Source organism: Nyctereutes procyonoides, unplaced genomic scaffold (assembly GCF_905146905.1).
Source record: "Nyctereutes procyonoides isolate TBG_1078 unplaced genomic scaffold, NYPRO_anot_genome, whole genome shotgun sequence".
NCBI classification, from domain to species: Eukaryota; Metazoa; Chordata; class Mammalia; order Carnivora; family Canidae; genus Nyctereutes; species Nyctereutes procyonoides.
The window spans coordinates 12,337,822-12,409,910 of record NW_026575020.1 but is presented as its reverse complement, the minus strand read 5'-3'; the positions used below and the strand labels follow the sequence as shown (position 1 = coordinate 12,409,910).

The window sequence follows — 72,089 nt, the reverse complement described above, 5'->3', positions numbered from 1 at the left end:
AGTATCAAAATGCCTTGAAAAGTACATAGCTTTTGACTGCACAATTTTTATTCTAGGAATTTATTTTCAGGAAACAATAATGAATGTGCACAGAAATCTCTACCCATCACAGTGAGTAATTCATGTCCACATGAAGGGGATAAGTTAAGTAAATTATGGTCCTTTCTCTAGTTAGAATGATTATTAAATATTATGTTGGAGAGGAGTAGTTAATGAGAAAACATTCGTGATCACTTGTGAAGATTTTAAATTCGTTTTTACTATTTTATCTTCCCTATTTGATTTTTCTCAAGTGAGAAGCTAGAGGTTTTGAACTTGCCTGTGTGCCCTAACTGCATAGAAGTCCCCTGACCCATTTTTAGAGAAATAAAGCAAGTGTGCAAAGCAGTTAAAAACACTATCATCATGATTATAAAAAGGTATATATGGGACCCCTGGGTGGCTCAGTGGTTCAGCGTCTGCCTTCGGCTCAGGGTATGATCCTGGAGTCCCGGGATCGGGTCCCGCGTCGGGCTTCCTGCATGGAGCCTGCTTCTCCCGCTGCTTGTGTCTGCCTCTCTCTGTCTCTGTGTCTCTCATGAATAAATAAATAAAATCTTTTTTAAAAAGTATAAAAAGGTATACACATATATTTATATAGACTGAAAGGGTATTCATCAAAAAGCTAATAGTGGCTATCCCCAATTGTGAAGTTAACATTTAAAAAATTTTTTTACGAGATCCCTGGATCCTGGGGTCATGACCTGAGCCAAAGGCAGACACTCAATCACTGAGCTACCCAAGAATCCCAACATTTTAAAAAGATGGCTTTTAAAAAAACCGAGCTGGTGATAATATTAAAAGCAAAACAATACCAGTGTTATTTTTTTTAAAGAGCATAATCCCTGAATGTTTATTTTTTTAGTGATTACTGACCCTAGTAGTTCTTTCTCTTCCATAATGCACATCAAAATGCCACAATACCCCCTTTCTCTTAATTTATCTAATAAGGGGCTTCATTTATCTCATAGTACTTCCCCCTTCTAGAGAGCATCTCTATAAAACAGCTTTTTTGGGACCCCTGAGTGGCTCAGTGGTTGAGCATCTGCCTTTGGCTTGGGGCATGATCCTTGGGTCCTGGGATCAAGTCCCACATCAGACTCCCAACAGGGAGCCTGCTTCTCCCTCTGCCTCTGTCTCTGCCTCTGTCTCTGTGTCTCTCATGAATAAATAAATAAATAAAAATCTTTTTAAAAACAGCTTTTTTAAATATGAATATTCCCAAGGCTACCAAACACATATCCAACACCTACTTCCTAGGAAAGTTTCTTCTGGTTTTGTCAGAAGTTCCATTGCTGAACCAGAGGATGCTGAGTGAAGAGGAAGTAGGCTTGGCTCTAACTTGTGCTCATGTCCTTCCAGCATGACTTCTCTTTGCACAGGAAACTGAATGGATTATACCAGACAGCAAAAACTCATGATACCATGCCAACAAATATTTCCTAGAGAAATCAGGGCTCTTCTACTGATCTTCGGAAGGGGGAAAACTCTAGGTTTTTCCTTACAAATATCACCCAATAAAGATCCAGCCCATTGCCATGCTTAAATAGTCTTGATCAACTACTTTGAATGTCAGTGGAGTTTACTGTTAAAGCCTGGGGACCTGCCACCTGCCATTGACAGTAGACTGGATAAATATACTGGATAAATACTGTACTAAATTCCTGTGAGTGGGGGAGGAGGGAGTCATAAGGATTTCCAGGGAGCTGGTAATGTTGTGTTTCTTGTTCTTGGTGTGGTTATAAGGTTTAGCTTCTAAAAATCCATTTAGTGTATACATGTGCTCCTTTTGGTACCTATGATATACTACAATTTTAAAAAGTTTTAAATAGAATTTAAAAACCAACCGGGGAATCCCTACTGACATTCTCAAAGCAAGGATTCTTAGTTGGACAAGTACTGAACTTGCAGGAGACCTGTAGGATGATTTCTATGGCTTGAGCACCTCTTCGGAGTGAAGGGAAGCAAAAAGGAGAGCAGAAAACAGGAGTGACCTATATATGCATGGAGACCAAGTTGTGTAGCCTCATATTCTGAGGAAGTGCCCAGTTGGCACACTTCAGACAGCAGGGTGGGTGACAGTGTGGAAACACAGCCTCCTATTCCCAGCCATCACACAGGAGACTGGACTCGCTCACTTTTTCTCTTGAACTTCAGCTCAACCAACTACAAAAGGAGAATAACTATTTAACTATCCATGACCTAATGGTTTTGTCCTCACTGGGGCTTTATGTTTAAGGAAACCCGTAAAGTGTTGGGACCAGGGGCAGCCTGGGTGGCTCAGCAGTTTAGCGCCGACTTTGGCCCAGGGCATGATCCTGGAGTCCCAGGATCAAGTCCCACATCAGGCTCCCTGCATGGAGCCTGCTTCTCCCTCTGCCTCTGTCTCTGTATCTCTCATGGATAAATAAATAAAATCTTTAAAAAAAAAAAAAGTGTTGGGACCAGGAGGAGACAGGAGGAGAGGGGGTTGTTGGTGGAGGCAGATGGTACTAAATACAACAATGACTGACAGATTCATTTTTCTTATTAGAAAGCAAACATTTATAGTCACTCTCAGGTCACCCAGAGACAGGATATAGCTGAGTGATGACAAAGCCCACTTTCCAGAACAGGATGGGCACTATGTGAGCTGAGATCTTGGAACCAGCAGAGCTGGAGCCTTCTGGCCAGCTGTTTCCCAGCAAATTCTTCGTTCAGTTCAGCCCTATTAAAAAGCTGACTACTTGGTCCAGCCCATTTCCTCTCTGGACAGTGTTAGCGACCTAGGGGCCAATATCAGAGCTCCTACTTCTCCACCTCAGGGAACATCACCACCTACTCCAGTTCTATCATCAACTTTCCTCTGCTGTTTCTATACATAAAACTATGCTTGCACATGTGCATACATAGTCTGGAGTCAACCAGCCATTTTCAAACAAACTGGTAATTCAACAGGAGGCAGCAGGATTTCTACACTTAAAGTACTGGGACTGTATTCTGTAGAACACCTATACTCAAGGATATTTATACAAATTCCTCAACAAAAGGATATGGGGTCAACGATATTTGTGGAATGCTGGTTTTTTTAAAGTCTTTACTTTAGAACTCCTCAGAGCCTTCAATATGCATTTACAAATGTTCAAAAGGATACAAAACTCTTAAATCTTTTCTTGTAGGGATTTTGTAGTAATTTCTCAGGCCACCTAGTTTAGGAAAACTGGCAAATTCATTCATTCAACAAATATTTATGAAGTACCTATTATGTGTCAGGCACTGTTCTGGGCACAGAGAGGAAGCATCTTTCTCAAGATCCTTTTCAAAATATTTTTGAAGATAATAAACCAATAAACAAATAGCTTCCGCATATCATATATATAGAGAGAAATAGCCGGGGCCCACTTTAAGTCTTCTCTGGAGAGCTATTTGAGCTGAAACTTGACAGTAAACATGAATCAGCCATAGGAAGAGCCATGAGGAAAGCATTCTAGACAAACAGAAGAGTAAGTGCAAAGTCCCCAAAGGCAGGAAAGACCTTGTGCTACTTCAGGACCAGTTCAGCTTCTGACCAGGCTGGTGGTGCTGGATGGTATAAGGGATGGAGATAGCAGTAGGATATGAGGTTGGAAAAGATGCAGGTATTGGATCCCTTGGGGCCTTATGGATAACAATCAGGAATTTGGATCTTAGTCTAAGGACAGTGAGAAGCCACTGGGGGCGGGGGGGGCTTTAAACAGTGAGGTACTGCCAAGGGATATGGGGGAAACTAGGTGGATTAAAAATGTGGGATCCCTGGGTGGCTCAGTGGTTTAGCATCTACCTTCCACCCAAGTCATGATCCTGGGGTCCTGGGATCTAGTTCTGCATCAGGCTCCCTGCATGGAGCCTGCTTCTCCCTCTGCCTGTGTCCCTGCCTCTCTCTCTCTGTCTCTCATGAACAAATACATTTTTAAAAAAAAAATTTTTAATGTGTGTTGGGGGAATACTCTTGGGTCTAATTCTCCAGACTCCACACCTTTGAATTTTAATGCCTATTTCCCAAGCCCTGATACTCTAGCACCTGAAACTCCAATGCTAATCCCTCAGGTCTGATACCTGTGACCCTGAATCTTGATATACTGATATCTGGTTCCCCAATAAAGGAGCCCTAGCACCCAACTGCCTTGATTCTCAGACTGCAGGCTTAGCCTAAGACTGCAGGTGGGTCCAGCCCAGTGTGTGCACAGGCCTCAATGCCCCAAAGTGGAAAATTACCTTCTGAGCTCTAAACTTCTAATTCTAACTGTTAGGGCATATCAATCTCAAACACTCCTCCTTGCCCTTAACAGAAGAAAACAAGCCCGTGGTGCTCACGAACTCCTCCTCCTCCTCCTCAAAAAAAAAAAAAAAAAAAAAAGAGAGAGAGAGAGAGAAAAGAAAATAGAAAGGGGAAAAAAGAAGAGGAAAGGAAAGGAAAAGAAAAAGAAATGTGTTTTGATGGGAAAACCTCTGGGACTCTTCAGTTTTACTGTCTGAGTTTATTGGTGCCTAAAGCACAGTTTCTGCTATTCTCATGTTATCTTACAATGGTTGTGAACATCTGTCTCCTAGCTCAACTGCAAGTTCTCTCTCTCTAGGCTACAAACAGAAAGCAAAGATATCTTGGTATCAGAAGACCCAGGTACCATGTCTGGGCTCACACTAAGCAGCTATGAGAGTATGGACAAGTTACTTTACCTATCTGGACCTCAGGCACCTTGTCTATAAAGTGAAACCAAAGACTAACTGATCTACTTCTAAGATTCAGAGATCTATATTCTGGACCTCTCAAGGCTGGAAGCAACATAACCAGACAAATAGAGGGAAGGGAAATGAGGATTTGCCCCCCATTCCTTGAGAGATAGCAAAGGAGAAAAATAAAAGGTCAAAGATTAGCCTTTTATATTGGGTTTGTCAATATTTTCTTGGATATTACACCAAAAGCACAGCAACAAAAGCAAAATTAGATAAGCAGGTCTATTGCAAACAAAAAAGCTTCTACACAACAAAAGAAACAGTCAACAGAGGGAAAAAGCAACCTACAGAATACGCAAAAACATTTGTGAACCATGCATCTAATAAAGGATTAATATCCAAAACATGCAAGTAACTCCTATAACTCAATAGAAAAAAATAACAATCCAATTTAAAAATGAGCAATGGACTCAACTAGACATTTCTTTGAAGAAGACATATGAATGGCCAACAGATATATGAAAAGATGCTCAACGTTACTCATCGTCAGGAAAACGCAAATTAAAACTACGATGAGGTATCACCTCACACTTGTTAGAATGGCTTTTATTTTTTAAAAAAGAGAAGTTAGCAAGGATATGGAGAAATTAGAACCCTTATACACTGTTGGTAGTAATGCAAAATGGTGCAGCAGCTATGGAAAACAACAGTTTCCTCAAATAATTGAAAATTAGGACTACCATATGATCAAGAAATCCCACTTCTGGGTATTTCCGTAAAGTAATTGAAGTCAGGATCTCAAAGAGATAGCTGCTCTCCCTTGTTCATTGCAGCATTATTCACAATTACCAAGATATAGAAATACCCTAAGAGTCCATTGACCAATGGACAGATAAAGTATGGTATAAATATTCAAAGGAATATTATTCAGCCTTGAAACAGAAGGAAATCTTGCCTTTTGTGACAATGTGAATGAACCTAGAAGACGTTATGCTAAGTGAATTAAACCAGTCAGAGAAGGATAAATATTGCATGACCCTACATATGTGAAGGATTCAAAATAGTCTAATTCAAAGGAGCAGTGAGTGCAATGGTCGGGACCAGGAGCTGAGAGGAGAGGGAAATGGAGAGTTGCTGTTCAATGGGTATAAAGTTTTAGTTCTGTAAGATGATTAAGTTCTAGAGATCTACTGAACATAGTGCCTATATTGAATAATATTGTATCATATACTGAAACATTTGTTAAAGAGAGTAGATCTTATATTAAGTATTCTTTTTTTTTTTTTTTTTTATGACAGTCACAGAGAGAGAGAGAGAGGCAGAGACACAGGCAGAGAGAGAAGCAGGCTCCATGCACCGGGAGCCCGACGTGGGACTCGATCCCGGGTCTCCAGGATCGCGCCCCGGGCCAAAGGCAGGTGCCAAACCGCTGCGCCACCCAGGGATCCCTATATTAAGTATTCTTACCACACACACACACACAGAGAGAGAGAGAGAGAGAGGGCCATGAAAAAACTTCTGGAGGTGATGGATGTATTTATTACCTTGATTGTGGCGATGGTTTCACAGTGGTATGTACATGGTCAAACTAATTTTATACATTAAGGATGTGTCATTTTTTTAGAGTCAAAGATTAGATATTATATTAATTTCCTGCAGTTGATGTAACAAACAACCACTAACTGAGTGTCTTACAACAACAGAAATGTATTCTTTCACATTCTGGAGACCGGAAGTCTGAAACCAAGGTGTTGGCCGGGCTGTTGCCTCCAAAGGCTCTAGAAGAGAATCAATCCTTCCTTGTCTCTTGCAGCTCCTGGCATCTCCAGGAGGTCTTGGCTTGTGGCCATGTCATTCCAATGTCTGCCTTCCTCTGCTGTCGTTTTGCCTCCTCCTCTTCTGCCTCAAAACTCTCCCTGCTTCTTTCTTATAAAGATATTTGTTAAAAAAAAAAGAAAAAAAAAAGAAAAAGAAAAAAAAAAATAAAGATATTTGTGATTGCATTTGGAGCCCATCTGGAAAATCTAGGCTAAGCTCCTATTCTCAAGAGTCCTAACTTAATCGTGTCTTTTGCCATATAAAGCAACATTCAATCTTTTACCATATAAAGTAATATTCACAGTTTCTGGGGATTAGGATATGGACATATATTTGGTGGGGGGCATCATGAAGCCTGCTACTAATATCAATTATCACTCCACCCCAAATATGTCCTCATGCTGTTTTCAGATATTCATTCTTCCTCTCCAGATCCCTCATGCCAACATGACTTCATCTCTTTCATTTCTCCTTCATGGAGCCCCATGAAAGACTGCATTGGGTAGGTAGTTTTTCAAAGAGTGCTGCTCCCACACAGAAACTTCTGGAAACCCTTCAGTAAGAGTAGCCTGGACACTTCCCTTACAACTCAAAGGTTGGAAAAAATCAGCTAGACATCAGCTGATTTGCAAAGCAATAAAAGAATGTACTCATTGAGGCATGAAATGATCAGGGTTTAGTCCCCAACTCTGTACCAGTCTGTTTTATGACCCTGGAGAGGCAAGTCTTTCCAGCCATATGGGAGTTGGCTTTCTAAAGAGAGGGGCCTAGCACAGCTGGCTTCTAGAAAAAATCATTCTCCTCTACCCATCACAGGTTCACTGGCTGGGACCCTGTAAAATGGAGTGGCAAAGACAGAATAACAAGAGGAAATCATCTAGCTGTTTATTAGCACATGTATCACACAACACTTGGGAGGATGCAGTGAGAAGTAGCTTAAAGGGGTTGGTTAGAATTTGGGCTTATATAGCATTTAACAAAAGAACACTAAATTTGCAGTGAAGTGACAATGAAAAGGAAAAGAACTTTGAGTTTTTAGGGTGGCAAATTGTGGAAAGATTAATATATGGGGGAAAATAAGAGCTAGTTCGTAAAGTTTGTTATGTGGATTCCTCTGGTGCTAACTGGGAGCTAAGAAGAGTCTATGGAGAAGTCTTCAGTGGTTGAGACTCACCCCACCCTTCCTAGAAGGGAGGGGGAGGACAGAAAGTTTTCCTTGTGTCTTAATCACCTTCATCTCAAAAGAATCCTTATGTCAGAGTAGCATATTTTAGAGTGGCATACTCTGAATACCCTTCAAATTCAAGATTAAATATGTTCTTTCTCGGGATCCTTTGAAGCACATGTTTCTTCTAAGCTACAGAAGAAAAGCATAGCCCTTTGCCCCCTCCTACCACAATTTGGAGGCAAGTGTCTGCCCTAGAAAGACGAAAAGAATTGCAGTGAGATAAAAATCTTCATTTTCCAGTTCTGATAGCCTAGATCTGAACACTTGAAGCTTTTGCAATAAGGAGGGTCAAGTTTCAAAGATCACTATCTCTGCAGTAAGCTCTAGTGCTGTTTTGGAAAAAGTTAACAAATCCTACAGCTAACAAATGTTCTTAGGTTTAGCAGCGTATAACAGACTGGATGACTGTTTCTGGCTTCTTCCCTCATCCTGTCCCCCCTTGAGCCCCACTTTCCTCATCTCAATATATCCTAAGGAAAGCTTCCTCCCATAACCCATTGAAAGAGCCAAGCTAGTAACTAGAGACATAGTAACAGAGGATCAGAAAGGGCACAAGAAAAAAAAACTATCCTGTCCTCCCCACCACACTCCCTTGCATAGATTCTAAAAGAGATAAATAAACTTCTGCAACCAGGAGAAAGGAAGGATGTAATATTAAGCACCTACTATATACCAAGTGTTTTCCTGATTATATAATCCTCACAACAACCCTATGGAAGATATTATCATCCCCTTTATTTTTTTTCAAATATTTTATTTATTTATTATAAGAGACAGAGAGAGAGAGAGAGAGAGAGAGAGAGAGGCGCAGACACAGGCAGAGGGAGAAGCAGGCTCCATGCAGGGAGCCCAATGAGGGACTGGATCCCGGGTATCCAGAATCAGGCCCTGGGCTGAAGGCGGTGCTAAACTGCTGAGCCACCTGGGCCGTCCCTTATCATCCCCTTTAAAAGATATGGACACAACAGCCAAAAAGGAGAAAATGACCTAAATGTCCATTGCCAGTTGAGTGGATAAACAAAATGTGGTACACACGCACACTGGAATATTACTGAGCCTTAAAAAGGAATGAATTCTGATCTGTGGTACAACATGGATGAGACATTTAGATATTATATCTAAGACATTATTATGCCAGGTGAATTGAGCCAGACACAAGGGGACAAATCCTATATGATTCCATTTACATGAGGAACCTAGAATAGGCAAATTTACAGAAATAGAAGGTAGAATACGAGAGGAGGGGAGAATAGGAGTTATTGTTTAATGGGTACAGACTTTCTATTTGGGATGATGAAAACATTCTGGAAACAATGGTATGGTTGCACACACTGTGAGCATACTGAATGCCACCAAACTGTTCATTTAAAAAAATGGTTAAATGGTAAAAATTGGGCAGCCTGGGTGGCTCAGCAGTTTAGCACCGCTTTCGGCCCAGGGTGTGATCTTGGAGACCCGGGATCAGGTCCCACATCAGGCTCCCTGCATGGAGCCTGCTTCTCCCTCAGCCTGTCTCTCTGCCTCTTTCTCTCTCTCTCTCTCTCTCTGTCGTATCTCTCATGAATAAATAAATAAAATCCTTTTTAAAAATGGTAAAAATTGATACCGTGTATTTTTCACTACAATTGAAAAAAAAAAAAGATATGGAAACTGTGAGGTTAACTATCCCAAACCACACAGTTCTTATAAGGGGGAGCGGGGATTTGAAATATGTCTGACATATTTTTTTCTCCACATGATAACAAATTATCATGTGGAGAAAAAAAATGTAGATAATGGTAAGACTAATCTTCAGGCAAAGCAGAAACTGCAACTGAATTAACAGTAGCTTTTCAGGTCTACTCCCAGCTGATTTCCTGAGCTGCCCTTGTGTTTTGGATGACATCTGGGTGAATGGAAAGAATGTTAACACATCACTCTTTGCATATTATCTAACCACATCCTCATTAAGTCTCTCCGGTAGATGGCCTCCTCTGTTATGTTAGCCCCTGGTTCTACCTCTGTTTGAACTTTGAGAATAATTAAAGAATGAAAAGAAAAACAAATATGGCTCTGAAAGCCTATGGATAATGGTCCTTAAGGAGAGTAAATATGGTGATTCCCTTTAGCCAGTGTCAGAGCATTTTGAGAAGTCACTAGACTGTAGTTCTTAAGCTCATCTTTGTCTCCCATCCCAGGTAGCTGACACAGTATCTGGCCAAGAGCAGTATTTTCAAATTTTTCAGTTAACTGAATTAAATTTTGAAATTTCAACCCTAAAGCTGCCAGTTGATACTCTATAAGACCAGTCTAGATACTCAGTAAGCCAAAGTCTCTAATGGAAATCAGTGATCTAAAATCTTTGGTGGTTATTGTACCCCCTCTACCACCACCACCATAGCAAACAGAGATTAATTCTCCTTTTTGGAACCATGTTCTGGGCATGTTGATCAAAGGACCACTGGAGAAGTTTTAAGTACTGTATCCTTTCCTCGTAATAATAATAGCTAATGTCGACAGCCTGACATGATCTATCTACCAAAATAATACAATATGGAACATTTAACATAACCTATGAAGCATTATATTTTTGCCTAAAATATTTATCTTGAATCTATGAGGTCTTTAGACTTAGTTTCCAATTCATGGGAAATACACAAGGCAGAGAAATAAGTTAAAATTACACTACAAACCAGTAGGTAATGATAGGATGTAAGACATTCTTCAAGACAATTGAAAAAAAAAAAAAAGACAATTGGCCTTACTTTAAGACATTAGTGCCATAGGAATGGCCCTAGGGGGAGGGAGCTACTGTTCTAGGTTATGGGAGACTAAAAAGATAGAAAATCAAAATACATGATGTGAACCTTCAATTGATTCTGATTTTTTAAAAAACAAGTTATAAAATGGACAATTAAAAATATCTAATTATGAAAAAAGAAAAAATATCTAATTATGGACTGGAAGTTAGGTATTAGAGAATTAATGCCCAATTTTTTATGTCTGATCCTTCTTTTTAGGGAGTGCATGCTGAGGTATGTAGGGCTGGAGTGTCAATGATGTCTAACACATTTTTGAAAGGTTTTACAAAAAAATACACACACATGCCTATGTGTAAGCTAAACAAATATGACAAAATGTTAACAGCTGTTAGATCTAGATATTCAGTATTTGGGTGATCATTGTACTATTTTCTTAAGCTTTCCATACTTGAACATTTTCAAATTAAAATTTATTTTAAAAAATAAACATCAAAACAAGGAAAAAATTAGTGTTTTTTGAGTGTATTCTGTGTCCGGCATTGTTCTAATATAAGACTTATATTGACAGCTCATTTAATCTCCATAACCATCCTATGAGACAGATGCTAATATTCTTCGCAATTTAGTGAGGAGGAAAATATTTATATAATACAAATCTCACAAGGAAAGAACATGGGGTCATTTCAAGGCCATTTCCCAACAGGGCTGAAGTGAATTGTTTCACTTACAATAAATGCTAAAAAAAGACAAGAGGCAAGCATGGAATCAAAACCCCCACATGGAATTCCAGATTACCGAGTGCTTTCCTGACCCGGGAAACTCATGTCTTCCTTTTTTTTTTTCATCCCTTAAATATTCATTAACACAGCTACCGATATTGCTTCAAGCCCCATCTTTTAGGAAGTTGTTAATAAAATGGCCTCAATCCTGCCAGAATTTTGTTCAATTTCTAACGTTGGGATCAACTCGTTCCATTTTGATAGCAGGAAACAGAGCAATGGAGCTGAGGCTCTGCACACGAGACCATTTGTCCCACCACTGCGTTCAGTGGCTGTGGTCCTCTGGCCCTTTCTCTTGTGAAATGAAGGGTCTGACCACAGAAAGCATAAGATCCTTTCCAACTGAGCCTTGCTGTCACCAGAGCTTAGAGTAATCAATTCACAACAATCTGTTTTATTTTGTTCAATTAGGTTTTTTTTTTTTTTTTTTAAGAGGGTTTCTCACAGTGGGCTAAATTACTTCCCTTCTAAAGTTTTATGGTTCTGTTTTAAAAGTGTCCTCTGCAGCCACTCCCTGACCTCTCTTTTCATCCCACCAGTCCCTTTATCTGATAACCCCTTGCGAGCTCAGGCAGGAGACTCAAGTTTCAAACAGTGGGGCCTGAGGGGGAGGGAGGCCGACAGGAAGCATTTTACATTGCAAGTCTGTCCCTCTGGTTAGAAATGGTGTGGTGTGCTAAGTTCAAGTCTCAACCTTCTTTACTTCCTCAACTTCATATCCCACCCATAGTAGGAAGGGCACAAAGTAAACCTTCAATCACCTTCAAGTTCGAAATAGGTTGGTAGGTAGATGTACAAGAATTATGCTACAATCTGTTCGGTCTCCAAAACTGTATCAGCCAGAGAGCCTATCCAGATGGGAGTCAGAAAGAATGGCCAAGCCCAACTCTTCCAAGTGGTGATGGGACTTTTTAAAAGATTTTATTTATTTATTTATTCATCAGAGACACACACAGAGAGAGGCAGAGACATAGGCAGAGGGAGAAGCAGGCTCCCTGCAGGAAACCTGATGTGGGACTTGATCCCAGCACCCTGGAGATCATGACCTGAGCCAAAGGCAGATGCTCAACCACTGAGCCACCCAGGTGCCCCAGGTGATGGGATTTTAATCTTGTAGCCGAATTGTCAAAAATGAGCCCTGGGTATTGATGTTTAGGAGTTTCATGCAGGTCTGTGATGACCCCCAGTATTGCAGCTGGAAACCTCTAGGCAAACTGCAGTCTATCTGACTTGGCAGGAACTGGGCCAGAAGAAGGACATAAAAGCAGAAGGCTAATCCCCACCCACCCTGTCCACCCTCCATCCATCCTACTGCCATCAGCCCCTCCCCCCAGATCCCCCACAGAGCAGTTCCTCAACATTTTCTTACTTAGAGTTTTCTGCAGAAGTAACTTTGCGTTGTGATTGATTTTTCACCTTTATTTCACACAAACGCTTTAGAAAACACTTTTAAATGGAGGCATTTCAAACTTTTGGGAGAAGGGATTTTATTTTTTTTAAAGATTTTATTTATTTATTCATGAGAGACACACACACACAGAGAGGGGGGGGTGCAGAGGCATAGGCAGAGGGAGAAGCAAGCTCCCCACAGGGAGCCCGATGTGGGATTGGATCCCAGGTCTCTCCAGGATCACGGCCTGGGAGGAAGGCGGCACTAAACTGCTGAGCCACCGGGGCTGCCCTGGAGAAGGGATTTTAATTTAAGGTTGCCAGTTGTCCTTCCTTTTTAAAATACAGAGTATATCCATCAACTTCGAGATGTAGCACTAAACCCAAAAAGCCTTTCAGAGTGAAAGGAGTCCACCACCATGCCTAGCAGCTGTGGGAAACGGACCTTGCTCATTTCCAAGTGTGGGTGGGAACACAGAGAGGCCTGTGCCACTTTGATAGTACCATCCACTGAGAGGCTGATCTCCCTCCCCTTTGCCCAGGACATCCTGCACCAGTATTTCTAAATCAGGACCAAATGCAACAAAGCGCAAACTCTACATTCCATTCCTTCTCTAGGAAAGCTCTGTGATAGTTCCTTTCTTGGAAAGGGGGAAGGTGGAGGACTATGTGGGCAACTGTCCCAGGAACATGAACATGTTTTCAGGGCAAATTTTCCTAACTTCCCATGGAAAGAGACTTCAAAAGGCAATGGCTAGAGTAATGTGTTATGTCCCAAAATTGATCCAATGTACATTCTGCTACAAAACAATTCCATTTTGGGGGGTGCTTGGGTAGCTCAGTCAGTTAAGTGTCTGCCTTCCATTCAGGTCATGATCCCAGGGTCCTGGGATTGAGCCTCATGTTGGGCTGCTTGCTTTTTAATTGAAGTTGGGGGGAAACGCATATTAATAACTGTCTTGGAGATTCACATTGTGCCTTGGTATGTTAAAGCCTACTGTAAGGAAATCTATTTCTGTTTAATAATGCAAGATTTCCAAAAGCTATTTGACCATATAGGTTTTTTTAATCTCTTGTATGTAACATCTATTATCATCTGCTCTGAGGAGTACAAATTGGGAAGTGCAGATTTAATGGAAAATCATGAACTTTTATGTCGGCAAATCTAGATGGGAATCACTATGTATCATTTCCTTGCTATGAAGCCCTGGGGAATTTACTTGACTTCTCTGACTCTCTATTTTGCCATCTTTAAAAAAAATAGTAAGTGAATAATTCCAACCTTACAAGGGTAGTGAGGATGAAATAAGCAAACATTGCTTGGCGAGTGACGGGAGCCCTAATGACACCTTGTGGAATGGAGGTTGTGGGGCACATTCCAGATCCCCTTCTGGATAAAGGAAAGACTTGCTTTCCCCAGCTGCCAGAAGACAGCCCTCAGCCCTCAGACCTCTTCAGAAATTTTATTGGCTGAAGAGATCCATCTGTTGCAAGGACATGTCCCATCCTCAGGGAAGCTGTGGAGGGGTGGGGGTTCCAAAGGTCTGGCTCTCTCACTCAATTTTGAGGACCAGTCTGAAGGGCCGTGTCAGCTTCAGAGTTTCCCCATTGGGTTGGCTAAGGCCTCCCTTGAGATGACATTGCTCTCCTTCTTCCCCAAACCTACTTCCATTTCTTCCTCCCTGTCCTCCCTTCTCCTTCACTCTTCTCCCTTCTACAGATGTTAATCCAAGAGCACTCCCTAATAAACCTTCTACACACAAATTTCCACCTCAGAGTCACCTTTCTGGGGACCCAGTCAGTACTACTGTGATTCCAATAGCCCACCTTTCATCAGGACTTTGATGGCAGGAAAGAGAGACATGCATGGTGCAAAGGGCTTCAGCAGGACACAGATTCATGCATCTAGTTAAGTTCCTTAAAAAAAAATGCATCTCACACCAAGAAAATGTCCTTCCCATAAATGACTCCAACAGGCTCCCTCAGGAAGCCAGGGGCAGATAGTAAATATTTTAAGCTTGGCAGGTCATATAACTTATGTTGTAACTACTCAACTCTGCCATTGTAGCATGAAAGAAACCATAGACAATATGTGAGACAAATGACCATGGCTGAATTCCAATAAAAATTTACTTACAGAAACAGCAGACTAGATATGGCCATACACCATGCTTTGCCAACCCTTGCCCCAGACTCTTGTTTTTCAAGGCAAATTGATCCTAGGATCATCAATATCACCTTGAATACTGCTAAAAAAGGCTAAATCTCAGGCTCAGGCCCAGAATTCCTGAACCAGAATCTGTAATTTAGCTAGATGGTCAGGTGACCTCTAATATGTTTGAGTTTGAGCAGCAATGCTATATAATGTCCATATGGCAAGGTCATAGATAAGCATCACCATGAGTTGGTTAGCTTCTCTCTGTTCCAGAATTACAGCAGAAATATTGGAACCCAGCCTATACCAGCTGTCTTGCAAAAGTATGCCACCTAGAGCAGGTCAGCTCCACATACTTCTTTACTGGGCAAACCAAGTAAGTTTTGACTTTCTAAATGGAGGCCAGTGGTTAATTACCATGAAGGATACACATTTATTAAAAAGATATAATCAAGCTGATACAGAGAGGGGGAGAAAAAGGAAGAAACCTTCTTATCTTTTAGGGAAAGTTGAGTAAAAGAGGTCATCTTGACTGTCAGACACGAGAGCTCATCCTCCTGATTCATGCAGTCCTGTTTTTCCAGTAGAGACTGCAATATTGCATTAGTCAAATGATTCTGCAACATCATTTAAATGACATAAAATGTCTGCTTGTATCTGAGCATGATTCTGAAGGCGGACTTGTGCCAGCCCATCTGTTTCTCTGGAGAATATATCCAGAATTAATTCTATTAGAAACAATAGGCTTCTTTTGGCAGGCGAACCCTGGAAAGTGGATATAAAAGGCCTGTGTGCTAGAAGAATGATCCTCAAAAGGAACATCACCAACATGAAGGCAGATACATCTTATTATCCCCTCCACTTGTGCCCTAACAAATGCCCAGAGATGCCTTCTTAGCTGGTCTTAACCACTGTATCCTCTAAAGCAGTGGTTGACAAACTTTTTCTGTAAAGCACCAGATAGTAAATATTTTAGGCTTTGTCAGCTATACAGTCTCTATTACAACTGCTTGACTCTGCCACTGTAGCACAAAAGCAGCCATAGACAATCTGTAAATAAATGGGAGCAGTTGTATTTAATAAAACTTTATTTATAAAAGCCAGCAGTGAGCTGGATTTGACCTACAGATTTTAGCTGGCTGATTCCTGTTCTAGCAACTGGTCAAGACCAGCACTTCTCAAACTTTTATGTGCATAGGAATCACCAGGGTTATTTTGCTAAAAAGGCAGAGTCTGATTCAATAGATGGAACAGATAGAGCCTTATATTTTTAACCAGCTCCCACATAACAATGATGGTGGTAGTCTAGAACCACATTCTTGAGTAGCAAGGATTGAACTTAGACCCGTAATTCCCAACCTTGGATATACCCTGGAATCACCTTAAAGAGCTTTCTATCCTCACCCACAAGACCTTTGGGTGACTTGAGGATCAGGATTTTTAAAAGCTCCCCAGGTAATTTTGATATGCAGTTAAAGTTAAGAACACTGCCTAGCAAGCAAATGAACTACCTAGCAGTTCTATGATAAACATTAAAATCACTACTTAAATTTCTAAAATGGTACATTTGTTCAGAGTGAAGTTTTTGAGGAAAGAAAAATATCTCTACCCAAGAGGAATAACACTATTTCTTATGTGTAAAGCAAACAAGTCCCTGAATTAGCTAAAGAGTATTTAATTTAAAGTCCAAATGGATGAATAAGCCTTGTAGAGGGAACAAACCCCTTTCTCTTAGATTGGGGCAAGAAGAAAAACACAAGATTTTGTTAGAGTCTAAACGTTGGGGCAGTTTTGTCAACTGTTCTGTAGAGGGAGAAATATTGAACACTTTCTGAGCACTTAGCATGTCCCAGGGAAAGTCATCTGCTCAGTGTGTGGAATGGGGATAGTTTCTAAGAACGTTAGGAGAGAATGCAGTGCAGGGGACAAATAGACTTCTCAGCACTGTAATGGGCCAGTTACAGTTAGAGACATTTTTCAACTGAATGAAAGGAAGAATTTGCTGACAGTAAAACTGTTCAAAGTTGTCACTGGCTCCCATCAGAAATGGCGCACTGTTGTCCATAAAAGCCGTGTATCCAGAAAGTTAAGCAGGGCATTACCAGTAATTTTGGTATTAGCCCTTCAACTGCCAACCTTTGCAAATGAATGACTTTAAAAGTACACTCTAGAATACAATCAAGTCTATCTCCGTAATAGCATCTCTCTTAATTATTTGCCTTATTGATTCTCTTGGAGCAGAAGAAAAAGGTGTGGCACAAAGTTGGCATGCCATGAATTGCACACAACCCACAAGCCATCTTGCCTCATTGGCATTATCCCTCAGGTGTGGGGTGGTGGGATAAAAGGGCTGCAAACTGCTTATTGCAATAGATAGTAATGTGGCAAGGGAAACCAAGAATTGAATTCAGGGAGGGGATGTTGAACAGAGGCAACAGTTAAAAGTCTTTCCAACTCTAAAAACTCAGAGAATCTAAGAAAACACCCCTGCTTCCATTTGTTCTTTTGGTTTGGAAAGTAAAAGTTCCATAAGGGAAGGAGAATGAGTCACTACATAAATTATTCAGGGCCTGAAGTCCTTTGGAGAATTCCTCTCTGAATTTCCAGGCAGGAATCTTCTTCCATATCTCAAGCCTGGGTCAAGGCTGTATTTTTGATCTCTCGGCTGCAGAGAAAGGCCACATATAAATACCTCGCCTTCCTCCATCTCGTATCTTCATGATTATCAAAAGCATCACCTTGTACATAGCTTGTAATACATTACATGCAGCCAACAAAAGAAGAGCATAAAACAAAACCAAAAATGGACAGTGGATATTTTATTACCTCTCTTTTACAGATTCTGTGTTTATAAAGTTAGGAAACAACTTTCTAGCTTGGCATCAAAGTCTTTCATGATTTGATGCTAACATTTCTACACATATAACACATTCTTTTCCTTAAGTCAACAACTTAACACTCGAGCCAAACCAGACCACTACCTGTGGTCCCAACAGCCTCTATATCTTCCCATCTCTGAAAACTTACTCATAATATTTACTCAATCTGTTTGTCATATATTTTTTTTATTCACCTTTGCTGGTCAGTATCTTTCCATTCTTCATCATCCAGGCTAAATACTTCCTCCATGAAAGCTTTCTTTAAAACCCTGGCACACAGAATGTATCTATCCCTCACTATGGTGTCTTAATGCTCTGTTGCCATATTGGTTTAGCATTATTTGTGAAGCCCAGCAGATTTTAAGCGCCTGAAAGACAGAAGTTGCTCTTTATTCATCTTTATATCCCATCCTCTGACATAATCCCACTATTACCACCTTTGCAATACATACAGTACAGGTCATGGTACCTTATGTACTATAGGTGTTTAATGAAAGTGGACGGGGTATGTGAATCTCTGGGATGTAGGAAATGGAGTTTGGGAAGAATTCCTATCTAGCCCAAGAGGGGCAAGAAAAGGGAGATGGTTATAACCAGGGGCTCTGAGCACTTATTAAAATTAGATATTTAATGTCTGAGAACAAACTCTTGCATACACTTAGTACTAAGTGTTTTTCAGGTGCTAGCCACACCCATCCTCCCTTGTAAAAGAACTGCTCCTCACCTCACAGACTCTGATGAAATGGTTGGTGAGTCAGTTGTGTTTGTTCTTTCATAGTCCATCCTCCAACCTGAGTTGATTGGATCAGGGCTGCCAGTTCATAGAAAGCCTATTTACCTACGGTCTCAGGAGACAAGTTTAGCTCAGCTAATGGCTTCTTCCACTGAGAATTTCATATTGGGACTTGGAAATACTTAGCTGGGAGCTATAAACATCAGAGTTGCTATAATAATAACAACATAGCAAATAATAATAATAATAACATAGCTGTATTATTGAGCATGTACTATGTGTTATCACTATGCTGGGTATTTAAGGACATTATCTTACTTACTCCTCACAAAATCCTACAAGGTTGAGGCTGTAATTAGCTCTATTTTAGCAGTGAGGAAACTGGAACCAGAGAAGTCAAGTGCCAAGTCAGGAGTCAAATTCAAGCAATCTGCCTCTAGAGTCTGTGCCCTTAATCTCCATGCTGAAATGTTTGTTTCTCCAGGGCAGGGCAGGACAGTGCAGAATGAAATGTCCTGAAGACACAGAGATGGGGCATCTCTTTGAAGGTTCCAAATAAACCAAGGAGTAAGCTGAGGAAGTCAGCCTATGGAGGAAAACAAAATAACTACAGGAGGAGCAGCAAAGAGAGCTACATAAATGAAAGATCACACAGCTGCAGAAAACCTCATTTCCTGTCAGCTGTAAAATTCCCAAAGGGTTAGCAATATTGTGTTTCCTGCCTTAAGATTTCATGAACCCAACTGCTTATGTCAAATTGACCTTTGTGTGAGCTGAATCAAGTAGGGCCTCCATGAGATGAACAGAACCCCGTGCACTTGTTGCAAGTCCGTAACACCATACTGAATGTTCAGCCTGTGGACTCAGGTCACACTCATGGCATGTCCTCACCCCCACCCCCACCCCACCAGGTCAGCTCCAACTCTACAGGGCCTCCTGCTCAGGAAAGAATTCATTACTTAGAGTCAGATTGAGTCAATAAAAATACAGGATTGAGTTGAACTCAAATCTCAGTTAACGATGAATAATTTTTTAGCTCTGCTGCTTCATCAACTGTGTGACCTTGAACTGGTCCTTGATGTTTGAATCTCAACAGCTTCCTTTATTAAAAAAGCATGGGTGTGGGGGAAGGGGCTACGGCAAACAAAACATTCAGCCTGCCTCCTACTTCCAGCCAAGACTGCTGTTGTAGTTTACCTAAGATAGACTAGGTAAAAAGGCTGTGCAAATAGGGAGCATTTTTTTTTAAAGCCTGGCATTCCTTAGCACTTGTGTGTAAACCATGGCTTTTTTATCAGTGGTTTCGTGCCAGCCGTAAAGAAAAAGGTACTGTTATCACCATGGTATTTCTCCCACTCGTGTCTCTGTTTACAAAGTCACAGGTATTGCCAGAAAAAGACATTCTTTTTTTTTCTCACTGTTAAAAAGCAAAATTCAACTGAGTAAATTTGAATATCAAATTAATTTTATTATTCGCGAAATTCAACTGAGTAAATTTGAATATCAAATTGGCTTTATTATTCAGGAATTGGCCAGCATCCCATGGAGCCAATAGAAAGGAGCTCCACCAAGCTGTAGAAAAGGAAAGGCTTTTAAAAGTAAAAAGGGGACCCCAAAAGGCAATAATTAGCAAAGGATGAATTGTTTCAGGCACGGTGGCCTTCCTGGGAGGAAATGGAAAGGGTCTATTAGCAGGTTATCTCACTAATAATAATAACTCTACCTTAACTGGTTAAAGGTTACATTCCCAGAGGGTTTAAATGCGATTAGGTTAGGTATTAAGTCTTGATTTGCTGTGGTGGGATTTAGCATAAATGACTCCATTTTGGCTTGGCTGTTTCCTTTTTAATATCACTAATAAGTCAACCCTGGAAGCACCAGTCTCTTTACCAGTAAGACAGATCTATTTTCCATTTTACTTACGGGAGAGATGCTCTCCTGGGACGACTCTCCATAGTCTTGGCTCTCTGCTTTGCCAAACCTTATCTTCCCTGCCAGCTTGGGCCTCAGTGGCCCACTCCCTACCCCTTCAGCAAGGACTGTGATTCCTGGGGTGCCTGGGTGGCTCCACTGGCTAAGCGTCTGCCTTCTGCTCAGGTCATGATCCCAGAGTCCCAGGATCAAGCCCCAGATCAGGCTCCCTGCTCAGCCTTGAGTGTGCCTCTCCCTCTCCCTCTGCCCCTCCTTCTGTTCCTTCTCTCTGTCTCTCAAGTAAATAAATAAAATCTTAAAAAAAAAAAAAAAAAGGATTGTGATTGCTCTTCAGGGGACCCTTAACTAATTGTTTGGAGAGAAACTTGCATGGCAATAAAGAGATGGGACAGATGGACATTACCCTGAGAGTCCAGGCAACTATGTGACTCCCTGATAGAGTTACATGTTCAAGACACAGAGAGGTTCTAAATATAGTTTAATTTTTCAAGTAGGTTTGTTTGTAAATGAATCATGTCTCCTTCATAAACATTATTTTGTGGTGTTTTCCCAACTTCAGAAAGGTTTAGTGTCTCATCAAAACCACAAATCTCGGGATGCTTGGGTGGCTCAGGGGTTAGGTGTCTGCCTTTGACTCAGGGCATGATCCTAGGATCCAGGATCTAGTCCCACATTCCGGCTCCTTGCAGGGAGCCTGTTTCTCCCTCTTCCTGTATCTCTGCCTCTCTCTGTGTGTCTCTCATAAATAAATAAATAAATAAAATCTTAAAAAAACAAAACAAAACAAAACACAAATTTCCCTAAATCATGGTCTTCCTATCTTATAACTCATAGAGACATGACCAACATTTCCTACAAAGAAATTATGAGATAGTTGATGCTTTTGCTTTACTAAATTATGGAGTGGGAAGGACCCTTGGGGGAAAAGTCCTGAGATAAGGTTGCCAGATTAAATACAGAATGCTGAGTTGAATTTGAATTTTAGATAAATAAGGAATAAGCAACCTATACTGCACAGGGCAGACTCATACTACAAAATTATTTGTTGTTAACTGAAATCCAAATTTAACTGAGTGCCTTGTATTCTTATTTCCTCAATCTGACAACCCTACCCAGTTCTGGCTCTTATAACAGGTAACATTTAAATTCTCTGGTCCTCAGAATTCTCTGTAAAATGAGAAAGCTGAACAAGATGAACCCTGCCACTCAATAATTACATAATTCTATGACTCAAATACTAATGAACAACACAATATGATCTTGGGTGAGTTAAATTTCTAAGAGGGCCAATTTCCTCATCTTCACAATAAGGATGATAAAGCCCATGTCACAGAAGTGTTAGATAGACACATGCCATGGGCTCCTGCCTGTGTCAAGGACAGACGACGCCTAACTTTAGTTAACATGGTGAAAACAGATCTTATTCAGTAACTACTGATGTAGGGGAAAGAGCTGAGCTCCAGTCCCATCTTTGCAGAATTGACTGGGCATTTAAAGGCAGAATGTGGGGGGACACCTAGGTGGCTCAGTGGTTGAGCATCTGCCTTCGGCTCAGGTCATGATCCTGGGGTCCTGGGATGGAGCCCACCATCGGGCTCCCCACAGGGAGCCTGCTTCTCCCTCTGCCTATGGTTCTGCCTCTCTCTGTGTATCTCTCATGAATAAATTAAAAAAAAAAAAGGCAGAATGTGGGAGGGGGTGTGGGGTTGGGGAAGCAATCGGGCTCCAGTAAAGTCGGGGAAGTGAAAATTTACAAAGGGTTGGTTAGTGTAAATGCGATTAAGCCAGCTGTGTCTGCAAGCTGGCAATTACTGAAGCAAGGATTCTAACCTTCCACAGAGACTAGAAGACAGAGGCCCTATCCTTTGTGATGATTACATTTCAAAGGAATGGCTTTCAGCTCCAGGAGAAAGATTGCCCTGAGTATAGGAGATACAGAGGGGCTACATCTCAAAGGGACAGAGGATGGATTTACAATTGTAAATTTTTTTAGTAAATGCTCTAAAAAAGAGAACTCAGGGGCCAGTTAGGTGTTGGCTAGAACAAACAGCCAATTATTTTGACAGCCCTGAATTTTTCCAGCTAGGAACTCAAAGAGGGACCAGCTAGTCCCAGGGATAAGGCTTTTTAGGCTACTAGGACCCTATAGAGGGTTGGTCAAGCCTCTTAGTGCAGATATTCGGGATGAAGTCTTTACGCAGCCAAAGTTCTCTACAATTCTCATCTTCAAAGGTGCCTGGCATAGGAGCATGTGCTTAATAAATAATCATTCATTTCCTATTCAAAATACCAGGTGGACTGTGGGCTGCCAGGGTCGGTGAAGGATCTCAAAATGGCTGGGCGAAAACTTGCTCTGAAAACCACTGACTGGGTAGCTTTTGGGGAGATCATACCCCAAAACCAGAAAGGCATTACCAACTCCCTGAAATCCAGGAATGAGATATTTACCTGCAGGTTGGCTACTCTTCCTGAGAAACCACCTGCTATCAACTGGGCTTACTGCAAGGCCAATGTGGCAAAGGCTGGCTTGGTAGATGACTTTGAGAAGTTTAATGCCCTGAAGGTTCCTGTGCCAGAGGATAAATACACTGTCTAGGTGGATGCTGAGAAAAAAAGAAGATGTGAAAAGCTGTGCTGAGTTTTTGTCTCTCTCAAAGGCCGGGATTGAAGAATATGAAAAAAAGCTGGAGAAGATGAAGAACATAATTCCATTTGATTAGATGACCATTGAGCACCTGAATAAAGTCTTCCAAGAAACCAAATTAGACAAGAAGTATCCCTATTGGTCTCACAAGCCAATAGAAAATTTATAAACTTGAGTTGGGGAGAAAGCCCTGGCCCTCATATTATAAACGTTGGACATTAAAAATAATGAAATGATAAAAAAATAAGATCCTTCATAATTAAAATGTATCCAACCAGAATTTTGTTGTTGTTGTTTTTTGTTTTTTTTACAATTTACAAAGTTTTATTGTAGAAAAAGGAATAGGAAACTTGCTTAACTTACTTAAAGTCTTAGGAAATTGTTGGCAGGCAATAGACATGCTACAGTTTTTTTTTTTTTTAAAGATTTTAGTTATTTATTTGACAGACAGAAAGCACAAGCAGGGGTGGACAGCAGATGGAGAGGGAGAAGCTGGCTCCCCGCTGAGCAGAGTCTGACAGGAGAGTTCCATCCCAGGATTCTGGGATCATGACCTGAGCCGAAGGCAGATGCTTAACTGACTGACCCACTCAGGTGCCTCTTTGCTGCAGTTTAAAATGAATTTTACTTTTTCTTGAACGTATCTCTAAAAACTTGTCATCACTGTCTTTTGTTAAGATGAAGTTGGCAATCTATGAGGCATGAAATACACAGATTTAAATTATTCTAGAATTTATACTATATGTTAGCTCTTAGCTTGACCTCCTTCATTTAATCCCAAACAAAGATTTCTCAGCTTCTGAATAGGTCAGGGTACTATATTGATTTAATTATACCTCTAGTACAGCAGATCTCTGCTGGGTCTGGGGAAGAGTATATGTCCTATTTTTGTTTCTCTTTTGCTCATTAGATTTCTATTTTTAAGTGGTACTGAATTGTGAGTTTAACGTTATGTTCACAGAAGCAGTCATGGATGAAATTGTATTCCTCTTTGAGTTTTCAGAGTTTGGCTTTCTACAAAGAACCCTTCCATCCTTCTCATATTTGTTCCTTTCTCCCCACCCCTATTGACTTGGCCTCAGTTCTGTCCTTCATCACTTCTTGCCTGGATCATTCTAATCCTGTTTTAACTGGTCACTCTACTTCTAGTTTTATTCAGTGTCTGCTAGGATAACCTGCATATGACAGAAGTACACAATTACAGTGGTATAAATGAGATGGAAATTCATCCCTCTCGCACTCAAAATTCTGACTAGCATGGTAGCTCTGGACCAACACCACTGGGATTCAGGCTCTTATTTTTATTGCTCTGTTATGCCTCATAATCCAAGTGCCTCTCTTTCTTATCCACGGTGTACCTTTAAATGTGTACCCAGACATTATACTTCAACTCACATCCCATTGCCCAGAACTTAGTCATAGGGCCCCATACTTTGCTATAAGGCAAGCTAGAAATTCTAATGCAGTCTTTACTCTGGATAGCCATCTGCCCACTTATAAGTTGGGGTTTCCGTTAATACAGATAAAAAGGAGAAGAATAATCAGATGGTAGAAGCTATATTTGTGGTGAGCACAGCATAATACATAGAGTTGCTGAATCACTATGTTGTACACCTGAAACTAATGCAACATTGTGTGTCAACTATACTACAATAAAAAAATATTCTAAAATAAATAACAAAATCTTATATAGAGAGAAGAATATATAGTGGCACTGTCCAATACGGTAGCCACTAGCCAAATGTGGCTATTTACATTTAAATAAATTAACATGAAATGAGAGTAGAAATGCAGTTCCTTGGAAGCACTGGCTACATTTCAAGTTCTTGACAACGTAAGTAGGTAGCTGTTACGGCACTGGGCAGCACAGGAATAGAACACGTCTAGCATCATTGAAAGCTCTACTAGATGGAGCTGATATAGACAACCAACCTTCTCATCCATACTACTCCAAACAAAGTTAATCAGCGAGATCTTCCTAAAATATAAAACTGATTACCTCGTTTGTGTGTGTAAAGCTTTTCAATGGGTCTCTATTGCTTGCAGTATAAACTCCAAATCTCTTTGGCTTAGTGCCTCAGTACTTCATTTAATATGAACCATTCTTACCCCTCCACCTCTGTCTATGACACTTCTCCACAAATGCCTTTCACTTGTATCATGTGGATTTGCAGGTCTTCCAACATGTATTGCCTTTGCATATGCTGTGCTCTCTTTCCTTTGAATATCAACATCCTTATTGCTTAGCTTACTTACCCTTTCTTATCTAATCACTGGGTACTAAGTCTTAGTGTCATCTACTCTTTAAAATCCCCTTCTCCTACCCAGCTTCAATATCATTAGAGATTTTTATCATGTGCCCTTAAAGAATCACAAACAGTACTCCACCGTGGCACTTAACACAATGATTTAAGATCAATTATTTTTCTTTCCCACCACCTAGAAGTTCTTTGAGGCTAGGGCATCTCATACAATTTTGTGTGTTTATTGACTTTCAATAAACGTGTGATAAATAATAATTTACTTGTTATTTTCAAGTCTTTCCCTTTCCATATTTTTTAAAGAAGGTAAATCTCCATGAAGACCCTTTGTTTTGCTCCAGAATGACTGGTGGGGTTGCCAGTGACATAAGCCAAAGAGAAAGAACTTTGCATGAGAAAATGTACAGACAGACCTTCCAGGGGTGGAGGGTTTTTCCCCCTGGTGTTGGAAAAAATATGTTGGATGGGAAAATGGGGATGTTTAGGAGAAAAAGAAATAGCAGCTCCCCTAGGACGTAGGGCACTGGAGAAACAGAAGTTTAAGAGTGGTACACAATGTAATTCCCTTTTCCAGATTCACAAAAACTTTAATAACAATTGCCATTACGTGTCTGTGCTTTTAGAGAATCATTCAGGTTTATGTTTCTTCCAAGTACAAGAAATTTATACAGCAGGTGCAAGGGCTTGTCCAAAAAGGCCCCATTGCTTTTGGTTTACAAATAAATTAATGACGCTAGGTCTGGACACGCTCCAACAGCAGGTGAAGTTTCAGAGCATCATCATTTGGCATGTGCAAGTTTAAAAATGTTCATGGGTATTCGTACCAGCATATTCTGCTTTTCTCTCTCCAAGACAAGTCATGTTTCATCCTCATCAGCACTTTCTATTTGTCATGAACAAATAGAATACTGTGATGAGGCATGGAGGGAAAAGGAACCATATGTGGGGTTAGAAAAACCGGGCTCAAATCGTGACTTTCTCACTTACATTTGCAAAATTAAGTGGCTCACAAAGCCGCTGTAAGCTTTCACTGCTTTATAAAATAGATAGGACATTATCTCCCTCACAGGATGGGTCTAAAGGGTAAAATGAGCCAGAATCTGTAAAAGTTCTAGGACCACTCCTAGAAAGTTAAATCTGCATAACCATTGTACACTCACTTTCCACGTGGTCCAATCTCTGAAAGAAATCACTGTCCAATAAATATAACTGAACATCTGAGAATAATAAAAAAGGGATTCTAAACTTTACTTATTAGAGAATATTAGAGTATCCAACTCATACTTTTAGCAAAACTTCTCACGATCTCTTTCCTGTTCATCTCATATCCTACAATTCTCTCAACCTTCTCATTTAGCTAAATTCCTCCCTACCTCACAAAATACCTTTACCAATATTCTGCAGACTAGGGAGTGTTTTTTCCTCACTCAGCTTCATCATGTAAATCAATATAGCCTGTTTAGAACCTAAGTTCTTTCTTCCTCTTGGATTTCTCTTTCGTCCCTTTGTTTTCTTCATGAAAGTCCAGGAGATGGGCATGAAAGGGATAGGTACTCCTCAAAGGTCAGGTGTCTGTCAATTCAGGCTGCTACAAAATATCATAGACTGGGTAGTTTATAAACAACAAAAAACCTTTTTTTCCCCCAGTTCTGGAGGCTACAAGTCCAAGATCAGAATTGCTAGCATGTTTGAGTTCTGGTGAAAGCTCTCTTCCAGGTTGCAGACTGCTAACTTCTCCCTGTGTCCTCAAATGCTGGATGGGGCCAGGGAACTCCCTCAGGCCTCTTTTAAGAGAGCCTTTATCTCATTCCTGAGGATGTTGGTTAACCTCATCACTCCAAATACCATCACATGGAGCATTAGGATTTCAAAATATCAATTTGGGGGTGGGGGTGGAGGGCACAAATATTCAGACCATTCCCATCAGGGAATGTGGGCAAAAGACTTAATAGGAAAAGACAGCATTCCTCTCTTTGGAAAAGGCTGGGAGCCTTTACATTTTAGTAATTGCTTTATTTTGTCATATTGGTAAAGAGACAGATTGAAAGCCAGTCACAAAATAAGACTTGCAACCAGAAGTTCAGCAACCCTCCTGAGCATCTGCTGAAATCACAGTCTTGAGCAGAGTTACTACCTTCTGGTTGGGCGACGGCAGCCAGAGGACTGGGTTCCAGGTGCTTCCTAGTATGGTCAGCACGCTATCCAGAAATTCTGTCTCTCTCAGCAAGCCAGGCAGGTGTTCTCCCAAGAGGTTCCTCTCTAGTTGGCATCTGGTCCATCACAAAATCTCTCTTCTAGGCACAGGCCAGGCCCATGCAAATGCAGGCCCACCATTTTGCAGAAAGAACTATGTCTCTGACAGAACATGAGAGACTCCTAACTCTGGGAAACAAACTAGGGGTGATGGAAGGGGAGGTGGGCGGGGGGGGGGTGGGGGTGACTGGGTGATTGGCACTGAGGGGGGCACTTGATGGGATGAGCACTGGGTGTTATTCAATATGTTGGCAAATTGAACACCAATAAAAAATAAACTTATAAAAAAAATAACTATGTCTCTGAGCTCAACAAAAATGTCACATCCTGTTAATGCAGAAAAACTTCCCATTTTCTTCCCCTCCCATAACACTAATTTCTAAGTCAAATTTAGTACCTCTTTTCTGCAACCATATTTGGGATTTGTCCTCAGAAACAGAGCCAAATGGACACCTCACTAAAAAAAAAGTGTGGCAGGTGTTTACATAATTAATTCAAAGCTCGTTCTTGTGTTTTATTTTTATCTTTTGAGGATTGCTTTTACATTTATGGAAGAGTTTTACCAACAATGAGGCTGATTTAAATTTGTGATCATATTGTTTAAATAAGCCACTTTTAGTGAATACTCCAGCATTTCTGTGGAAGTGACCACTATAGGTCAAGGAATTTTTATTCTATTCATTTAATCTGATTTTTATCTCAGTCATTTTTGTTCTTCTGGGTAAATACCACTCATACTGGTGTTTCCAAATCCAGGTGGCCTCTCACCAATTTTCCCCATATTAACCACTTCCCATCTTTGTTCAAGCCATTCTCCCCTTTTAAAAGGCTGTGCCGGGATCCCTGGGTGGCGCAGCGGTTTGGTGCCTGCCTTTGGCCCAGGGCGTGATCCTGGAGACCCAGGATCAAATCCCACATCCAGCTCCTGGTGCATGGAGCTTGCTTCTCCCTCTGCCCGTGTGTGTCTCTGCCTCTCTCTCTGTGTGACTATCATAAATAAATAAAATTTAAAAAAATAAAATAAAAGGCTGTGCCAAGTCATGCCCATCATATCTTTCAAAATCCATCTCCAGACTTCCTTTTCTGCTGTACTCTTTTCCCTAATTAGCCCCACCACATTCTAAATACCCTCTTTTCTCTGTACGTTCTCAAGTCACTGATAGAATATGACCTGGCATCTGTTGATTCATTGTTTTTTTAAACCTTATGTTATTTCATATTGTTATTTTTCAATCTACTTTTATTAGTTATTTCCTTTGTAACCTTTCCCCCTGCCACTCATTTATTAGCCTAGTGGCCAGACAGAATAGATTAGTAAATTTTCAATCCATGCTCATATTTCTCACATGGTATAGAAAAGGGTTTTTTTTTTTGTTTTTTTGTTTGTTTGTTTGTTGGTTTGTTTGTTTGTTTTAAAGAGATATACTACTTACAAATCTTAGAGAGAGGCAGTGTGGTGTGCCAAAGGGATCTGAGGCTTTTCTATTAGGCAAAGCTGGATACAAATCCTAGATTTGCCTTTGGCAAGTTTCTAAACTTCCCAGCTTCCTTATCTGTGAAATGAGTAAGATAATGCCTATCTCCTGGAGTTTCTGGGAAAATTAATGAAATAACCATGGAAAGTACCTGCCAGTTGGAAGATGTTCAAGGAAAAATTGCTAGAATCCTGGTTGAAAGAAATTCCAGCTTTTCAATGCTCCACTGCATGCAGAGTAAAGAGTCCTAACAAGCAGGCCTAAAAGCCCCTCGAGAGTCACCAGTTTGGGATGTGGGAGTTTGGGTGTGGACAGGCACCCTGGAGGGGTGCACACCCGAACTCCCGGAGTGATAAGGGAAAAAGGATCAAGAAGCCACCCATCATTCATTTTCCTTTGAACATCTCTTCCAGCAGGCCCTCAGGGTTTAGGTTTAGCAACAGGACCCTGATTCACCTGTACTATTTGGCTTATTTGGAAGCTGCCTAGATTTTAAAAAAAGAAGCATTGAGGGGACAGCAATACAAAGGTCCCTGTGGAGGATACCCCCATTTGTGGTTCTCAATGAATCTCAGGGTTTCTTAGTGATACCGACTTCTCCCATGGCAGACAAGGAAAGGTGTTTAAATCCGCCCTGGAGCCTCGCACAGTAGCCTGGGGAGCGCGGGCCCTCAAGGTGGTGAAGGAATACATGAACAGAGCTACGAAGAAATGAATGGTGAAGACCGAATGAATGCCACAGAGCCAGGGCTAGGGCGCAGACAGGGGAGGGGCCCTGGTTTGCTGCTACCTTCTTCACCACTGCTTTTTAGGGTCTGGGTCTACCTCCTCCCGTGCCATTTCTGCCCCCCCCCCCCGGCCTGGGCCTCGCGGGTTTGTCCAACTCCGCCCCTTCCAGGAGGGCACCGCCTTCCCAGGCCGCCTCCTCTCCTGGCCCCGCCCCTCCGCCACGAGGCCCCGCCCCCTCGCCCGGACTCCGCGGGGTGAATGGCAGCTTTGCCGCCGCGCCGCTCGGGGCGCTGATTGGCCGCCCGGCGTGGTGACGCGCCGGCGGCCGCGGGCGGACGCAGGTGGGCGGAGCTGGCAGGGGTGGAGCCGGGCCCGGGGCGGGGCGGGGCGCGGGCGCCCGGGGGCGGAGGAGCCGGGAGGCGGGAGGCGGGAGCCGGGAGGCGGGAGGCGGGAGGCGGGAGGCGGGAGGCGGGAGGCGGGAGGCGCCGGGGCCGTTTAAGCGGCCTCCCTCCCGCCCCCAGCCGCCCGGTCTGGCCCCGGCCCTGCCCCGACCCCCGGCCCGGCCCACGCCGCCCTGCCCCGCCAAGCGGTCCGCGGGGCACGCGGGCGGCCTCCGGAGCAGCCCAGGCCGATGCGGGCCGCGCGCCCTGCCGCCGGCGCCGACCAGACGGAGCTCCGGGGCCGCGAGAAGGAGCGGAGGATCAATGCGGTTCAAGAACCGATTCCAGCGGTGAGAGAGGGATGGCGCCCCTGCCCCGCCGCTGCCGCCAGCGGGTCCCAGATCCCGCCTCGGCCGGCGCGGGTCCGGGCTGCTTACCTGGATGCATCATCCCCCGCGGAGCCCGCACCTTGCGGGGGGTGGGGGGGCAGCTCCCGGGGGGGGGGTTCCCACCGTGCGGCCCCTGGGCGATCCCCCTCCTCCGAGGACCGCGATCTCGTGCGTGGCCCGGGTTCCCGGACCCCGAGCCGCGAGCCCCGGGCCTGCCCTCCTTCCAGGCGATCGCGTTGCTCAGCCCACTTCATCCTGCCCGACCCCCATCCCGCCAGGGCTCGCGCCCTTCTCTGCCGACCGGAACCCCAGCCGCAGACGCCGACCCCGGGCCCTCCGCCCTGGCTCTGGCCTCCACCCCTCGTTCCCTGCTTTGGGGGCGCGCGGAACAGGGGCCCGGCAGCTGCTGCGCCCCGCGGCGAGATCTGTCAACCCGGGTGCTGGGTGCTGGGTGTTCTGGTGCTTTGTCTGCGATCGGCCCTAGCCACGGGGAAACTGAGGCATGCTCCCGTGCTGCAGCCTTGCGGGCCGGGGCCGGGCCTTGCCAGTGCTGTTCGCTTGCAGGGTTAGCGTCCAAGGGCGGTGCAGTGTCGGGCACCGCGAAGGGGCAGGTTAGCCTTCGGGTGGCGAGAGCTGCTGTGGAGGCGCCCGTGTTAGGAAACGAGGAGGAGGAACCGAGGAGGCGCCACCGGAAGGTTGGCCGGCAGCTCCTGCACGGGAGGGCGGAGGGCCGGGGGGGGGGGGGGGGGCGGGGGGACGCCAGCCCCGGGAGGCGCGGTGGCCTTAATCCGGACTCGGGTCTCTGACATTAGCAACGGATGGAGGCTGGCCCATGGTTCTCAGAGGGAGCCCTGGGCCTGCTCTTTCCCCCCTTCTAATGCTTCTTCGTTCTAAGTGGGTGAAAGTTCATCGCCCCTGTGTCTCACTCTCCATCCTTTGTCTGAATCTGTCAGCCGTGGCCCCATTCCCAGACCTTCGCTAGTGTGCAGTGATGGGGAATTTGAAAGAAGCCAAGAAACGCAGGAAAAATCTTCCAAGGAGGGTATTGTTCCACACATTGTATTTCAGAATTTCAGACTGCACTTTTTTCCCTTTCCAACTCCTTAATCCTTTGATGCCCACTCACCCCATTATGCTTCTTTCTTCTCATTCCTCCCTCAGTCCCAAAGGGTAAAGGAGCCAAAAATGCACATAGAAAGAGTTGAGGTGGGCTGTGCCATTAGAAGAGTGATGGGTTTGAAGACTTGGGTTAACTTCTGAATATTGCTCATCACTCAGGGTGTTAAATGCCTGGCACTATTCCCGTGGTGGGAACAGATCAGTGCCTGTATAGGCAAAAAGGACCCATGGTGTCTGGCTTTAGAACATGAAGTCAGGAATGAGGTTGGAGGGGCTTTAAGGCAGAAAGTAACATGCATTCAGGCATGATTGGTAAAGCCCTGTGCATGTGGTTTGTTTGATTTGGTTTTACTTCTTTGAACATCTGTGCTCTTCCTGTTTTCAGAGAACAGTGGCAATATTCTGTGAAATTACCCTTCTTTATTTGATTGAATTTGTATTTCTTTCCTATCCTTTGAATTCTCCTCTAGAAAGAAAAAAAGCCTCCCCCCTCCACTTTATTTTGCACAAACATTAAAACAACGTTAAGAGAAATGGGAAACAACAACAACAACAACAAAACACCTTCATTTCAGATCCTACCTTCTTAGTTGATTGAACTACTCTTGCCGGATGCTAACCTACCCAGTCTTTATTATCAGTGTAGTAATGTGATTTTGTGCTATACTTCATTCATTTAAAAATGAAAAATAGAGGCATTTTATTTTGGTGTGGCATAGACGTTGTATAATTTTCTCACTAACTGCACGCTATCAATGGATATTTAACATTTATTTTCTTGATGGCACCTACACCTACCCTGATTTTCTTTGAAGATTGAATGATAGCATAATTTCTTATTTTTCTGTTACAGACAAAATTGGAAAGCCGTTTCTCAAAGTCCAAAGATCTTGGACATAAAGCCTGCAAATACAAATTAACAAAAAAAGTACTGATTTTTATGGTGTACAACATTAAAATGCTGGGAGTACTATTCATCATCTCTTAGAGCCATGTTCCTTATATATCTTTTGAGCATCCAGAAAAGTTATAGGTAGGTAGGTTACAGAGAAACTGGAGGGAGGGACATACTGTCTTTGAATGCATGTGCCACCTCTCCTGATAGATTCATCAGGACTCCCTTGAAGAGCATCTGATTGCAGCAAAAACAATTCATTAGGCCATAGTTTGTGGCTATGCCTAAGTGACAAGAAATGAACACCTTTCTGGTTTGTTCATAATGGAAATTTGGTGGTCGTTGTGGCTTTGGATAAATTTCCAGAGTTCTGCCTTTTCTGCAGAGGAAGGCTGTGAGGAAATTTAGCCCACTGTCTTAAGTGGAGGGCTTTTAAGCATGCTTGGCTTCTCAAAAAGTTTAGGATGTGGAGAAATGCCACTGGGACACAGAGCCGTATTTTCTCTTGCTTTATCCTTTCCACATCTGCGTCTCCCCACACCCTCCTCTCCCAGAGTCATTTTCTCTTATCACTGCATCCCTGGCTGATTAGAATAATTGCTTACATTTATTGAGTGCTTACTTGTGCCAGGCAGTGACTGGGTATTTGTGTATTACTCATCTCATTCTCAACTCTAACCCTGGAAGACAGATTTTATACCCATTTAATAGACAAGCAAATAGGGTTGGAGAATAAAAGGGAGCTTGCCACAGTCACATGGCTAAGAAAGGGCAGATCGGTTTCAATTCAGTTTCCTGTCTCTCTCCACCACGCATACTGCCATTTCACCTTTTTCTGTCTCCCTGTTCACGCAATATCATGTGTACAGTGCGGAGGCCCAGGACCCACAGAGCTTCTGTATGGTGGTGTTGGTGCATACTCATTTCTCCAGTCTTGGCCACTGAAAATCCGAGGAAAAGTATGCTCCTTGCCTCAGTGCCAGCCTTGTGACCACTGGTTAGCTTTAAACTGATGATGTGATAAAGTACCTTATTCACAAGTGTTAGGGTCTCCCAGCACTGCCTGTTGCTTTTTTTTTTAAACACATGTTTTTCAAAACATTGAATTACAGGCATGGGGTAGTCTTCTTATACATATGCCTTCTCCCTTATTTAATTACTACGTTAAATGTCTTCCACCACTATCACCACCTCTGGCATTGGACACTTTTCCAGAACACCATGCTCACTCATAAACTGGCTAATATAATAAGATACTAAGCCAGTAGGAGTTGGCTTATGTTGCTCCATCAAGTGCTGTTTGAAAGAACCTTGGAATATCCATGGTTTTAGCCTTTAAGAATTTTCTTTTCATGAGATTCAAGGTTCTTTTGGTCCTAAGACTGCCTATTTCTCTTTGTTACATACAGAACCTATTGGATTCCTAGTGAAAATAACTGGCAATGGGATATCTCTCCCTTAGATAAAATAGTTAACAACAGGCAGAATTTTTTCTTTCTTTCTTTCTTTCTTTCTTTCTTTCTTTCTTTCTTTCTTTCTTTCTTATTTATTTATTTATTTTTAGAGTCTTTCTTTCTTTCTTTTCTTTTTTTCTTCTCTCTTTTTCTTTCTTTCTTTCATTCATTCAGCATTTACTTACTAAGTTCCAGCAAGAAGTTGGGTATTGTGCTTGGGACTGGAAATGAAATGGCAGACAAAAAGGCTATGGAATTCACATTACAGTGGGGAAAGATGGAAAAAAAAAATGCTCAAGTTGAAAAAAAACAATTTTTACTAATTGTAATAAGGGCTCTGCTAGGTTGGGGAAGGCTGAAATGATACTTTAGGTAGGATGGTCAGGAAAGGCTTTGAGGGAGTGATATTTAAGCTGAGCTTGACAGGTAAGGAGAGTTGAACCTTCTGGAGAAGAATGTTCTAGGCAAAAATAAACAGCAAACACAAATGCCCTAAGCCAGACAAGACCTTGGTGGTTTGAGGAGCAGAAAGGATGTGGTGTAGCTGGAGGGTGGAGAGTGAGAGGAAGGTGGCTTCCTGAGGCTGCAGAAGCAGTGGGCCCAGCTTGTGGGCCACTTGGGGAAGCCAAAGGCAGGTTTTAAGCCAAAGTTGGGATGTATGCTGTGATCTGGTTTTCATAGACTATTGTGACTGCTGAATCAAGAAAAGAGTCTATATGGGGACAAGCAAGGAGACTGGTTAAGAGATTCATGTTTGTATAGACTGGAAATGTAAATGTCTTGATGGGTAAGGTAGGGTCTGTGGAACTGTAGAGAGGTAGGCTGATCTGGAATATATTGGGAAGTAGTATGGACAATACTTGTATTTGGAGAAGGGGAATACATAGGAATCAAGGACAACTTCTGGGATTTGACCTTGGGCCTCACAGATCTGCTGGTTGGTCACAGATCTACATTCAGAAGGCACACTGCTTTGGGCTATCTGTTCTTTCCTTTTTTTTTTTTTTTTAATATTTTTATTTTATTTTAGTTTATTTATTCATGGGGCGGGGGGGGGGGCAGAGATATAGGCAGAGAGAGAAGCAGGCTCCTCACATGGAGCCTGATGTGGGACTCGATCCCGGCATTCCAGGATCATGCCCTGAGCCAAAGGCAGACGCTCAACCACTGAGCCACCCAGGCATCCCTCTGTTCTTTCTCTCAAGGTTTTGAAATTTTGTCATGGGGGATTGGAGGCTTAAGAATGCTGGGTAAGGAGGAAGCAAGAGAGAGTGTTGAAAGACAGCTAGGAGATGAGAAAACCAACCTGACTAAAAATAGTTTTATTAGGGGTGCCTGGGCGTCTCCCTTAAGCATCAGTTTCTTGGTTTTGGCTCCGGTCATGAACTCAGGGTTCTGAGATCAAGCTCTGCTTCTGGCTCAGTGCTGTGCATGGAACCTGCTTTAGAGTCTCCCTCTCCCGCTGCCCCTCCCCCCCTCAAAAATTAAATAATAGCTTTTTAAAAGTGTGTTTTCCATACCCAGGACTAAATCACCTTCCCTCAAACCCTGTAAAAATATTAGTGGATACCCTCTTCTAGCATCAGATAACTGGATAACCCTTAGTGTTACTCAGCCTTAAGGTAGAGGCGGCTTCCATAAATGGGTGCTGTTTTCTATAACACTTGAGAACCTTTTTCATTCTTTTTTGGGGAAGAGAATAGAATAGGTTCAGTGAGTGGGAGTTAATTTGCATTTTACTTCTACTTTTCCATTTAGCTTTTAGGAATGATTCCTTCAGGAGGCTCTGTTGGAGGCTTGATTGTACCCTGGCAGATGAGAGAAATGGGGAAATTGCATTGTAAATTTCTCAGCAGAACCCATTGTGGGGTGGTTTTCAGTGAGCTCCAGACGGTGATGGGCTCCTTGCAGACTTGCTCTTCTCTTGCCTTATTCCATGAATCTGGCTCTGGCCATAAGAGACTACCTTTAGCCACATGGGTGGGATATTTTTCTCTACAACTTATGAGTTTATTTTTATCCTGAGTGATCCAGGTGGGCAGGGACTAAGCTGTCACAAACATGGCCACCCAGCTTCTTTGCTTTTAGGAGAAAATGTGAAAGTCTATCCCTGTTGCTGTGTAATGGCTTGACTATTTTTAGATTGGGCTGCCAGAGATATAAATTGCTATTTTAGTCTTCAGCCTGGTGGTGGGTAGACAAACCCTACTTACTGTGCCCTAAACAGAACACTCTCAATATAATCTAGTCTCTACCATCTTGCAGCCTTGCTCTTTACCCTTTAAAAATTCCTAATAGGGTATGCTACTTATAGCTCTGTTGTTATGTCTGGGGGTAATGATGAGGTACATCCTTGAATGCTTGGGATGCCTTTGAAGCATTCTTCTCAAGAGTGCAATTATTTTCCTTTTTACTAATAAGAGCTATGTAGCAACACTCTTGTCCCTTAGGAAATTAGTAAAATTACTTAAAGGATTAGCAGGGGAGAAAAGGCTTATTTTATCTATGTGCAAGAATAGCTTGGATAAATTATGGAGCTGTTAACTGTATGCTTCTCTTAAACAGTTTTCAAACCATCTGGCAAATTTCATTCAATACCGTATATTCTGCACACTAGTTAGATAACTAACCCATTGGTGGTCCAAGAGAAATATCTTCACTGTCCCAGATTCATTCCGCAATGGATTTTCCACCTGAACTCTGTGTATTGGGTTAACAGGAACTGCCACTTTCTTATTTATTTGCTCTAAGGATAACAAGCCCTTTTATTTTTTTAAAAAAGATTTATTTATTTTATTTTTGTTTTTTAAAGATTTACTTATTAGAGAAAGCAGGAGCAGAAGGAAGAGGCAGAGGGAGAGGGAGAAACCAGCTCCCCATTGAGCAGGGAGCCCGATGTAGGGCTCCATCGCAGGACCCTGGATCATGGTCTGAGCCGAAGACGGACACTTAACCTACTGAGCCACCCAAGCACCCCTAACAAACAGGCCCTTTCAATTCAGGGAGAAAATGCTAGTCTTTCGTTCCTAAGCCAGGCACTGTTTAGGATGGCTTGACCATGTGCTTCAGACCTGGTTCTGCCATTTGGTTCAGCCTGGTACCATTTTTCATCATGGTAATTAAATAAGATATAACTAGTCAGAACTCAGTAGCATCAGGTGACTCTCCCCTTTTCCCCATCTTAAACTAGCTCATGCAAAAGGATAATTTATAATAGCTCAAAGCCTGTTGATGTCTTGCAGGCTCCAAGCACAGGAATGCAGCAGGGCCTCTGAGACCTGAGTGCTGTTGGATCTCTTCTACCTCTCTTTGTTTCTCTGCATCTGCTTCTTTTGGGCAGCTGCTTTTTTATCTTCCTGAATTTACATCTGCCTTTCCAGAGAACAGACAGACTAAGCCAACATCCTTCATGAAACATGGCACGAGTGTGGGTTGGGTTTTGGAGGATCCTCATCTACACACTGAAGTGGAAGGATGTGGAAGGATGCTGTTCATATGTTCGGGTCCCATGGTAGTCACGGTTTTCACCTATTCATGCTATTTCCACAAAGTGGGCCCAAAGGGAATTATGGAATATGGGTATGTGTCTATATGTATAACAGATTTTGATATTTAGATCCATACATACATTTGTGTGTATGTATGAATTTTATAGCCAGAATATTAGGTACTAGTTATATATTTGGATTTGAAAGCAAACTGTTTTTAACTCTGGAAGAATTCAGGTAAAAACATACCTCCAGTTTAGGTGACTTAGAGGCAACCAGGCATCATTTATTTAAGCTGTCTGGTGCTGGAACAGATAATACGATATAGGGAAACTAGTTGTATGGGCCTGCTGATTGTGAAACATAGGGTGTAAAGATTTATAAGCTTTATACATTTCGAGAGAGAAAATTGAAACCTTGCATTGTATCCCTTTCCTTTGAATGGCAGTTACTGGCATTTGTAAAGTTTAGAAAAATTCCCTTGCCTTTTTTACCTAGGATTTAAGATGTGGTTATGCCTTTTTTTAAATTGTTTGTTTTGTTTTGGTTTGGTTTTGGTTTTAGCATGGGGGGTTATAAGTTGAAGGGGGGTAGATATGATTGATTTCTGTTTGTTTTTGGTCGGTAGAGGTTTTTCTTTTGAGCAAACTGAAAGAATACTTAATCCAATAAACTAGGGCATTTGCTTTCGGATCATGGCTGTTGGCTCAGTTTACACCTGTTTAGTGGCTTTGGTCTTATTCCTGTAACTAGGCATTTCCAGCAGTGCCTCTTCAATTAGAATAGACCAAACGATACTGGCAGCCTTCCCCATTGTTCTTTATACACTTAGAGCTTATTTCACGTGATGTCTTTTTGTTTGTCCAGGTTCATGAACCACCGGGCCCCAGCCAATGGCCGCTACAAACCAACCTGTTACGAACATGCTGCTAACTGTTACACACATGCAGTGAGTACACATTCTGCCCTTTGCATCCTTCCCAGAGGACTCTGGTGGGAGGAGGGGCAATTATCTCTAAGACCCTCTGCCCATAGTTGGATGTACCTATCTATCTCTGTGACCTCACCTACCACAGCATGAGTGCTCTGACCTACTCCAGCTCTGTCCATCCTAAACTGATTTTCGCTGACAATATCTTCTTTAAAATAATAAAAATAGTGAATTACCTTAGTTCTAGGAAAACCAATGAAAACTACTTAGGAGGACTACCGGCTCTGGAATGAAGAGAATCACCTTTTCAAGACAGTCAGCTGTGTTCATGTGGCAAGGAAGATGCACAGATTTGTTGAAAAAGATTCTTTTTCTTACTAAGTGATCCCTTGAAACAGGTAGCCGTACTGTCCCAACTTCCACAGCATCCACTTTTCAGAGCAGATGTTACTCCACATTGTTGAAGAAAAAGCTGATTTGATCCCTAAATCCTTAGTGAACTTTTTTCTTCCTAATAAAAGCAAAACATGCTCATTTTAAGAAACTTAGAAAATACTGAAGAATGTATAAAAAATAAAATAAACTGCCCAGAGATTGATTAATGCTTTGGTGCATTTCTTCTCTTTGTGTGTGGTGTTTATGAATATGTATTTTCTTAGTTTTCCTGTTAATGTGTTATTGACATTGTCTTGTGTCATTATAAATTTCCCTTTATCTATGGTTTCATTATTCTCTTTGAAAGTTGCATTTAGTGAGACTTTTGAAGGAAAGGAGGTAGCTGCTATATAGTATGAAGATAAGAAAAAAAGGCCAATCTAATCCTTTCATGAAGAGTGTTTAGAACAAGTTCATGTAATTATTTTAGATAGTTTTAGTACAACACATAGTTTGTATACATATGTCATTAGAATAAAATTTGCTTGGATTCTAGTCGTGCCTTTTCATGTCTTTAATCTTCTTCCCCAAAGAATAATCATAAGGTTTTCTGTAAAGAAACAGTGATGCCAGGCAAACCCCAAATAAACTGGTTTCTGGTAGATTCCTTTATAATCTAATAGATCCATGCCACTGGTCATTCCTTAGCTAAATCAAATTTTATGAAGAATCTGTTTTATATATTATAGTAGTAGAATTCAGATAATACTTATTAATACTGAAACATCATCCCAATTTATCACCGGATGTCCTTTTGCCTTAAGGACTAAAAAGACCTTTATTTAAATAATTAATATGCTGGAATCTTGCCAAAGAGGAAAAATTAATACCTGACTAGCCTGCCCTGAATTCTGTAAAAGAGCTACAGTAATGAAATTTGGAGTAACCTCTCTAATGTACAATCTCCCTGGACCCATAGCTTAGATTCTGGGGACAAGAAGGATTTGCTGGAATTCTTTAGACTTGATCTACTCCTGTCTTTGCCTTAGTGACACAGTTATGTTGAAGTGAGCTTTGACCAGAGGATCAAAATGTTTAGAGTACCAGCTTGGACTAAAGAATGCATGGTCTAATTTATCTTCTATACCTGTCAGGATATCCATCTTTTTTTATTCTTGACCAAATGTTTGATGAATTTAACAGCTAAAAGTAAAATTATTTCCAAAGAATTATCCACAGGCCCATAAGGAAAAGTTTTGTATTTGTATGTGTATATTTAAGTCTAGGGCAGGATTAGGATATGAGGAATGTAAAGGTTTGAATAATAATTTATTCAATATATATAGTATATAATATGTAAGATATATAATAAAAGATTTCCTTTTCTTGTTGTTCCAATATACATCCATTATTTTTTCTATTTATCAACAAAGCACTGATGAAAGTTACAGGTACAGTGTACCATAATAGTTTCCATACCACTGGCCAATAAAAGTAATCAATAAAGTGTTTGTTAATTAGCATTATTTTGAGCACTTAAAATATAATATGGTTTGACTGTTGAGATGTACAGTTCACCTTTAGGAATGTTTTTGCCGGAGATGGACCTGAATGATCTCTTATGTCTTTTGGGTATGCTGTAAGTTAAGGAATACTTGTATAAAACAAAGTTAAGGAAAAACTGACAAAACCTCCACGTTAATTTTTTAGGACAGAAAATATCATCTTACTAAACTTACTAAACTCTCTCTGAGTTTTGACTTTCATAGAGCAATAAAATTTCTACAACAGACAAAACAAACTTCCATTGTCCTCATTTCATTAAAGAGAGAGGATACTTTAACATGAGAAAGTAGAAAGGACATAATCTCAAAATACATAAAGTTCTGTCTTACGAAAAACTACTTTATTGTCTTTAATTTTCTCATACCATCTGGGCCAATGAAAACTTCAGCATTTGAAAATTCAATGCTGATCTTATCTAAAGGATATATTTTGTTGCAAGAGGGCAGACATAGGTGTTGGGGACAAAAAGATTGCTCAAGTTTGCATTCTTTGCTAGGTATGCTTATTCTAATATCTAATAAAAGTTTATTTTTCCTGAGGATGTCCATTATTATAAAATGTTTACTACTCTTCAATTTTACAGGAAACCAAAAACTAAAAAGATGAAGTCTTCAAAAAAAAAAACTAATCATACTCCTACTCATATGATAGACACTGAAATTTGTGTTCATATGACTATAAACTTTGGCACAGAAAACAAAATTCTCTGTAAGATTATCTCTTAAAATTACTTGAATAGGTATGAATGGATTAGTCTTGCTTACTTGAAAGGTGTTATTAAAAATGAAATAACCCCCTAATGCTTTCACTTTGCAGTAGATTCCAGATTGGTAGAATGTACAGATCCAAACTAAAAATCAGGACCTATGATTGCACAGTTGATTTTGTGTATGTGGTGTACATTTTAATACTTATGACCTCGATTCATTCACTTAACCCTTTGCTGAAATTTTGAGATTTCAGTAGATCATGGGGGAAATAGGAAAGAACATTTAAAAGTATGCCCTCCCTAAGAAATCTGGATACATGCTTGGTATTTGAATATTTTAAGTGCCTACTTTATTTTTATTTATTTATTTATTTATTTATTTATTTATTTATTTATTTATTTTTAAGATTTTATTTATTTATTCATGAGAGACACAGAGAGAGAGAGAGAGAGAGAGGCAGAGACATAGGCAGAGGGAGAAGCAGGCTCCCTGCAGGGAGCCCGATACGGAACTCAATCCTGGGACTCCAAGATCATGCCTTGGCCGAAGGTAGACGCTCACCGCTGAGCCACCCAGAGGTCCCAAAATGCCTACTCTAAATCACATTAGAGAATAGGATGAAATACATTCTTGTGTAATGAAATTAGGATAAAAAACAACTGCCTTGCAACAGTTGAGTAATGTTGCCTCCTTTACCTGCTTATTTGTGTACTGATTGGTGGGCACTGTTCCTGGGCCCTAAACAGCACTTGCTGTCCCCAGGGCAGCCACCAACCACCCCATCTGGCTCTTGTTAGGATTACCGAGGAGAGGCAAGTGTTTAAAATGATCTTTCTAAAATTGTCCCTGGGAATCCTATGTAATGTTTAAAAAGATTTTATTACTTGACAGAGCGCGAGCACAAGCAGGGGGAGTGGCAGGCAGAGGGAAAGGGAGAAGCAGGCTTCCCACTGAGCTTTGAGCTGGAGCAGGGCTGGATCCCAGGACTCTGGGATCATGACCAAAGGCAGACACTTAACTGACTGAGCCAGCCAGGAGCCCTGAAACCTATGTATTTTTAACGAAATTCTCAATATAGTAAAACCTAGGATATTTACTTTTCTTTGCCTTTCCCTCAGTTCCTCATTGTTCCAGCCATCGTGGGCAGTGCCCTCTTGCATCGGCTGTCAGACGACTGCTGGGAAAAGATCACCGCATGGATTTACGGGATGGGCCTCTGCGCCCTCTTCATCGTTTCCACAGTATTTCACATTGTGTCGTGGAAGAAGAGCCACTTAAGGTACCATTTGTGGCCTGCCCATTCGCCAGATCAGAATAGCTGACCCAGGCTAGCCTCCCATACCAGCATGTTTCAATCAGGTCAGAGCTACGGAGTGGATAGACCTTTTCTTGCCTTGTGGATTATAATGCTGTGCTGTTATCCAGGAAGATTCCTATGGATTGGACAGACTTTGAGAACCCCCATATGTATCTAAGAAAGCAGGCATTACTCATAAGCCACCAACAAAATTGCACAGCTTCCCCGGGACTTAGAATGTAAAATCCTGAGACTTGTCCTTTAAGGTTGTCAACTCACCAAGGACACCATAAGAACACAGCAGCTGTGGGGTAGTGACTAAGTACACTGACCTCGGAGTGCGCCCAGCCCTGCCACTTAGCTCAGTGTCAGTTACCTGACCCCACAGAGCTGCCATCTCTTCATCACTAAAATGACAATAATGATGCCCGACTCCCAGGGTTTTGGGATGGGTGAATGAGACAGTGCGTGCCAAAATGATTTGAAAATTACAAATAACCAGGGCTTGTAATATAAGGAGGTTGGCTACAGTTTGGGTTTATTGTTTTGCAAAGTTCAGCTTTCAGAATTAGGTCCTGTGTATCTTACTCAAACAGAATTCACATGTTTTGCTACTATTAGCTGTCAAGTACTTTGCAAGGCATACCAGGCCTGCTAGCCTCCTAATAAGAAGGACATGAATGCATTCCTCCTCTGAGTGAAGGATTAATTTGGGGGAATCTAAAGCGAGAAGCACACCATTTAGTTGCTTATGGAATGGATTCTGTACAACCTGAAAGTGCAAAATTTTGTTTTGTAAAAGGAGGATTCAGAGCAGACTTAAGAGTGTTTTAAAATACTAGAATATAGCTTTTGGTTTTACAGAATGTCCAAAAACATCTCAAACTATTCAAACAATCTATTATTAAAAAGACATGCTTTATCTAAGAATAGGGTTTGGGATTCGTGAGGTGATTACTGATTATCCTCAGTCATAGTGTCAGAATGAGAAGGATCCTTAGGGGTCATCTAATCCAAATGCCTTATTTTTCGCCTGAGGAATCTGAGTCTCAGAAGTGGCTTGCCTTGCTCCGGTCAGAAATACCAGCTGAGTCTGATTGTCCCAGACTTCTGACTCCCATACCCCTCTCAGTATTGCTTAAAGTTCCCAGCCTGCCAGCTTTGCCTATAGGGTGACAGCTTCTTGGACCTAAAATAAAACCACAGTATTGGATCACAAGGGCTTGCTGGGGCATGCTTACAAGAGAGCTTCAAAAGTCTCTGTCTCCCTAGCACACACTGTCACAAGGACCAGAGGCCAGAGTATTTCATTATCTTCCTGGCACAATCCAACGCTTGTGGTTGCCTTGGCTGACTTGGCTTTGATATCTAGATTTCTGAATCAATAGAGTTGTAGATACCTACTTCACTATTTAGGGCCTCCCTCCCAGGCTCTGGAGAAGAAAGTGTAATAGAAACCAGGCTTTCTTGAACCTTGAATTAGCACTGCTAGAGTTATAAGTGTGAATTTTTGCTCTGCCCTAAATTTTTTATGTATCCAAATCTAGGCTTATTTAGAAGCAAAAGAATGAACCTTTATTGAGTACCTATTGTGTGCTAGATGCTGTCCTAATGAACACATGGTCTAGGTGATCACACATACTCCTCACACATGCTCCTATGATAGAAATGTTGTCGTTTCTATTTACCCTGTGATATAAGTGAGGGTCAGAGAAGCTGGGATGAATCTTGAATAAAATTACAGGTCTGACTTTACCTGCTGTAACAAGTGCATAGCAGTCTAGAAAGCAGAATTAGAAAGGCCCTAGACATGATTAGGAATCACAATCATCCAAAGAGTTTAAAAAATAATAATAATAAAAGATTCTCTTCATCCCTCCATCCCCTATCCCATGTTCTAGCCATTTTAAAAATTACAATCTTCTGGACTAGTTTATGACTATATTTTATAAGCTTCCCAGATGATTGTGATAGGCAGTCAAGCTTGAGAAGCATTAATCTAGTGTTTGCTTTTTTAGATCCGAGACCTAAATTATTTTCCCTTTACTAACATATGACTAACAGTAGCCATGACTAAAACATCCTCAACTTGCTTTGGTCAACACCGTGTGTGTAGTGAGGCAAATTCTAAGGCCAGCACTCACCCAAGTTACAGGTATCACCCCTTGGACACTGAGAATGGATTCAAGACGATGCAGTGCATTCATACTTTTAAATCACCTTAGTAAAGGGCAGATTCTCTCTATAATCCACTGGTTGGCTAGACCTCAGTGAGCCAGATCTTTGTACACTTCCTGAATTTTCTGTTTTGGAAGGAAGAGCTCACTTAGAAATCCAGGTGGCTACCCATTTGCAGTAAATGTGCCCTTTTTGGTTTTGTTTTGTTACTGCTATTACTAAATTAGTTTTTGAATTTCCTTTATTATAACTTCTTGTATACATTAAGATATTTGAAATGAGAGCTTCTTTGAAGATGTTCTAGAAAGACATGAACTCCTTCATGCCCTGCACTATGATAGGGTTTGAGAGATGGTCTGCCCTCAAGGAATTTCATTTTTCTGTTACATCAGATCTAAAAGAAATGTAAAACAGCAGCACAGACAGATTTTGTTTATTTTAACCAGAATAAATTCAGAGCTGATTACTGTGGGGTCCTGCCCCCTGTATCTCATACATGGTGACTTGTATGTGCAAGCTTAAAATTAATATAAAGCTTTTACTTGTAGCTTTATATCATTAAAAATAGCTGTGGGACTTTGAGAGCCAAGTTATAACTGCCACAAGAAACTAGAACAGGAGTGGAAATTACAACATAGTGGAATGATAACCCATGCTGCAAGTCTAAAAATTTTCTAAAAACTTTGCCTAACTTGTTTTTCCCCCCACTAGGACAGTGGAGCATTGTTTTCACATGTGTGATAGAATGGTTATTTATTTCTTCATTGCTGCTTCTTATGCTCCATGGTAAGATCCTGTCTTTCTATTTTTTAAGGTAGTGTTTTTGGGATAGAATCTCTGTCTTCTTTCCCTAACTTCCTCATGTCCCTGCCCCGTGTGTATGTGTAGGGTAGTGCCCCTACTGCACTCCCTCCCACACACACGCATAGATGCTTTTTTTTTAAAAACTTGGGTCAGATTGTAGATTTTAAGGAAAAAACGTCACTGCTGTTCAGAATATATATCTGGCACTGGATTGTTCAAGAGGAAGTGCTAGGAACTGTGTGCTAGGTAGCACGCTCACTTTCAAAATATGTCACCTTAGCCTTCCACGTTCTTTCTATATACTTCTGCTGCTGCTCAGAATGCTTGGAGATCTAATCATTTAAGTGGAAATGCTATAAATATGTATGAGGGAAACAAGCTCACTTTCAAAATTTATCCCATTTGTCTTCAGTTCACAGCACAGTAGCTACTATATATGGAGTGCACTTCTCATTTCATTAGCTGTATGAGTAAGATAACTAATTAATTAGCTATTTAAAACACTTAGTATTCTGGCTCAGTAGGTGGAGGCTGCAGCTTGATTCAGGGGTTGTGAGTTTGAGCCCTGTGTTGGGCATAGAGATTACTTAAATAAAAATAAAGTACTAAAAACAATAAAATACATCGCATTCTGCTCAATTTTTTAGTCTTTTGGTATACATGCCCTTTTGGTATACATAAGATAGAATCTTTTGTTTCCTGGAAACCTACAATTAAAGGAACGTGAGATTCCTTCTATCAAGACATGGTTCAGTTTTAAATACTCAGAAATTCACTTTGCTATAGTCACTAGAAACAGCAGGCTTCTACATTCTGACAAAGAAACTTAATTATCTATTAGAGTAAAAAGTGTGTTTTCTCCCTAATTGTCACTGTATTATAGTTCTGCATCATATTGGAGCAAGAACACTTACAGGATTTGGGGAAGTAATCCACAACTTAAAATAAGGAAATAAAATTTTTAAAAGCTAAAGAATCAAATATTATATTAAGCAACCTTTTCCCATGTAGTTTTCAATAGGCAGGTGGTGCCTTTTCTGTTTGGAAATAATAATTTTGTAGTCATAGTCAATCAGAATAACACTTGATTTTTTTCTCATAGCTATTCTTAATATTAAATGAATACAAATGAATTTGCAGCATCTTAAAATTCAGGCTTTACAAGAGCCCACAGTTAAATTCTGACAAAATGTCTTTCATAACATATGTTGAGCTAATTCTTCTCATGTTCTGCCTTGGCAGAGAGATGGTAATGGAGATACTTGGTCCATGTATTAAGTATCTGCTGTGGGTAGGTGATCCTGGTTGAGGATTCTGTTCAGGGTTCTTATTAAGCTTTGTAAGCAATCTGCTCCCAAATATATTATCAGAATTAAGCTGATTTGACAGCAGTCTGCCTAATAAGGAAAGTCGGGCATCACAGGTGTGGTGGGACTCACTTCTGCATATCTCCTTTTAGCTGGTTCTATTTTTAAACCACGTTGGAACTAATTCTAAGTCTTAAAGGTCAACTAACAATTTTATCTTTGAATTATTAATTTTACCGAAATTGCCTAAATACCTCCATGACCTGTTGAATGCCTTTTCATCCTGCTTTTATGCTAGCACTTGCCCAGTTTTTAAGCCTAGAGGAAAACACAGGTCCTATGAATTCCCTTCATTTATCACTTCTGTTCTTTGTTGTCATGTTTACATTTTTTAGGTTAAATCTCCGCGAACTTGGACCCCTGGCATCTCATATGCGCTGGTTTATCTGGCTCATGGCAGCTGGAGGAACCATTTATGTATTTCTCTACCATGAAAAGTAAGAGAAAATAATTTACATTTGATAGTTTTAAAATTAACAGCCTAAATTTTATCTACATTACAACATAATTTGCTTTTTATATTTGTACTTCAGAATAGTAGAAATACATAAACAATATATACTGCTTTTAACAAATCTTCGAAACCATTTGGTATTCATTATTGGTAGATAATTGCTTTGGGAAGAACTGAATGGCACATGTGTGATAGGATGCATTTGAGGGACAAGATGGACTACTATTTTAGTTGGATGTTACTTCACATCCACCGGACACTTGACCTTATCAGCAAACTAGCCTTATCCTCTGTGATTTTTACTTATCACAGGAGAAAAATAACTGCTTTTCAAGCTTTCACTGAAGATTGAAGTTAATAGATAAGCACCAGAACAACACTCACCTCCCTTTTGGGTTCATACCGAAAAGACTTCCAAACTGGGATTCTCTGAGGAAGGGAATATTTGGAAGAGCATCCAAACTCTTAATATCCAAACCATAGGGCACATTTTTTAACCTGTTATTTATAGTCCATAGTCATAAGTGTTAAGCAATATAAAAAGGAAAGCTTATTGAAATTTAGCATCATAGCCCTAGAGGAGACCTTCAAAGTCATCTATTCCAGCTACATGCTTAAAAAAAATGAAGCCATTTAGGATGTGCATCAAATTAGCAATTCATCTAGAAGTAGGACCCAAGTGTCCTAGTTTCTACTCCATGGCTCTTTTCATTATTTCACATACCTGAACTTGAGAAATTCACAAGCATGAAATCATTGTCCTTGAATGCAGTTTACTAGCTTATCTATTGCTATTGGCAGAATAGCTTTCATATACAAACATAACTTGTGTTTATCATAAATTATTAAGTTGTTTCTTCTTTTCAGAAGAAAATGGCAGTTTTCACTAACTTCTGACTTTGAAAGTCACTTAAATGCATCTTTGACCACAATTAACAATTCTGAGTAGTGTTATGTAGTATGTATATAAATCCAAGGGAACAGTTTGCTTCTTGGGCTCAAACTTGACCCTAACTTACATCCTTAAATAAAATAGAAAGTAAGGTGAAATAGATATTTTTTCTCCTATTCCAGGCCTCCTTTTATACCAAACCCACAAATCCATTCTTCCCAGTTCCATGATAATAAGGTTACTTTCTGGTGGACTCTGAGTATAAAACATGGAGAATGAGATGTGATTGGCCCTTGGTTATTTGGTTGGGCAGATATTAGGGAGTACCTAAATCGTGCCAGGTGCTGTGCTAGGCCTTACAAATCCAAATATAAATGAAACTTGGCCACTGCCTCCAAGGAACTTAGAGCTTACTTTGATTAGGCAGAAACGTAAGTTGAATTTTATTTTTTTATTTTTATTTTTTTAATTTTTTTTTAATTTTTATTTATTTATGATAGTCACAGAGAGAGAGAGAGAGAGAGAGAGAGAGAGAGAGAGAGGCAGAGACACAGGCAGAGGGAGAAGCAGGCTCCATGCACCAGGAGCCTGATGTGGGATTCGATCCCGGGTCTCCAGGATCGGGCCCTGGGCCAAAGGCAGGCGCCAAACCACTGCGCCACCCAGGGATCCCCTTGAATTTTAATACAGTGTGTTTCTTAGCATTTTCAGACATTCTGTAGCCTAATGCGATGAGCCTTACAAGTCAGAGTTTGTGCAGATGCAAAATAGAGACAAAACTAAATGCCCTTTATTCCTTAGGGCTTCCATCCCTTTGCCACTGATAAACCCGGCCCCACACGGCATCTCTGTCCTTCTTCATAATTTCAACTTCTTGTAGCTGTGGATTGGAGTGATGATGAAGGCAAATACTCTGGGATTGGGAGGGGGAAATGCATGGTGGATTAGATGCAATAGTAACACTTTTGGTAGCAAACATTTTCCAAATCGCATGTGGCATTTGATGCCATTTCAATCCTGTAAGAAATACTAGTTCATTGTGACTCAACTGTAGTATTTTAATTAGAGGCCGAAAGGTCTCCTACTGGGAAAATATGTTCATTGGAATAGTTTAAGAATTTGCATTTTTCTCTCAAAGGAGGAGGGAAGCTGGTATGGAAATGATCTAAGTATTACAGGAACATAAAATTAGCTGCCTTTCTATCCTGCAGGTATAAGGTGGTTGAACTCTTTTTCTATCTCACAATGGGATTTTCTCCAGCTTTGGTGGTGACGTCAATGGTAAGAAATGGCTTCATAATTTTAAGTATTTCACCTTATTTCTTTTTGAATTGCTGGGACTCTTCTTTCTGAAGTTATGATGTGTCTATTATTAACTGGAGACTCCAAAGAAAAAGTATATAACAACAAAGTCCCTGCAATCTATAGGAGCTACTGGTTGTAGTTTGGGGAAGTTATATACTGAAGTATGTTTCTTTCCATATAATAATCTTCTGTATGTGTTTCTTTTGGAGAACCATTCTGTTCACCCCACCCCTTTCCTACCCTTCTCCCAAAGAGGCATGCAGTCATCTGCAGATAGATATTTCTGCCTGAATTGTTGGGTGTCTCAACCATAAATCCATGGAGGAGGGTAATTTTTTGGATGTCTTATAATGAAAAAACTATAAATTACTGACTTCCTAAATCTTAAAAGGACAACAAGAGGTCGGTTGTGTCAATATTTTATTTAGTATTTCCCAAGTCTTCACTCTTACTTTTCTTTCACTTACTTGCTTTTAAGTTGTATTATTTCTCTTTCTCAGGAAAGTGACTTTTTTTTTGTTTTTTTCTAACTTTACTTGAAAATTTTAAGGACTTTCGTAGGTGGAAGTATAACATTACCTGTAGTAGGTGGTCAGTGTATATATTTTGAACTCCCTTTCAAATTGAATTGCTGTTGAGAAATCCATGTGTATCTATCACTCAGTTTGAAAATAAAGCATATGGTTATAGCCTTGTGATCCCATCCAGCTGGCTACTTTGTACCATTAGCTTATGTAGTGCCATTAGCTCCAGTGTCTTATGCTCTACATTTTTTGGCATTAGCCACTATGTTAATTAAGGAATTCATAATGTATCTAGTTTGAATTCTTTTCTCAGTCTACAAAGGTCAGAAGAATTGTACCTATAATTTCATTCCTGAGCTCATAGGCACATTATAAGAATGTATATAGCCCCTACCATGGTCACAAAAACACCTGTAAAAGACTTAGGAGCTATAGGTTTGCGCTTTTTTTTTTTTTTTCAGAGAATATGTCTTATGAAAATGTCACAAAATATGTTTCTTTAAGGTAAGAGCTTTATGATAGCTTTTGTAATTACCTAGCACCAAAAATAAATATAGTTTAGTTGGTAAAGGCAACAAGGAATAGTGAAGGGGAGGAGGTGAATGATGGAAACGAGAAAATCTGCCTTGAAGGCCATATTGTTAGAGGGCAAATCAGGACACCCAAAGCAACATAAAGCAGGGTCTGTACATGTAGGTTACTAATCATTAGAGTAGAACATCAAATAAATTCCCTCGGGGTATCATAGAAGCTGGTTTATCCAGTATTTTTACTAGCCTAAATCTTGGCATTTTCACAAGTTGTACAATAGCTGGTGACTAACGTTTATGATAGTCAAACAGGATAATCCTCATATTTCCCCCCATAGAACTTACCACCGAGCAGGAACCTAAAATTCATATAAATAAAAAGGTATCATAAAGTTTTTTAATGTCTTTGATTGGGAAAAGCATAGGCTGCTATGGGAGCACATGACCCAAGCACCAAAGGAAATGATGTTCAAGCTGATTCATAAAGAGAAAAAAGCCTAGAGATAGTAGGGATGATGCAAATTGGATAGGAAAGAATCTGGCATCAAGGAAGCCCTGGGAAGGGGGAAAGCACCAGCACCTTTGAAGTACTGAAAATAGTTCATTGTTTGGAATATGAGTGTGTGTGTACCTGTTTGAGTGTGCCTCTGCACAAGGTGGATAATTTTGCAGATAGCACAAGTCTTGTGATAAAGCTGGAGAGGGAGATAGAGACCAGATCAAAAAGAACCTCCTAAGCCATCTGAACTAACAAACAGTATGACTGGACACTAAAAGCTTTGGTTCTGGTCAGAATATTGGACTATCAGACTTACTCTTCTGCTGTAAAGAATGATTAAAAAAACAAAAAAACCTGGCAAAAATATTTGTTTCTTGGCATTGGACCACAGACACAAGGCTGTGTTCCTTGAGGGAATAGAAAGATGAGCTTCAAATTTGCCCCAATTTTCTCCCTGGGAACATTTTCCAAACTGCAACCAAAAAAAGTGAAACCAGAGAGCAGTAGTCAGGGTAGAGAAAACAGAAATCAGTATTTTAGCTACTGAGCCTGCTGCAGTTTTGGGGTAGGATCCTGGAGAAGAGAGAGCTTCACAGAGAAGTATCTCCAGAAATGTACAAAGGGATTTCCCTGAGTCCTTGCCCAGATACAAAGCTGAACATGTGCAGGGCAAGACTCTGCATGCCCTGGCCAAGAGTGGCTTTTGGAGAGTTGTGATATAATGAGAGTCCATAAGTGCCTGGTGCTGAAAGGTTGATCAGAGTCCAGCCAGCCACAGTGGAGAGACCATGCTGAACAACACAGGTGTTCAACTGAACCTAGCAAGTTGACCTCTACACCTTAGGAGAAGAACTATTCCAGCTCTAGAGTAAGGACTGTCCTGGATCTATTGTAACAAAGGCCAAAAACAAACCTGAAAAGGATAAAATTGATCCTCTGTACATAAACTGCCAGAACAAAACTCAACATTACTGAAGGGAAGACAGCAAAATCTATATATTAACAGTTTGGCATCCATTTATCCAAATATTACTAGATAAGCAAGAAGTAAGAAAATGTGACACCATGCACCTAAGGAAAAAGCAAGTCAATAGAAATAGATCCAAAGATGACAGAAATGTTGAAATTAGCATACAGGGACTTGAAAACATAATGAGTAAACAAATGAGCCTTAGAAAAGAAATGGAACTACAAAAAAGGAAGTGAGTAGAAATTCTAGATTTGAAAACAGTATATTAAGAAAAACATTTATTGGAGGGGTTAACAACAGATCGGATACTGCAGAAGAAAAGATCAGTAAACTTGAAAATGCATAGACACCTACAGACTGGAAGAAAATATTTGCTTTCTCTGTACGTATCTGGTAAAGGATATGTATATGGAATATGTAAAATAATCCAAATGAGTGATTAAGAATCAATCCTATAAAAGTGGGTGAAAGACTTGAACAGACACTTCACAAAGAAAGGTACATGAGCATCCAATAGGCCCTTGAAAAAGTGCTCAACATCATTAGTCATCAGAAAATTAAAATTAAAGTGAAATTAAAATAAAATGAAAATTAAAACCTCAATGTGCTACCAGAATATACCCTGGAGACTGACAACACCAAATTCTGGCAAAGATGTAAAATAACTGGAACCCCAACTCATCATTGGGGGTAATGTAATATGGTATAACTATTTTGGAAAATGGTTTAGCCATGTATCGTAAAATTAAACATAAATTTATGACTTAACAGGTACTACCCAACAGAAATGAAAACACCTACAAAAAGACTCCATAAGGCCCGGATGGAAAGAACTGATAAACAAATTAAATAAATCAAGGGAATGCTAAGTAATAATAAAACAGAATGATTGATATAGATAAGCATGTGCAGGAATCTCAGAAATGTGATAATTGTACAAAAAAAGAAGCCAGACACAAAAATAGGTGTACACTATAATTCCATATGTGAAGCTCTAAAACAGATAGACTTAGTCTGTGGTAATAGCAGAAGAGCAGTGGTTGCCTGGAAGAGATTGTCCAGGATTGGGAGAGGGTGTTGGGCTAGTTGCCTGTCTTGACTGAGGTACGGGTTAGATAGGTGTATGCATTTGTCAAAGCCCATGATGTTCACTTAATATTTATGCATTGCACTCTGTAAATTAATTATCAATTTAAAAAAAATTACCCATTTCCCCCCATTCCTCCCCAACAAAAGAATGTAAGTTCAGGAAACCAGACCACCTTGGTTCACATCCTGATTCTGACACTTAAGCACTTCATGGCCTTGAGCAAATTATGTAATCTCTCTGTTTTAGTTTTCTCCTCTGTAAAGATATGATACTAATAGTACCTAATATAGGGTTGTGAAGATTAAATGAGTAAATATATGGAAACACTTCAAAGAGTGCCTGGGATAAAGTAATAGGACAATGACACAGGTAATGAAGAGAACAGGTTTTGTTTTAGGATTAACTACATTCTGGTTCTCCGAAAGTTGGTAAGTTAAATGTGGTGTTTGAGGAACTATCTGTTACCAGAATATATGTCAGAACCATCCTCTATACTTGGCTTGGTCTCTTGCTTATTGTTTTAGCAGAGAGAAAAAAAAAAGTGGTATCTTTTGGGCTGTGCCCAGCTTTGTGGCTTTGTTCACGTTACTTCATTCCTCTGGTTCCATTCTCTTCATCTCTAAAATAAGGAGGTTGTTTTATATAAGACGAGTAACTTTTTACTGTTTGGGAATTACATTCCCCTTTGAGAATCTGATGAATACCTTCTAGAAAAATACCCCTAATGCACATACACATAGAATTTTGTATAATTAACGGATATCAGTTGCCTTGTAATCTTTAGGAAATAATAAATGTGTGGCATTTTGGGAGGGGGTTGTTTTGGGGGGTTTTGTTTGTTTGTTTTTGATAAAAACCGATCTGGCTGACTTTCATTTTTCAAAGGTTAATGAGAAACCTGTTGTCAGTCGACGTGGGTTGGCTCCTTCCCCATCTTTTGCTCGTACAAAAACCATGGGGTCTTAGTGAACTTCGAAAGGACTGATCCTTATATGTGGCCCTAGATCCTCATGCCTGGCTCTTAGCTCATGATTGTCCGTTGCTGCTGCTGTCTAGTTGCATGCGACCCATTCAGGTTGATGGCTGCGTTAGAGCTTTCCCATGCTCCCAGCTGGACCTGGCTGCAGTCCAAGGCTCTAGGGCTCACAGGCTTGCCCAGGCCTCTGGGACACCCACACAACCCATCCCCTTCCAAGGCCTTGCCAAAATCTGGCTTGGTTTTTTTCACCACCCTGCAGAACTTGAGGCCTTTCTATTCCTAGTCATCAAGAATCCAGGGGACTGACTTGTTCATCAGCCTCCTAAGCCCCGCCTCTGTTCTCTTCCCCTCATTCATACATCCTAGTTTAATTTTGAAGATGGGCCAAGTCTTCAAGCAGCCTAAAAATTCTCCTTTTTGTGTTATAAAGCACACATGACTGTTAACTTCCTGCTGAGCTAAAAAACACTTGGGCTCATAGACAAAATGGCCCGGCAACATCTAGAAGGTCAGGAAGTATGTTATCCTTCCCTGCTGTCTGATCTCTGAGGCCACTTGTAGCTGTAATTTGCCCATGTCAGCCATAAGGAAGCCGTAAGCTCACATAAGCAGGGGAAGTCTCAGCATAGAACAGAGTTTGAGGAGGATGGGGGAAGTGCGAACCTGGGCTGAGATGTCCATTATAAATGTGGCAGTGTGGATGTGCCTTGGTAGGGAAGGAAGCCCTTAAAGAAGGTGGAAAGTCAAAGATTATACTTGCTTAAAATGAACTCCTGTATCTGGATGGATTAGAGTCCGCTTCAGCATGCTGTAGGTGAGCGGAGTGTGCTGCTTTTTACAAGGGGGGCCGGTAACCGGACTGCCTGCCCCAATCAAGACAGCCCCCAAGGGTAATCCAGGTGGGTGCATGAGAGACTGAGGTTTAGTTCCTGTTTACAAATCAGGATTCTGTCTGGGAAGCTCCTTCATTATCTAGCTTTGGGGGAATTGCAGTGATCTCTTCAGTTTGTCACTTCAAGAGTAACATCAAAACCTCTTTCTTTTTTCCCTCTGTTGACAGAATAACACTGATGGACTTCATGAACTTGCCTGTGGGGGCATAATTTATTGCCTGGGAGTTGTGTTCTTCAAGAGTGATGGCATCATTCCATTTGCCCATGCCATCTGGCACCTGTTTGTGGCCACGGCAGCTGCGGTGCATTACTATGCCATTTGGAAATACCTTTATCGAAGTCCTACAGACTTTATGCGACATTTATGACCAATCTGTACTAGGTCTTAAAACCAGTATTATTTCAATTATGGCACTTGGGAGTAGGGTAAGCGCTGAAAATTGCACAGAGGAAAAAAAAAAAGACAACTGCACTGACTTTCTATCTTTTGAATATAATTACTGTGAAAGTCTAAAAGCTGTGTTCTAGAATTTTCCGCCTCACAGCAGATAAATAAGGTAGTGAATTAATTATTCATTCCATTCCACTATCATGAAGGACTCCGGATAGACTTGGCCAGCCGATGTTTACAAACAGAATTTTGTATTTTAATTTTACAGATTTTCCTACATGATTTTTCTAAATTACTAGGTCAGGTTGTAAAAGTCAGTGCAATAACAAAGATTCCTTTTTAAGAGAAAATTGTTTCTATCACTTTCCCATAAGCTGTGTGAAGAATCATGGACAGAACTTACACTACTTTTACCATGTTTCATCTTGGCATAACATGGTTATTTTTTAAATAGAAATTTTCATTTTTTGTAAATTTTTAAAGAATATTTCATTGAAGCGCATCTGCGGTTCCTCATTCATGTGAATTTTTGCAGCAAGCTGTCAACATTCCACAAATGAACAAACATTATACCTCTTCTGATAGTTTTATTAAGCATAGGGGGATTGCCAATTTTTAAAAACTGCGGTTTTCCAAACTTTTCTGCCAACCTCTGACTCTGAATTCCATGCTGCTTTGGGGCATATACTTGACCTAGTTTGGTTTACCAGTGATGGAAAAGTATTTTGATATCATTAACTTTTTCAAAAGATCCAACTTTTTCTCTATGCCTTTGCCATGTTTTCTTCAGGGTCTCTTTCTACAGTGGATGAGTATTCACAACTATATTATGATGGTATTATTAGAGTGGTCATCCACTGAAGATTCCTGAAGAGTATTATGAATTACAGTAAATAGTGGTATTGCTTGTTTGGTGCCCGTCAGTTAAGTCATTGTCACTTAGCTTAATATTATCAGTTTGATACTCATTTTCAGTTGTGGAATTAGATGCACAAATTCACATTCCTATCTTTCTTCTGTATCTCCTGATATACTTTTTTCTTTTCCGTAGAAGAATATTTAAAGCATTGTTTGACAGGTAGAAACTCATGCATCTGTAGTTCATGGGTTATATCCTGGCTCAGTCGAGTGGTATTTAATATATTATTTTTGGTTTTCCTTCAGTGTCTTATATTAAGATTAACATTAGTTGCTTTGTTTATTAATCTCCTATTGGTGTTTTAATAAATGAGATAACCTTGCCTTTAGATCTGTGCTCATATTGCCTGTTTGCTAGAATTGGGTTTGATCAGTGGAATAGTTGGTTTAACGACACATTTAGGCTTATTCATTGAAATGTTGTACTATATGGCTTTAAAAGAGGGTTTATTTTGGGTGTGCATATTTAGAATGCTTTAAGTGAATTACATGGGAATGAAGAACAGAACTGGTATTTGCTGATAAATTCTTACATAGGCAAGGTGCCCGGTGATAACACCAACCAGACCACCCCTATCTGCATGATTCTGAACATCCCGATGCCTGTTGTTTTGTGTATATTTTGTTTTTAATATATTAACTTTTGTGGATTCATTTAAAGTCTGCTCAAAAGTAACACTGTTGAAACCACTAAAATGTATGTAAAAAATTGTGCTATAGACTAGAATAAAATTGTTACTTGGATTTGTTCCATTGTCTCTAAATTAGATGACTGTGAAGATGATAATGCATTTTTGAGAGCTTGAGCTCATCTAGCATTTTAATTTGTATACTAGCCTTTTTTTTTTTTTTGAAAAGTCAGTCAACACAAATGCCGCCTGTCATCTAGAACTTTCTAGTCCACTTTTTAATAATTGAAATGCCAGAGCCAATTCAGACATTGAATCACATGTTTTCAGTTTGAAATATGCTAGTTGGGGCCTAAAGATCGTGAATTTTATAAATAATATATCTTTACCAAGAGAAGCCTTTTGGTTTAGTTTATAGAATATACTATAGAGCTGAAGTTACACACTGGTATATGAGCAACCAGACACACATCATATTGCAAACAAAGCCTGTGAATGTTCAACATCATTCTCCCCTTTTCTATGGTGCAGAAAGCAGAGTCAAAAAGGTTGGACTCCTTTCTCCAGAGTCAGGGAGCTGGGATGGGAATGCATGTCATCACACACATGACTGCATTTTCAAAGTCAGCAAAACAAACCAATCAAGAAACTTGAAAATTCATCCAGCATGAATGAACCTCAGTAAACCCTCAGCCAACCCTCCATCAAACCAAATTTTTTTTTTTTTTTTAAGATTGTATTTATTCTTGAGAGACACAGAAGGCAGAGACACAGGCAGAGGGAGAAGCAAGCTCCATGCAGGGAGCCTGATGCAGGACTTGATCCCAGGACCCCGGGATCATAACCTGAGCCAAAGGCAGAAGCTCAACCGCTGAGCCACTGAGGCATCCTGATCAAACCTAATTTTAAAGACTCTTGAAGCATTATTATTCCCTATAATTCTGTCCTCTAGTCCACCAGGGTAACTATTTCTAGAGTTTCCTCCCACTCCTGTGCTCTCACCTTCCTGATCAGTATCTTCAGCCTAAAACTTTCTAAAGATCAGACCTCTCTCATCAACTGCCCAGATGCCCCTCGGCACATTTCACTCAGCCTGTCCCACACTGAGTTCATCAGCTTTCCTTCCTTCCCCACAACCAAGCCCATCTCTCTGAAATCCCATATCTTAATTCAAGCCATGGCCAGAGTCTCCCATCCATCCTTTATTTGTGTCACCCTCAGATCCAAGCAGTCAGCCAGAGCTGTCACTTCTGACTCCGTCACAACTCCTTGATCTGCTTGCTCATACCCCCTTCCCTCCAAGGCCCTACAAAGCCCTGGCGAGCAGCCCTAGACTGCTGCAGGCACATCCACCATACCCCTGCCATGGGTGACACCCCTCAAACCAGCACAGCCTCCACACTGCAACTAGCATCATCATCCCAAAGTAGAGTCTGAGCATGGCATTCCCCGTCACCCCCACCCCCCACCCCCTGCTTTAAAATTTCCACTGACCCTTAGGCTGTACAACTCAGGCCAGCCACCTGGTGTCTTCACATGCTGACTTCTGGTCCTCCCTCTCAGACTGAAGCCCCACAAGACACCAACCCCGCAGTGAGTTTCACAGCCTACCCCCTCAGTACTGTGCCCTCCTGGTGCTTTTGCAACTGCTTTTGTAGCTGCTTTTCCTCAGCCTGAGATGCCCTTCCCCAGCCTTTCTTCTACGCTGGCAAATACTGCTTCATTCCCAACGGCCATCAGATGCCCTCCCCCCTAGGACCATACAGCACTGATAGTGTGGCCCCTGTCACATTATCGGGCTTGAGTTTGCTTCTCCACTCCCAGGGCTGACCACTTTCAAGACAGGAGTGGAGCCTTATCCACTTCCGTCCTCAGCTTGTGGCATAGCACTGGGCTCACTGTAGGAGCTCAGTGAGCTAAAGGAGAGAGACAATGAAGTGGTTTGGACCACGTACCTCTTGTCTCTCATGAGCACTGTAGCAGGCTCTAACTGCCTGCCAGGAGCCTAACTTCTAGCGTCCTTGGCCTTTCTGGCTTCCCTGACCAAGGGGCAACTAGAACCTTTATAGCAACCACAGGAAAACTGATGAGTAATTGTCATGGGAATATTAGCTAATGTATCCCAAATAAGGAAAAAAACAGCTTTGTTTATTGATGCTTCCAGAGAACCAACTATTTACGATTTATAATCCTGGAAAATTATTTTACCTACCCTACCTTCACTCAGGTCCTCTTTTTCTGAACATATTAATAAAATAAAAATAACAGTTCTACAACCCTTGAGGCTTAGTGGAGATTACACTCAAAAAGCAGCAACTTTAACAACACTTAAATATTATTTTGTATATTTTTTACTCTGAAAGTATATAAAACACTTGGGAAAATAGAGCACAGAAAAAAATTAAATCACCCAGAGTTCATTCATCCTAATGCATTTCCATGTATTTCCTGTAAATATGCCATATATGTAATTTTGCATACTGCTTTCCCCCACTTATTTTATAAACATTTACAAACTATTATGTAGTTTTCATAGCCAGAATTGTCAGTGACTCCACCATTTTTCTGAACTGGAGATATGCAGCCTATTTTGCTTAATCATTCACTTAATTTTGCGTTTTTAGATTGTTTCCAGTTTTTATTATAAATAGTACTGCAGTGATATCAGGGCCTAGATTTGCCCATATTTGTGATTGGGTATGTAAGGTAATAATGAACAACTGAGGGCTTCCCATGTATTGGGGACTCTGCTAATTTGCATAGATTTATCTCATTTAACCTTTACAGAAATCCTTATGGGTAGATAATTTTATTATCCCCATTTTACAGATGAGGAAACAAACACAGATGAATGAGTTTCCTTGTCTAAGGTAAGTAGCAGAACTGGATCGAACCCAGGAAGCCTGGAATCTGTTTTCATTCGCAGGAGTGTAACTCCTGGTTAACAAGCTTTATTTAAAAAACAAAACAAAACAAAACAAAACAAAAACAAGGTTTATTGATGGATCTTCCCAAAGGAAGACCTCTTAAAAATAAAACTTATTCCAAACCTCCATATTTTTACTGGATGCCTTTGAGCTAGGTCTACTCTTCTCCAATGGCAATTAGAGGAGAAGTAGAATGGGACTATCTCCAAATGAAACTGACCATGAAGAAGCTGGCCTATCTCCTTCCTTCTGAAGCAAAATAAAGTTTCCCAAGAGGGCCCAAGGAATGTTTTTTAGTTTAACAAGGTTAGAATTACTGCATTCATATCTTTGCTGCTGCTTTTGCTATTTTAAACAGATAGTGCCAACATGTTCTTATGTTCTGTGCCATTCCACCTACATCCCTGCAATGTATTGGTGATATGATTTTTCCAAGAAACCGTGCCACTGTGCACTCTAGCCATAGTGAGTTAAGCTATTCTCATCAGGGGCCTGTTCAACACAACAGAACACTCTCCTTCTCCTACACAGCTCATTATCACTCAGACTTTCTCTGCAGTCAGAAGGCTTAAGCCAAAATAGACTAGCTGGGCTTAAGGGGGCCTTTGGAAAATATGCTTTGGAGCCTTACCTCATCTCCTTGGAGCAGTCACAGGCCTTCTTGCTGTTCTGTGCCGGGCCAAACGTGGTATGCCCAATCAAATGTGTCAGTTACTGCAGAAGTCAGGAAAATATATTGATCAAGAGGATTTGGTTCTCTTAAAATCATGAGTATTTTCCAAAGCCCATCTGTGAGCTGTGCTTTGAGTTGGCATGGAATCATCAGCCAGCCTGTGACAGATTGGGTGAGTTTAGGCAAGTTATGGGTTACCTGTGAGCCTCAATTCCTATCTGCAAAAGGGGTATAGCACTTCCCTCATAGTGTAGTCATAAGGATTGAATAATATACTAACAGTGTCTAGTTTATGCATTCTGGCATATGATTGGCACCAGATAAATGTTAGCTTCCTTCCCATATGGCCAAGCTTTTAAAATTATGGTTATAGCTCACCTGCAAAGATTTTTCATACAAAGCAACCTGAAAGAACAGTTTAGTACCACTCAAAAAATCTTGTGCATGTCTTAACCCTTAAAAATGATACTGGATCAACCTCTGGCCAAGGTTATACTAAGACATGTGGTCACCCCAGGCTTTCTGATGATTTTGTGCCCTTTGTAGCAAATGTTCTTAAATAGTCACTATTTCTTGAGACAGAGGCTGAATTCTACATGGAAAATGGTAGAAAAGGAAGAAGTTGGGCAATTGTCTTTGTGCCCGAGGGAACATGCATACTCCACTTAGACCAAAGCCCTTTAGTTAAGACTATGAACCCACAGCAATTTGCTCACCATTTGCTGTTACGAGAGTGTGCCTTTTGGGAGACTTACCTACCAGACCAACTCTTAGTGGCTTGTTAACTACAATGCTATAATGCCATCTCCATCTTGTTTCTTTCTCGGTGATCTTATAAAGTCCCCTAGTCATACACTCATTCAACAGGTATTTTTTTGGGTATCAGGTGTGTGCCATGGACTGGATTAGACATTGGGGATGCTGTATTGAAAAACCAAACAAACCAAATCAAAACAAAACAAAACAAAATAAAAAACCCTGCCTTTGTTATGATTCTCTGCCCTTCCTCCCTTAATCTGGATTTTGAGGCCTGACAAGTTTTTGCTGATCTGGTTTTTGGCACTATCCGGATGCCTGGGGCTAGTGAACACCAGTGCAATGTATGTACAGACTGGAGAAAATGATGCTGTTCTAACTAGCCTTTCACCAGAGGTGCCTTTACGCGAAAAAGTCTGCTGGACTGAGTTTGAGATCCCTGTCCAATTCAGCTCTTGTTTTGGAGAACACTGAAGAAACTCATTATTTAAAGGATCCCTGTGAGGGCAGCCCCCGTGGAGCAGTGGTTTGGCGCTGCCTGCAGCCTGGGGTGTGATCCTGGAGACCCGGTATTGAGTCCCACATTGGGCTCCCTGCATGGAGCCTGCTTCTCCCCCTGCCTGTGTCTCTGCCTCTCTCTCTCTCTCTCTCTCTCTCTCTGTGTCTATGAATAAATAAATAAAATCTTTATAAATAAATAAATAAATAAATAAATAAATAAATAAATAAAATTAAAAATATTTAAAAAAAAATAAAGGATCCCTGTGGTAAACCTGCCCTCATATGTATATTCCTCTAGCCTGAATGACAACCCTCTATTCAGCAGTACATTTGTTGACACATGTCAAGTTCCTTTGAAACAGGTTTTCCCTAGCTTCCTAGGCAGGAAGTGATGAATAAGAAACCCCTGTTTGGCCCAAGAGGTTTTCCTTCCTGGTTTACAGCAATGCCTGTAGCACTCTCTCCACCCCTCATCATTCACTGCAATCCTGCTATGTGTCACACGCATGTTAGTGGCGAGGGATACAGTATGGTACTGAGTAAAGTAAGTGCCCTCAGGGCTCTAGAGTCTCCTGGGGAGGACAGGCTGGGAACAAATTACCAATTATAATGCAACATAATCACGGTGTTTGTATTGGATGTTATTATTGGTGGAGGAAGTGATTAACTCTCCCCAGGGGAGTCAGAGTCCTCCCTACAGAGGCAGTATTTTCAGCTGAGACTCCAAAGAGTGAGTGAGGAATTACAGAGAGGTGTAGAGAGGGGGCAGGGTAATGATACAGGTTAGGGGAAAGACAACATTCCAGTCAGAGGAAGGAGCATGTGCAGGGGCACGTGGCAGGGGGAGGCAGAGCAGATTCAGGAACAGCACAAGGTGCCCTTGGGAAATGCATGGATTGTGTGGAAGGGGAAGTGATAATATCTATTCAGTCCCGACTGAGGGTCCCTTATATATGAGTGTGTGTGAATGGAAGATGATCTTGTATGCATGTGAATTTTTCTGCAGCAAACCCTACATCCTAGATGAGTTTCTTTGTCCCAGTATTTCTGGGACACCACCCACATAACACCATAGAATTCTTATAGGAGGCAAATATTTCACGGTTCATCTGCGCTAATCCCTGTGTTACTGTATTAACATTGAAATAACACATGGTAAAGTACATTATGAATTGGTTGGACGGATCATCCATCATTGGGGATTATTATCCTTTCCTGTTGACATAGGTAACCAAGATCTGAGGGTATTTGTGGAGACCTTAATCTGGGCGTCCAATTTATTCAACAAAGAATGAGCACGTCCTATGTGCCAGATGCTACTCCAATTGTTGGGGATACAACAGTGAACCAGACAGACCCAAGTCCCTGCCTTGTGGGACTACATTCTTGCTGGGGGGAAACAGACAATGAGTAAAACGTAGAAGTAAAACATATAGTATGTTTTAATAAGTACTACGGAGAAAAGTCGGGGTAGGGGGTGTTGGGGTGGGAGTGTGGCTGTGCACTTAAAAACAGGGCACTTGGGGAAGGCTGTGTGGATAAGAGGGGCATTGTGTGAAGACCTGAGAGGGTAAGGACTCTGGCCACAAAGACACCTGCTGGCAAAGGCACTCTTGCAGAAATCATAGTAAGTGCCTGGCACAGGAGGCCCCTGACTTGAGTTTTCTTTTCTTTTCTTTTTTTTTTTTTTTTTTTGACTTGAGTTGTTTTGAGTGAGTGGAGAACAGTTTTGGCTATGAGACCATAGGGGTAACAAAGATTTCTTTGACCAAACTTGGGTCAGCCTCCTCAAATCCTCTTTCTGACTAGTCCCTGACCTTGGGCTCTGTCCCTGACCATTTAAATTCAAATTTAGCAAATATCCTGCTGGGTCAATTTAGGGAAAATCCCCCACTCTCAGTAGCAAATGAAGTTCCTCATTCCCCACCATTAATGTCTTATAACCTTGGTTTGCCTGCAGTAGAACTCTCTGTAGCCTTGATTTCCCACTGTTCCTTGGCTCCGAGTGGAATTGAATCTCCCCGTACTCCAGAACCCATTGCAGTAGCCACCCCCTGAATAAAGTCAGCCTTCCTGTCTTAATATGTGTCATGGACAACTTTTTCTTTACCAGGGGAACCGAATGATGGATCCATGGGGCCTTGGAAGCCACTGTATGGTCCACGGGCACACTTGTGGAATTCCTTCTGAAATCATCTATTTCTAGGTGTTAGAAAGATCCCAGCATCTGGATTTTGAATAATGAAGAGACCCTACCCCCTAAGTAGTGGAAAGGATATGAGCAGCTTGACTTGAGTCTCAGTTTATCTTTAAAATGCAGATGTTAAAAAAAGAGAGAGAGAGAGAGAATGAAAATGGAGGTGACAGTAATAAGACTAACCTCAGAGGTTAAACACCATATAAATGTTAATTTAAAAATGAGCACCAATTTTGGGACACCTGGGTAGCTCAGTCAGTTAAGCGTCAGACTCATGATATCAGGGTTGTGAGATTGAGCCCCACATCAGGCTGGGCGTGGAGCCTGCTTAATTTTCTCTTTCTCCCTCTCCCTCTGCCCATCCCCTGCTTGGGTGCATGCACACTTTCTCTTTCTAAAAAAATTAACAAATAAATAAAAATAGCACCAATATTAAAGATAAACAGTGAGGAGATGTCTGGGTGGCCCAGAGTTTGAGCGTCTGCCTTAGGTTCAGGTCGTGATCCTGGGGTCCAGGAATCAAGTCCCGCATCAGACTCCCTGCAAGGAGCCTGCTTCTCCCTCTGCCTGTGTCTCTGCCTTTCTCTGCATGTCTCTCATGAATAAATAAATAAAATCTTAAAAAAAAAAAAAGAAAAAGAAAAAATGAGCCAGTGTATTCCCAAGCAGCCTTAAATTGTCCAGCTGTTTTAGAGGGGAGATTTTCTACTTAGTAACTGGGAGAGAGCTGAAGATACCTACTGGCCTTTGCTCATTTAGGAGAAAGTCTCTGTGCAGTGTCTTCTCTGTCTCGCCCATTGGTCTAACTTGTGTGGAGCATCAGTGGCAGGAGTGGCACCCTATCTCTGGCTCAAGTTTCTCCTCTTCACTCGTCTGCTTTAGGACCTTTAGCCAGTAAGCGATAGAACTGGCTCCCCACAGATGCCAAGCACTGGTCCACCCACATGTTTTGGGGGTTGTGACCTGACAACCAGCAGAGAGGAAAGAGAGGAGCAAGCAGTTTGGCTGTGCTGAGCCTTGATTTCCTCAATGTGAAAGGGAAGATTGTGCTCTCAGCCTCAAAGGGCTGTGGTGAGATTATTTGCAGAAAGTTCCTATCACAGGACCTGCCAGTCTGTTGGTGAATTCCATTCCCAACAATTCTTCCTCAGAGGTGTTCTAAAGATTGTGAAAGAGCCTTTGGCTAGAATTAGGGCAAAGGGATGCAGGCGGATTGCTCTCCTACTTAGCTCCTCTCACCCTATGTGAACACCGCCCCTATTCCCATCTGAGATTCTTGCTCAAGCCCCTCTGCTGCCTGGGGCTTGCTCTACCAACCCTGTCTTCCCTTGCCCTGCTTAGGGGCCTGTATGATTCTTATCCTCACTGAGGAACTTGATGGCACACTCTATCTCCCTTCTTCTATCTCCCCAGCCCTGGCCTCCCTGACACTGCCTCCTGGTGTCCCCTCACCCCCCGACACTTCTGGCCTGAGTCCTTTATTTCCTGGCTCCTCCCCTTCTCCCCCCCTCTGCTGGTCTTTAAATATTGGTTCCCCAGGGTCCTTCTCAGCCCTCTAGCCTTCAGTGACCTCACCCACATGCATGGTGAGGGTCTTTAGCCCCACACTCTCCTGTCTCCCAAATCCTTAAACCCATTTGCCTATTGGCTATTTTCACATGGATGTCCCATACCAACCTCAAAGTCAGTATTTTCTTTTTTTTTAAGATTTTGTTTATTTATTCATGAGACACACACACACACACAGAGAGAGAGAGAGAGAGAGAGAGAGAGAGGCAGAGACACAAGCAGAAGGAGAAGCAGGCTTCATGCAGGGAGCCCGACAGGGGGCTCGATCGGGGTCTCCAGGATCACACCCTAGGCTGAAGGTGGCGCTAAACCGCTGAGCCACCCAGGCTGCCTAAAGTCAATATTTTCAAAGTTAAATAAGTCTTCTCTTCTCCCAAACCTGATGTGCCTTCTATATTTGCTGTGTAAGCCAACAGTATGATCATCTATACAATCACCTAAGCCAGAAACCTGAGAGTCCTGCTGGACCCCTCCCTCCCACACATCCATCCCCTGCATTCCACCAGTTCCCAAATCTCATATTCTCTTAAGTCTCTCCTGAACCCTGTACCTCCTCCACAGGCACCACCTGAGTTGAAACCCTTATCCATTCTATTCACTAGGACTGTTCCCAACAATGGATTGCTTCTGCCATCCATCCCACCCTATCCACCCCATCTACTCCATCCACCCCATCCCATCCCATCCCATTCATCTCATCTACCCCATCAATCTCATCTACCCTATCCTATCCCATTCACCCTATCCATCCCATCTGTCCCATCCCATCTGTCCCATCCCATCCACTCCATCCATCTACCCCACCCCTTCTACCCCCATCCCATCCATGTCATTCACCCCATCCCATCTACCCCACTCCTCTTACCTCACACACCTCTCATCTAGTCTCTATTTTTCTACCCAGGTGCTCTTTCTAAAATGAGAATCTGGTCTAATTTTCCAACATAATTCCCCTTCTTCAGGATAAGCTTAGTGCTGGATCTGGTACCTACTTACTGTGTGGACTCATTCTTCCTGCTCTCAGGTACCCTCCAGCCAATCACAAGGTCTGCTATTCCTCAAATACGCCTTTGCTTTATCATGCCTCCATGCCTTTACATATGCTGTTCCCTCTTCCTGGATGCCCTCCCTGCCCTCACCTTCCTCCATCCACATTGAACATCCCTATTTAAACTCATGACCAAATTCAAGTGTTACCTCTTCCCAAAAGTCTTTCCTGACTCTGCTGGGCTTAGAAGGGGCTCCTCCTTCACATTCTCCAAAGGAATTCCACTGTGATAGTTATTAATCATACTACATTGTGCTCATCAGTCCCCCACCACAGCCCTCAGGGTAAGGATAGGTTACTAATCTCTGTACTGCTGATCCTTAAGAGGTTCTTGACATTTAGGTGCTACTTGGAACATGCGTACTGAATACGCGAATGAATGAATGAATGAATGAATGAATGAAGACTTGATGGTCACTGGTATTGAAGGGAACATTTGTTGAAAGGAGAAGTGCTGAGAAGACAAGAAACGAGATCAGACTGTTGGATGTGCACTGACATCTTCACAAGTGACAGCAGAGGGAGAGCCTTGAGCCAGGCTCAACTCCAGATAAACTCCCTCTCGCTATCCTGTGTCTCTCTGGGCCACCTTTCCCTTCCATCTTAAAAAACTCAGCTTAAACAAAACAAAATTAAGGTGATAAAACTTTTTTTTTTATTGCAATGCTGAATTAAAATGACCCACACTCCTTAAGATTACCTGTTCTTTGAGATTAGCATGGACAGAGACTGACCCCATCTCTTTCCTGCAATATGTTTCCTGAAGCATCAGAGCAAACTGATAACACCTTACACAGTGAAAGCTTTGTCAAACCAACCAGATCAACTAGGAAGCAGAAAAAGCACCAGTTTCAAAAGATCCGAGGTCTCGTTCTGGCCAGGATCCAGCAGGATTACTAGAGTCCTTCCAGCTTTAATTTCCAGGCAGCAGAGGAGCCTGGACAGTAGCTACCCACAAACCCAGTTGATTCTGAAGAATGCTCTAATAATAACATCTCCTAGCTTAAGACATTCCTCTTTGGAAGTGTTCTAGCTGCCTTCATGGCTATCACCTTGTCTTCTTTGTCAGTTTTCTTGGGTCCATTTGGTGGCAAATGTTCTGATTCCTCTGTTAGAGTTGGAGGGAAAGTGAACCTCCTAGGAGGTAAATAATAACCCAAGATCACACAGTGAATTGGAGATCAAGCCAGAACATGCACCCCGGCAAAAATAACTTCCGAACGGCCACTTTACTAAGCCTTCTACGAAACATCATCTGCTCTTTATTTAAGTCTGGGGGAAAATTTAATTTGGGAAAAAAGAATAGAAGCATAATTAAAGGATCTGGCAAGAGAATATAAAACCCAGAGGGAACAACTCATTCCTTTGTGCCTTTTTTTTTTTTTTTTTAGCTGCTTGAACACACACATGATTTTTCTTATTCCTTATTCCCAAATGTTCTTTTTTTCTTTTCTTCTTCTTCTTCTTTTTTTTTTTTTTTTTTTTAAGTCAAACCTTAAAGTGCTGATGCCCAGCAGACCCTTGAGCACCTGACTTCCTCGGGGCCTGACCATTCCTTGATTTTCTCTGCCAGGGCCTGACCCTATTCTTAACATTTAAAAAAATTTTTGTTATTATGGGAAATTTTCTATTGACTCAGAAGTACACAGCGACTCAGCTCTAAACAGAAAGACGCATAATGCAAAACAGAAGAAACAGCCTAAGGATACATTCCCATCTCATGAAATTGTGACCCATCCTTCTTCAACTGCACCAAGGTAGGATGAACTCAGGACTTGAAGAAAATCCACGTCCAGCCTTCCCTCCCCTGAGCTGTGTGGCTTTTGGAAAGTCACGCTGAGGGCTGGTTTCTTCACTTGCAAAATAGGAATGATCGAACTAACCCCACAGAATGGCTGTGACAATGAAGTGAGATAATGTCTGGGAATATGTTTTGTAAGTTATGAAATGCTCTTAAAATGTGAGGAGCTCTTGGTACTATTTCGCAGAGCCTTTGGAGCACTGCCATGCACAGCGTGGTTAGCATGCTCAGGAATGCAGACAGAAGGCTTGCATGACAGGAGCTCAGGCATACCCACCCTCTGTTCAGACTTGGTCCTGAACCTTCATCTTGTGCCATTTTGCTTTTCACCCACTTGACTACCAACTGAGTTGCCCTGCTAGCACTCTTCCTCCTTACATTGAGGACAGTTTGTCCAAGAGTCTTGTCTTCCTTCCCATCTTTACCTGGGCTTCTCCGGCCAACTGTCCTATTTTTCCACCCCCCAGACTATACCAACTTGGGCTGCCTTTGTTTAAAAAGGCATTCCTCGGGGATCCCTGGGTGGTGCAGCGGTTTGGCGCCTGCCTTTGGCCCAGGGCGCGATCCTAGAGACCCGGGATCGAGTCCCACATCGGGCTCCCGGTGTGTGGAGCCTGCCTCTCTCTCTCTCTCAAAAAAATAAAAAATAAAAAAATAAAAATAATAATAAAAAGGCATTCCTCCACCTGGCACCTGTGATCCTCTTATTCTAGTAAAATCCTGATTGGCAGCACCTACCCCCCAGCAATCAGGACTTGGGCAAGAATCAGCATGGCCCTAGGAAGGAGGACAGGGAAGGAAAACCCTTTGCAGCAGACTCAGCCTCTCTCCTATAGGTCAAAGAGGGACCTGCTCTCCTTAGAGCATAGTTTAGGGACCAGTGGTGAACAAGAGGAAATCCATGACTTAATGGAGCTTATATTTGGGGGAGGAGCTGACTATAAATGAGTAAATATACAAATAAAAGTAAAAATGAACAGTGTTTCAAGATGGAAAGGAAATAATGCATCGTTAGGTACTGGCAAGAGACTGGAGGTAGGGGAGGCTGATTAAGATAGGGTAGTCAAGGTCATGAGTTATGGCTTTAGGTTTGTAAGTGCCCTTCCCACCTAATCTTTTATGAATAAGGAAGCTAAGAGCTCCACTTGCTGCTGGCAGCCATCCCGTACCCTGAAGGGAGCTAGTTATAGGATGAAGCCATCAATGTAGATAACAGAACAGAAAAAGGAAAAAAATTACATCCTTGATGCTATGGGTAAGCCATTGTATCATTGAACCCTAAAGTCCACCTGACTCTGGACCTTCCAGTTAGGTAGGCCAGCAACTCATTCAGGCCATTTTGATTTTTTTTAATTTGTTTTTTTAATGCCCAACAATCAAGCGTGTTATAACTGATGCATGGCTTTTGTGGGTTATAATCCCCACCCCAGGCAGCTCATCCTTCCAGCCACACACACAGCTTTTCCTATGAAGATTCTGAAAAAATGAAGTTTCTCCATCTTCTTACGTTTCCAGAGACACCATTACCCAGATGAGGCCTAACATATTAGGGATCCTTGACAAATGTCTGTTGAATTGAATTGATTGAATAAGCCAGAGTACTGTTTAAAGGAGAAAAGACACACCAGTCCTAGTCTCCCAAAGACAAGGACATTCCAAAATAAAACTTCATAGTCCTTTCTAGGTCATAGAAAGCTTTCACATACCTTATGCCATTTAACCTTGTACTACCCCAGGGATCATTTTATGGATGAAGAAATGCAGATTAAGAAAGGTCAAGTCAGGGGCATGGCAATTAGGTGATATTCAAAGGTACTCTGACTCCCAGTCTCTCACTTATTCCTGGATTCTGAAAACTAACTGGATGATATAGTGGACATTCAAGTTCCAGATAAACCAGAGGAATTACCTAACAGGCGTCCATAGGCTTATTGACCTTAGAAAACAAAGATTCTGACGGTGATGTCATGGCAAATGTGTTTGTCCAGACTCAGCCAGACAGTGGAGGGGTCACATATATGTGATAGGAAAACGAGGACTCTTTTCTGTGTAACTTCAACCAAGGCTGATTGTAAACCTTACTGACTCGTGGGAAACAGGGTAAAATCTTCCTTCCTCCCATCTTTTCCTTTATGCTGGCAAAAAAAATTTATTGAGCTTTTGTTTACTGTACACTAACATTGTTTTTTAAATTTACTTCATTTTTCATTAACTTTCAACTTCAGAATAATTTTCAATTTATAGGAAAGCTATGATGATGGTAGAATTAGTCAACCAAATTAATAAATTATTACTAACTAAAGTCTATATTTATTTAGATTTCCTTAGCTTTTATCTAATTTCCTTTCTTTGTTCCAGGATCCCATCCAGGCTCTATTTAGTCATCCTGTCTCTTTAGGCTCCTCTTGCCTGTGACAATTTTTCAGACTTTCCTTACTTTTGATAATGTTGACAGTTTTGAGGAGTACCAGTCAGGTATTTTGTAGAATTCCTCAACAAGGATTCATCATCTGATGTTTTTCTCATAGTTAGCCTGGGGTTATGGGCTTCTGGGAGGAATAATCACAGAAGTAAAGTGCCATTCTCATTATCACACCAAGGGCACATACTGTCAATGTGACTTATCAGTATTGATGTTGACCTGGATCACTTGCCTGAGGTACTGCTTGTCAGGTTTCTTCACTGTAGAATTACTCTTTTTTCTCCTCATGCTATGTACTTAGGAAAGAAGTTCACACTTAAGGAGTGGAGAGTTCTGCTCCACCTCCTTTAGAGGGGACTAAATAAATTATCTGGAATTCTTCAGAGATATCTGGCTATTCTCCCCCAGGTATTTATTTACTCAATCATTTTTTTTATATCACTACAGACTCATGGGTATTTATTTTATACTTTGGGTATAAATACAATTTGATTAATTTTGTTGCTTAATTTCGTCTAGCTCTGGCCATCGGCAGCTTTATCCATTGGCTGATTGCACGTTTAACCCAAACATATGTTCTGAGAGCACAAAGCAAAGAATCAGAAGAACTGAAGTTCCCCTTCCCCACCCCTGCATCTCTACTACAAGTTTCTGTGTCACTTTGGTCAGATCTCAGCTTGTCTGTCTTTTTCTTCACCTGAACAGTGAAGTTGACACCATCTGCGTCCCTTTACCTCTGCTGTGGCTGTGAAGCCAAAATGAAGTGATAGGAAAGGACTCTTAAAAACTTAAAGCAAAGCATGCAAATACATCACTTTCAATCTCTGCTTCCCCTCCTCACTCACATCTATAGAGCTTTACAGTTCAAGAACTCCATAAATATTTTCCTTTTTTTTTTTTTAAGATTTATTTATTTATTCATCAGAGAGAGCGAAGAGAGAGGCAGAGACACAGGCAGAGGGAGAAGCAGGCTCCATGCAGGAGCCCGATGGACTCGATCCCGGGTCTCCAGGATCACACCCCGGGCTGCAGGCGGCGCTGAACCGCTGAGCCACCGGGGCTGCCCCCATAAATATTTTCCAAGTGAAGGACTGAATGAACGAATGCATACATGCTTCCTGAGCTGTGGCAGCAGATAAGCGATGGAAAAGAGAGGACGAAGCCCAGGTGTGCCAAGAAAACATATTGTCTGCAACTCAACTCATTTTAGAGCAGGTTCACAAACCTGTCAGGTGAGCTTATGAGGTGCAAACCCTGGCTTGGGAGAAGCAGGGATGCATGACACGGCACATGCCATCAAGGAATTTACAATCCAGCAGGGATCCAGACACATAAACAATGACTCATAGGAGGTGTGAGATATCTCATGGGCATCAGAAATGCATCCCTGTTTTGTTATTTTCTATAACTTGACTTAATGT

At 41.4% G+C, this 72,089-nt stretch overlaps 1 protein-coding gene across 6 annotated transcripts; it reads left to right on the top strand.

Annotated features, from left to right (window-relative positions):
* Positions 1 to 30,196: 30,196 nt before the first annotated feature.
* Positions 30,197 to 56,889, top strand: MMD (monocyte to macrophage differentiation associated). 6 transcript variants are annotated; one of them, XM_055337663.1, is made up of 10 exons: positions 30,205 to 30,477; positions 30,744 to 31,211; positions 31,470 to 31,558; positions 32,489 to 32,668; positions 38,340 to 38,421; positions 42,173 to 42,333; positions 45,241 to 45,315; positions 47,036 to 47,137; positions 49,258 to 49,327; positions 55,004 to 56,889. In XM_055337663.1, the coding sequence occupies exons 4-10, from the start codon at positions 32,628 to 32,630 to the stop codon at positions 55,202 to 55,204; spliced, it is 732 nt and encodes a 243-aa protein (XP_055193638.1). In that variant the 5' UTR covers positions 30,205 to 30,477; positions 30,744 to 31,211; positions 31,470 to 31,558; positions 32,489 to 32,627; the 3' UTR covers positions 55,205 to 56,889. The 6 variants fall into 6 exon arrangements, 5 of the variants coding, with proteins under 5 accessions (XP_055193672.1, XP_055193638.1, XP_055193647.1 ...); XM_055337697.1 differs by lacking the exon at positions 45,241 to 45,315 and having other exon boundaries at positions 30,204 to 30,477; XM_055337672.1 differs by lacking the exon at positions 30,744 to 31,211.
* The last annotated feature ends 15,200 nt before the right edge of the window (positions 56,890 to 72,089 follow it).

Coding starts and splice junctions, on each gene's coding strand:
- MMD (XM_055337672.1), top strand. CDS start 32,628: ATGTTCCTTATATATCTTTTGAGCATCCAGAAAAGTTATAG. Junction 42,334..45,240: donor TGGAAGAAGAGCCACTTAAG/GTACCATTTGTG, acceptor TCCCCCCACTAG/GACAGTGGAGCATTGTTTTC. Junction 45,316..47,035: donor GCTGCTTCTTATGCTCCATG/GTAAGATCCTGT, acceptor TACATTTTTTAG/GTTAAATCTCCGCGAACTTG.